Below are 72,089 nucleotides of genomic sequence, written 5' to 3' on the forward strand. Positions count from 1 at the left end.
TGATGAGACGTCCTGTCAAAATAATGGACAACAAAAGTAAAAAACAATGTTTCCTTCATCAACTCCATTACTGTTTATCTCCTCTGACTCTTTTATTACAGACACTTATTGAACAACAGGCAGGATGTGTTTCAACCGTTTCCACCGATCCTGCTGAGCTGTAACCTTTCTATAATCCTCCACAGGACTTTGTTTCTTAGACAGTGAATAAATAAAAGGCGACAAAGAAACCACACAACGACCACTGCTGCTGTCAGTCCCAGTTCACAGTAGAGGGTAATCCATATCCAACTGACCCTGTTCAGCCTGTGTCATTGCTATCATTGTTGTTAAAAATCATTAAGTTGTGGATCAAACTCTTTCCTTGATCCTGCTGAGCTGTAACTTTCCTCCACAGGGCTTTGTTTCTTAGACAAGACAGTGAATAAACAAAGGCGATGAAGAAAACACAAAACGACCACTGCTACTGTCAGTCCCAGTAGACAGTAAAGGAATGTCAGTCCCCAACTGTCCCTGTTCGCTCTCTCACTGTTTGGTCTCTCAGGTGTGTCTGTGTTGGGTCTCTCAGGTTCGGGCCAATCCCTCGCTGCTGTAAAGAGACCAAACAACAGAACAGCTGAAGTTGTGACATATTTCTCAAATACTGTGAGAACAAAGAGAAGGATTGTGGACTGTGGTCGTTCACAATACTTTTCTTCAGATGCTTATTGATCCAAAGAAGTTGCTGAATTGAACCTGTTAATAAAGTTCTCCTGATTTCTACTCAACCAACTTACCAGAGACGTTGAGCCGACATTCACCTGAGTCCACACCATAGTTTGTCCTCACATCACACAGGTACCAGCCTGAGTCCTCAGTACTAAGTCTCGACACATGAAGTCTGAGTCGTCCGTCTCTGAGGACGCCTTTGTCCCACTGGACTCGTCCTACAAACTGTTGATCCCGAGACTCTGGGACCACAACACCTCCACGTAGTTCAAACAGGACTGAGACTTTGTGATCAATTTTCATCTCACACAAGATAAAAAGGGAGTTAGAGGAAGTGTCAGTTTTGGTTGTGAACGTCCATTCCAGTGTGATGTTGTGGTTCTCCTCTGCCTGATAGGAGGTCTGTGTCACATTCACTACAAATGTTCCTGTTGAGGAGACAGAGAGGGAAAGTGAGGAGCAGACACACTGACAGCTTTAATGTGAAACTCTTGCCAAAAAGTAACCTAGACTTTCCTTGAAATGGAATATGAATCAAACCTTTGTGTAAAAGCAATCACGACTAAAGAGGCACTTTTAAGATTTACAGTAGTTTCATTTTTGGGCAAGCTAGTGCGGGGGCAATTTAGTGACGTCTCAGAGCTGCAGAGGCTCATCAACATCAACTGATTCACTGAATCACAGTGTAATGAAGTGAAGCTGTAAACTAACCACAGACACAGTTGAGGCTGATGAGCAGCAGGATCCTGCAGATCATCTTCTCCCTGTGAGAGGAGACAGAGGTGAAGAGTCATGTGATCACAGTTCAGTCCTCACATGTACCACAACCAACATCTACAGTCTGTCTTTAGTCTTTACAATACTCCTTTGTCTTTAGTATCCTGCTTATTACACATAAGGATTCTTTGACTGAACACAGTCTTGATGCTCATGCTAAGCTTCTGTATTGTACTGTATTGTAATCCAACAGCTTTGATGGTGAGTCAATAACACATGAGCAGCTGTTTGGTTCAACAGATGAGAGTGAAGGAACAGAAAATAATCTAATTTCATAATAAAAAGAATGAAAAAAAAGTATGTGGACATCTCAGTAAGCAACAGCAGCGCCATCTAGTAAGAACAACACAAAACAAGTGGTACATTAGACTTCAGTGTCTAGCTGTGGTGACAATGTTAGTGTCGTTTACAGCGTCTACATATAAAGAAATGAGATAACACCTGCAAATAAACACAAACAACCTTGAATTTTGCATCATGTGTCTCTTAGTCTAACATGTCTCTTTATGAACCAATGTTTAAAGTCAAGAAGAACTAATCATTACCAAAGACTTGGAGAAAAGGTTCTGGTAGAATTTAAATCCTCAGCTGACAAATACAACCTAAATGAACACTTACACATGTCAGGTCGAGAGTCTTTTCCAGATGAAATCGTGATGACAAGACTGGAGTGATCTGTATGATGAGTGTTTTTATACCATCTTTTACGCCCAAACTCACCAGGTGCTGGTGTTTTTATAAAGTGGACCCGCCCCTTGCACACCTCAGAGACCTGATAGGCTACATGTGTGAGAGTAAACTCACTTGACTTCTTGGTCTGTATGTCAACTTTAGAAATAGATGGTACGAATCCTCTGTATTCTCCAGTCACACAAGTCTGTACACTCGCGTATTGCGGGGTTTATTCAAGTGACTCACGTTGGTTAACACAGTTTTTAACACTATGATGTTACTTTATATTCACTCTTAACAAAACAACACAGTTTAAGTTTTATTCTTTAAATGCCTTAAACATCTCAAATCGGGATCAGGAAGTTTTCAGATGTTGTCAGACATTCATGAGGCATTTAATGCTTGAAGCTTTATGATGTCATGAACAATATTTTCAATATTATGATTGTTGATCATTTCTATTAATCAGAGGATCTTATTCAAGAAACTGATGCAATGAAATATCTCTTGTATCTTGTATCTCTTGTGTGTCTCTCCATGTTCAAGTAATTATGTCACCTGCAGTTGTTACGGTTGTATCTGTAAATAAAGTTTTTTCATTATTATTATTACTATGATGATGATGATGATGATGATGATGATATGAATATTATCCTCTCACTTTATTTATTTGATCTGAATCTTCATCTTCTGATGAACATTGTTACAATGCACTGCCTTTACCTGATGTTCTGTTTATAATGCGGACACACTGTAAAAATCCATTAATATGAGCTAAGTTGTTTGCATGAACACAGCAGTCAATCAGAATCATGTATCACAATGTCATGCTAAATGTGTACAATTTTACAAATACACTTATGGTAACTAATATAAGCTGATTCTCTTTCCATCAGGGCAAGAGTCAAGTGTTTCCCATCATGCACTGTGTTCTGTGGAGAGAAGGTGAAAAATCTTCAGCTGTCTTTATGATTTAAGCCTGATGATTCAAATACATATCGATATATACAAGAGGAAGCTGGAAAGGAAGCAATAGAACTGTGGTTTTACACTGAGCCTGAGCTGGAAACACCAGAACACAGTCAAGTAGTCAGATCAGACAAGACCTAGGTAAGGCCATGTGCTGGCTTTGCTTTCTCACTAGCAATCTCAGTGATGATCTCTGATATCATAAAAGAAAACAAGCTCCATCAATGGAATTCCTAACATGGCATATTAAGTTGTCATACTCAGCAGTTCTAACCATCCTCTCATAACATCAACATCACTATAAATGTGCGAATTTAGCAGTTGTTTATGACACTTTTGTCAGGTAAGCCCAAGCTTTGGCATGTAAAATTTATTACTGAGAATGTTCTGACTACTTGACTGTGTTCTGGTGTAATATTTCCTGCACAGGTTCAGATTTAAATCCCAGTGGTTCAAGTTGTTTCCTTTCCAGCTTCCTCTCCTTTATATTCATATGTGTTTGAAACATCAAAATTAAATAATAGAGACAGCTGCAAGTTTTTTCTCTTCTCTCTACACAGAACACAGTGCATGATGGGAAGCACTTGACTTCTCTCCTGATGGAAAGAAATTTGATCTGAAATTTTCTTTATGTTTACATGTAACTAGATGATTTTATCTGACAATGTTTATTTTTACTGCTGTGACGTTAGCAGAATTAACATGGAGGCCTTATCATGCTTCAGGGTCACGCAGACTTCTTGTGACAGTGACTGACTCTACAGCAGCTGCAGTGTGTGAGCTGTGGGATGTTAACATCAGCAGTAAAACATTCTGATGTTTCTTTCTCTGTAAAAAACATTAACTTTTGTTGCCTCATCGATGTCAAAGCCTGTCTGCTTCTGTGTCTGAGAACGAGAGAGACAGAGAGAGAGAGAGGGCAGAATGAAATATCATAACACATCCTTAATCCTGACAACAACATCAATCTTTTTTTTGTTTACTTTTTTCTTTCTGTTCATTGAAGAAATCTGTATCAACTAAACCATCTGAACAGACGGCAACATGAAGAAGAACATCTGTGCACCTTCACAGCTTTAATGTGATCACTGTGTGCAGCTGTGCTGTCCAAATAATAAACAGCACTGGTAAAGTTATTCTAATAGTGGGTTATTTAAAATACATGTATCATACGGTTTTAATCTTCTGTTGTATTTGGCATAACAAGTTCAGATTATCATTTATAATAACTGAAGTGGTTTGTTGTTTAGGTCCGGTATGTTCTTGTACACAGCTGACTGGTCCCTAAAAATAGAAGATGACATGAAGACATCACCTACAGAGAGGTTCAAATCAAGCCAAGGTTAAAATTGTTGTTTGCTAAAATTGTGCATAGGTTTTTGAAATTTACAAAGTTATAAGTAACTATTTACATTTAAATGCAGGCAATGCCTCAAGCTCAGGGCCACAGTCAGCAGTCTCCTCATTGTTTTGACTCACAAAACAGAAAAGCGACTAGACTACACACTAAACACACAACACTAAATACTATATGACACACTAATTACACACTCCAAACCCGCTATATGTCACAAATCTCTCAACTCTCACAACTCGCCATCTCTATCGCTTTCTCTATCTACCGTCTGTGATGCCTTTTGCCAGGCGCGCCGGCAGGATCGTCGACTCTTAAGGGTTAAAACAAACTCAAACGGGATCCGCCTGAATGAAGACAGCCCTGCATGTATTTTCACGCCCATCCAACTGCGCGAATTCACTGTAATCGATGTTTGATCTCTTTAAGAAAAAATCCTAATCAAAATTATTCTGAGTATTCTGTTTTCTGGTGTTAAGTTTCCTGTCCAGGTTCAGAGTGAAATCTTGTTGATATAGATATTAACACCTCTCTCTTTATTCATTTGATGATAATCTTTGTCTTCTGATGAACATTGTCGCAATGCACTGCCTTTAGCTGATGTTCTGTTTTTAAGGTGGACACACTGTAAATAAATACATTGATATGAGAGAAGATCTGAAACATGGTAATCACTCAATACATAAATTACAACCATCATGGTACATCTAAACGTAAAACTTCAGTCAAGTATTTCCCATCATGCACTGTGTTCTGTGGGGAGAAGAGAAACATTTGAAGCTGTCTTTATAATTTAATTCTGATGCTTCAAACACATATCCATATATATCGATGTTTTGTTTTTTTTTTCTTGTATATACTTGAGAAAGGCGGAAGATAACAACATAAAAAAAAACTGTAACTGTACTCTGAACCTGAGCAGGAAACACAATCATACAATCTAATCAGACCATAGAGTTATTGTTGACTGTCATTGCATTGCATTATGTATGTTTTCTTTCTTTTACCTTTCACATATTCATGGTAAACATGTGCAATTTTACAAATACAGTCAACAGTAACTAATACAAACTGCCTCTCTTTCCATCGGGGGAGAAGTTGAGTGTTTCCCATGATGCACTGTGTTCTGTGGAGAGAAGAGGAACATCTGCAGCTGTCTGTATGATTTAAATCTGAGGTTTCTAACCTAGATCAATACATACAGGAGGAAGCTAGAAAGTAAATAACACAACTGTTGCTTTTTTTGCTGAGCCTGACAAGGAAACACTGGAACACAATCAAGTAGTCAGATCTATAAATTCAAGTCATGACTCTTTCAGTTCAATGGCTTAGATTACTCTCTCTAGGATATCATGGGTAAGGATGAATGATAACATGAAATTAAAATGTCTTCACATAACTTGTGCATCCTTATAAAGGACAGTATGATGTCTTCATATGGAAAATAACTGGCTAAAACACTCTGAAGATTATAGCTACAAAGTTTGATGGGAGAAGATTGAATAATATTCCTGCGTCACGTAACGCAGCCATGATTTTCTGACCCGCCCATTAAATCCAGAAAACACAGTTTGTGAGCCTAACTCCAAAATTAAATTCTAAATGGCTGAATGCTTTTTACATGTTTTAAAGAAATACATTTATGACCTTTAATGTGTTTAGAGGAAAATGGCTGAAATTTCTTTACAGGGACTTTAAGGAATGACCTCAGTATTAATTGTTTAATATTATTGTACACACTGTCATGATCAGCTAACTGCTGGTATAAACAGGCATGTTGGTGCAGGATCAGGGTCTCTGCAGGATTTGAAGTCAAATTTAAGACTTTTTAAGACCTTTTTGAACTAAACTTAAGATTCTACATGAAGGAAAAATAAAGTCCCAGAATTAGTTTCAAAAATGACTAAATTTATTTCCATTCACAGAGCAACTCAAACAATAAAGAATAGATGAGTGTGTGTGTGTGTGTGTGTGTGTGTGTGTGTGTGTGTGTGTGTGTGTGTGTGTGTGTGTGTGTGTGTGTGTGTGTGTCAGGGGTTATTGTAGTTTTTACATTTTCATAAGTTTTTATTTTAATTGAGTTTTTCAGTTTGTTTTTCATTTCACTTGAGTTTTAACAACTTTAAGAACAACATTAAGAGTTTTAGTCTAGTTTTTATCCGGGAATTTAACTTAATTTAGTGAACTATATTATATATTCCAGTGTGGGAGTTCGGGTCGAGCACAACCTGTAAAGATAATCTGGCTGGATGCTATTGGTTCTATTCTATTGGTCTGATTCTGTTGCTTTGATCTCAAACACACACACATGCACACACACATACACAACTGATTCCTTGTCTAACAGCACACAGTGGAGAACCAACAAAGCTCTTATAGATGTTTCAGTAACCAAATAAAAAATGGCTGAGCAAAGAATTGTTCGGTCTCAAATCCACTTTATTTTTATATTTTTATTGTATTTATTTATGTTTTTGCTGTCCCTGCTCGCAGCTTTTCTGGTGCTAACAGAACAAGTATGAAATATAAAGTACCTGTCAAACACATCTCTTACGCTCTGATCAATGATAAATATGACACCTGTTTCATCGGCTCCTGTGGTTTTTACATACAAGAAATAAAAAATAAATAAGAATGCCAATCCATCTGAACATCTGTTACGATGTGACGGAACATGTCGGATCCCTGGAGGCGACACTGTGGAGTGAACTTGGCTCTGACCTGTCGGGTCATGGACACGGAACCTCTGAGGGTATCCAGAGGTGTCTGGGTCCTTTGAGTCCTCTGGGATGCGAGGTGGGACCCTCATGGATCAGACTTGTTCCAGCACGTTTGATGGATGCTCAGTCGAATTGGGGTGCACAACAATTTGGAGGCCAGGTCGACACCCTAAGCTCTCTGTCACATTCTGGTGGTTGAGCAGCGTTTGGGTCAGATATACAAGTCAAGTTGCATCCACATAAATGCCAGGACAGCAGTGCAGTTTGAGAGGAACGACGCAGCAGAAATCATACCGCTCTGAATGGATTGTTGGATTATTTTGAAAGCGGAAGTCTGAGACTGAGATGAAACTAATACGGTGGATATGAAGTGCAGTTGTGCGACTGTCCAGCAGTTTTCAACCTGAGGTCGACTTCGGGATTTTTCACTAACAGGGTCTATAAAATTTGCTGAAACGTTGTTGAAATGAGCGTACACTGGGATGATGAGCGAGGCAGCTGGTCTCTGCTGTTATCTGTTGTTGTGTTTGTCGCGTACACGTGCTAACAGGTTTACACAGGTGACATCACGCAGGAATTGGATTGAAAAGGATTGTGTTAATTTTAGGATAAATATGGCCCTTTTTTCTGCTCTTTCATTTCTCATCTGGCAGCGTATTCATTTTCTTTCCCGTGCTTATCTGTGATAATACCATGATCTGTGCTTCGCCTGAGGTACAGTATCAAAGATTTAGCTGAGAGAAGTCTGCAGTGTGATACGTCCTGTGTTGCACGGAGCAGCAGTTTGTTTCTCAACCCAATCAGTGAACGGTTGAGTTTGAAAAGTGTTTCCAGAGATGACGAGCGAGTCGGTGTCGGCGTCTGTGGACTCAAAGTTGTCTACGTGACTTGGCAGATTTCATTGTTGGAGCCTCATTAATAAAGTGGACTGATCTCAAGTATGTGTTGAAGAAACAGTTCAGCTGACAGTGAAAAGATAAAGAAACATCACATGACTCTGTACAGCTCGTCTGCTGCGATCACAGTCTGCAGGAGAGAACACATCACAACCTGATGTTTCATTTACACCATTTTATAAGCTGAAATCTTCACTGTAGCTGCTCTACGGTGGCCCGGAAGTTCAAAACACAACAGTACAAAAAAATGTGGTATTTGTGTTTGCAGAACAAGTAGAACGTGTCGGTTCAGTTCCCTCTGTGGTTCTGTGCAGGTGGAGAAACCGAGCAGCACTACATGCAGCTGATGACATTCACAGACCGTCTTCGCCCACCACTGCTATGTTTGGATGTTTGTTGTCATGGAGATTAAATCCAGAGCTGCCACGTCAACCATCAATAAACACTGAGATATCACGTTTAAATGATAAGACAAATATTACTAGAATAGTTCTTACAGCATCTGATATCAAATAAACTGAAGTATCAAAGAGTAAAAGTGAATTATTCATATATTCACATGTGTGTAAATGTCCAGGGTCAAAATGTTATCAGCCTGGAATCAATTTTATTTATTTTTATTTTCATCTGATTGCTGATAAAAGTACAATGAGCCTCTAAATGATGACCACACACACACACACCTGGTCATGCGTTGACTCCGGCTGCTGTGCTCCCATCATGCTCTCTGATGCGACTGTTCTTGGCTGAGGATGAAACAGGAACACGGGTCGTGTCTGAGAGTCACTGTGTCCTCTGGATGTCCCTGAACGTCTCAGGTGGAGTCCAGCCGTCTGCTTCAGGTGGTTCAGGTGAGACACGGTTCTGTGTGAGTCCTTCAGGTGATGGCAGCGGGTCAGAGCTACAAAGATTAAACTACAGAAACCATTCAACTATTAAAATGTCCAGCTTTTTCTAAAAAATCTTTCCCATTTATTTTTATGAGGAATTTTTCAAATTTCGTTCTACTACTAATTCAGCATACATTCAGCTAGAGAAACAATCAAAATGTTCAGCGTTTTAAGCTCTTTCAGCCTTGTACTTTTCAAATATTCAGCTTTTAAAAAATTTTTTAAAAAAGATTTATATTAAGTTAATAAATGTCTCCAAGAACTCAAAGACGCCATTTGAAAATATGTTACCATTTGTATTTTTCATTATGTGATTTGTGACACATTGAAGCAATAAAAGCACAGTGATTCATCTCTTGTCTGTCTTTTTATATTCTGTTTATTAATGTGGCCTGAAAGTCAGTTTGTAACTGTTTCAGAGTGTTAATAAAGTTTATTATTTAAACTTTGTTGCTGATAAACTCTTTGACTTTACATCTCCTGGGATATTAACAGACTTAGAGAGGAGTCAAAACAACATCTCTCATATAAAAATAGATTTATTTATCGTATGTACACATTATAAACAGAACATTAGGAGAGGCAGTGTACTGTAACGTTCAGAAGGCACAGAATGAAAACTCTCCATACAGTGATTTAATGAACCAGCTGTGACATTTAGAGATCTGACAGTGAAGGATGTTGACTGGAGAAACACAAATCAAACAGCAGCACTTCATTTCAGTTTGAACTGCAGCATTACAACAAGAAGACATTAAGTAAATAAAATCTTGATAATAAAACAACACAAACGGAAATGTGAACATAAAAAAAACATACAACGCAAAGTGAATGTTCTCTGCTCTAAATTTCACCTGATTCTTCTTTACATCCTGCAGGAGGCCAGTACAGGATATACAGGATATACTGTCAATGTTAATGTCATATCTTATTAAGGGCTAATTCATCATATAGAGCTTTACATGAAAAAGGCAACAACATAAAGTGCACAGAGTCGTTCCACGTGTTGTATGAGGTCGACATGTTTCTCAGCATTATTTCAGTAAAGAGAACACAGAGCAGATTTCAGATCTGTCTTATAAGTGACAGAGTTTGATGAGAAGTCCTGTCAAAATAATGGACAACAAAGATGAAGAACAATGTTTCCTTCATCAACTCCATTGTTTTTCTCCTCTGACTCTTATGTAATGGACACTAACTGAACATCATGAAGGCAGGATGTGTTTTATGGATGAGTTAACCTTCTGCTACGCTGATCAAACTGTTCACAGTGATCCTGCTGAGCTGTAACTTTTCTTAAATCTTCCACTTGACTTTGTTTCTTAGACAAGACAGTGAATAAATAAAAAGCAACAAAGAAAACACACAGCGATCACTGCTGCTGTCAGTCCCAGTCCACAGTAGAGGAAGATCATTCCCCAACTGACCCTGTTGGGTCTCTCAGGTTCGGGCCAATTCCTCGCTGCTATAAAGAGACCAAACAACAGAACAGCTGAAGTTGTGACATTTTTCTCTGATACTGTGAGAATGAAGTGAAGGATTGTGGATTGTGGTCATCCGCAATACTTCCAGTGCAACAGCCTCATCCAGGATGTCTGTGGGCACCCAACAGTCCCCGATTTAAAGTTGTTTAACCAGCCTGAGCCCCATTTGTTTATTTCCCTTCCCTGCGACGGGACATTAGCCAGGACCTTAAAACAGAGTTTGATTAGCACGGATCCATCCTGGAACTCTCCCCTCTCCTCCCTGGTTCCCTGATTGTATCAAAGTCTGCTGCTCTGTTCAGATCTGTCCATCGTATACAATTGTTTCATTAAGTTTTGTTGATCAAACTATTTCCTCAGATCCTCCATCGGAGCCTGAGGAGAAATGTTGTTCATCAGACAGATAGTGAATAAATAAAATGTAACGAACAACCAACACAACTACCACTGCTGCTGTCAGTCCCAGTCCACAGTAGAGGCCGATCCTTCCACCACCTGCTGTGTTGGGTCTCTCAGGTGTGTCTGTGTTGTGTCTCTCAGGTTTGGGCCAATTCCTCGCTGCTGTAAAGAGACCAAACAACAGAACAGCTGAAGTTGTGACACATTTCTCAGAAACTGTGAGAATGAAGTGAATGATTGTGGTCATCCTAATACTTTTCTTCAGGTACTTATTGATAAAAAAAGCTGCTGAATTTAACCTGTTAATAAAGTTCTACTGACTTCTACTCAACCAACTTACCAGAGACATTGAGGCAACATTCACCAAAGTCCACACCATAGTTTGTCCTCACATCACACAGGTACCAGCCTGAGTCCTCAGTCCTGAGTCTGGACACATGAAGTCTGAGTCGTCCGTCTCTGAGGACGTCTTTATCCCAATGAACTCGTCCTACAAACTGTTGATCCCGAGACTCTGGGACCACAACACCTCCACGTAGTTCAAACAGGACTGAGGCTTTGTGATCAGTTCTCAGATCACAGAAGATAAAAAGGGAGTCAGGGGAAGTGTCAACTGTGGTTGTGAACGTCCATTCCAGTGTGATGTCGTGGTTCTCCTCTGCCTGATAGGAGGTCTGTGTCACATTCACTACAAATGTTCCTGTTGAGGAGACAGAGAGGGAAAGTGAGGAGCAGACACACTGACAGCTTTAACATGGCAGCCTTTAAACTCCATCTACATGTTTCTGTGGACAGTTTAGTGACGTCTCAGAGCTGCAGAGGCTCATCAACATCAACTGTTTGCTCACATGTGGGCGACTTTAACTGATTCACTGAATGACAGTGTAATAAAGTAAAGCTGTAAACTAACCACAGACACAGTTGAGGCTGATGAGCAGCAGGATCCTGCAGATCATCTTCTCCCTGTGAGAGGAGACAGAGGTGAAGAGTCATGTGATCACAGTTCAGTCCTCACATGTACCACAACCAACATCTACAGTCTGTCTTTAGTCTTTACAATACTCCTTTGTCTTTAGTATCCTGCTTATTACACACAAGGACTTCCTGACTGAACACAGTCTTGATGCCAACATCAAGTTGCTGTATTGTACTTCAGACACAAGATGGCGCCAGTGGTTAAACTGTGAAGATGAAGAGTTCAGTCTAACAGTTTTGATGGTAACTCAGTAAAACACATCAGCAGCTGTTTGGTTCAACAGATTAAAATGTAGTAATGGGAATTCTGGCTCTTTGAAGAGAGCTGGTTCTTATGGCTCCCAATTGTCTCCTCAGATTTTTTTGTTGCTTGAATTAATTTATTATCAGAAAATGAATTACTAATGTACAAAACATACATTATATCAAATGTTTATTATTTGTATGGCTTATTATACTCAACATGGCCCGGAGTGCTACAAAAATACATTTCAAAGTATATAGTCTTTTGCACAAACTGTGTCATAGAGCTCTGGGTCGTAGGTCCAGGTGGTTGTGGTGGTGTACTGTAGACACTGTAGACACTGCAGCAGCAGCAGCAGCAGCAACAGTTACAGTAGACAAACTGGCACCTTCATTAGCTGCAGGTTCACTTGCTTGTCTTTTTACCTCCAGCTACACTGATGGATGTACAGTTCTAATGTGCCTGTGCAGGTTATTTATAGAGCCTGCTGCACATGAGATTTTAAGCTTGCATCCTGTACACTGCGTTTCCCGCGCTCATTTTCTCACCTTTCCAGCGTGTATGTGTAGTGTAGTGTATGTTCTGTCTCTCTCTCTCTTTCATTAATTCACATTTACATTAATTATGTATACCGTATATTCCGTGTGTGTGTGTGTGTGTGTGTGTGTGTGTGTGTGTGTGTGTGTGTGTGTGTGTGTGTGTGCCCTGCCTCCTTCTCCTAGGAGCATTTTCAGTTTTGAGTGGTCATTCAGCTCTTTGAAATCTGAGATTATAGAGTTGAATTTGTTGGAATAAATGTTCCTTGTTTTCTTTTTCTTTCTTTTTTTTTTTTTTTACATTGTATTACTCTCTCTCTCTCTCTCTCTCTCTCTCTCTCTCTCTCTCTCTCGCCCCCCCCTCTCTCTAAACCCAGCCGCTCCTACTTCGTGCCAACACACACACGCCACCTACACACTGTGTAGTTGACCAGTCACGTGCAGCTTGAACAGGGAAAAAAAAAACGGCTTGGGAGCCTCGTTCACTTTAAAATCCGTCTCAAAGAGCCGTTTCGTTCGCGACCGACTCATCACTATTAAATCGAACGAACAAAAAAACATTTAACTTCATAATGAAAACAATAAAGTTCCCTTTGGTGTAAAGCTGCGGTGACAGCATTTCAGTCTTGTCAACAGCGTCTACATGTAAACCAACACGAACAATGTGGCAGCATGTCTCTCATAGTTTCACTTGCTTCGCTATGAACTAATGTTGAGAGTCAAGTACAACATTTACAACTACGTTTCTGGCAGAATCTAACTCCCCAGCTGACAAATAGAACTTAATCTAACACTTACACATGTCAGGTTGAGAGTGTCTTGTTGATGATCATGATGAGAGGAAAGACTGCAGTATGAGGAGTGATTCAACACTCTCACGCCCAAACCACCAGGCGCTGGTGTCTTATGAACGTGGGCACGCCCCTTGCAAACCTCAGTGACCTGATAAGCTACATGTGTGAGAGTCAACTCAGGTTCCACAATAAACCTCATGATTTTAAAAAAAGGGGGGGAGTCACCACAGGTTATTTGTTGGTCTGCATGTCAAAATTAGAAACAGATGGTATGAATGATCTTTATCCTCCAATCACATGGGGCTGTACACTCGTGTATTGCTATTCAAGGGACGGTTAATACAGTTTTTCCTCACTATGATATTACTTTATATTCACTGTACACAAAACAACACAGTTTGACTTTCATACTTTAAATGCTGTAAAACATCTCAAATCAGGATTTCATGAGGTTCTTAGATGTGGCCGGTGACGTCCATGAGGCGGAAGATAAACTACATAAAAAACTGTAACTGTACATTGAGCCTGTGCAGGAAACACAATCATACAATCCAATATGACCAGTTTTAAAGTAAAATCAAGCAGCATGATCTAGGCACGGGGTTCCCTGCCAGTTTTCTCATGTTATGTTACGTTGAAGCATCAGAGTTCAATCATAAAGACAGCTGCAGATGTTTCTATTCTCCTCACAGAACGCAGTGCACGATTGGAAACACTCGACTTTTCTTTGTGTTCAAATGTAACTAGATGATTTTATTTGACCATGTTCATTTTTACTGTTGTTTTTCCGTGAGCCTGAGTAGGAAACACCACAACACAGGACATCGGTAAAGTGTGTTTCAAACAAGTTGTTCCATGCCTGTGTACCCACCATATGTTTAGCACATAACTGATCTAATCACCCTGATCAACACTGATGCAGAAAGCTGCAGGGCACCCAATCCCCTACGCCTTTGTATTCCTTATCGGCTTAAAGCAATCTCAAACGGGAACCGCCTGAATGAAGACAGTGAGTCCTGCATGTATTTTCACACTCATCGACCGTGCGAATTCACCATAATAGATGTTTGTTCTCTCTCTTTATTCATTCGATGATAATCTTTGTCTTCTGATGAACATTGTTGCAATGCACTGCCTATAGCTGATGTTCTGTTTTTAACGTGGACACACTGTAAACAAATCCATTAATATGAGAGAAGCTGTGAAACATGGTAATCATTGAATACGTAAATTAAAACCATCGCGGTACATCTAAACATAAAACTTCTTTCCATCAGTGGAAAAGTCAAGTATTTCCCTTCATGCACTGTGTTCTGTGGGGAGAAGAGAAACATTTGATGCTGTCTTTATTATTTAATTCTGATTCTTCAAACACATATCCATATATATCGATGTGTTTTTATGTTTTTCTCGTATATACTTGAGAAAGGCGGAAGATAACAATATAAAAAAACTGTAACTGTACTCTGAACCTGAGCAGGAAACACAATCATACAATCTAATCAGACCATGGAGTTCGCTGCCGGTCTTCTCATATTTTCTAGATTCCATCTGCTGTCAATGTTTGTCAGTCCTTGAGAATGTGACACACCTGATGACTGAGTATGTGAGAAAAATGCCTCAGTCAGAATGTTCTGACCAATTGACTGTGTTCTGGTGTGAAGTTTCCTGCACAGGTTCAGAGTGAAATAACAGTGTATTTATATATAATATATATATATAAACTGTGTGACAGGCTGTCAGCAACACATCACTAACTATTTGGGCCCGTTTGATAATTCACCAGATCTTATAGTGGTAAAATATGTCTGGTAATCATTTCACTGGTCAAATAAAATCATCCAGTTACATTTAAACATTAAGAAAACTTTGGATCAAACTTCTTTCCTTCAGGAGAAAAGTTGATTGTGTGTGCTGCAAAATGTATGTCATTGCATTGCATTACGTATGTTTTCTTTCTTTTACCTTTCACATGCCTCTCTTTCCATCAGGCGAAAAGTCGAGTGTTTCCCATGATGCACTGTGTTCTGCAGAGAGAAGAGAAACTTCTGCAGCTGTCTGTATGATTTAAATCTGAGGCTTCTAACCTAGATCAATACATACAGGAGGAAGCAAGAAAGTAAATCACACAACTGTTGTTTTTCACTGAGCCTGACAAGGAAACACCGGAACTCAATCAAGCAGTCAGATCTATAAATTCAAGTCATGACTCCTGTCATTCAATAAGTTTGAATACTGTCTCTAGGGTCTCATGGGCGAGGATGAATGATAACATGAAAAGTCAAAGATCTTTACATAACTGGTGCATCCTTATAGATGACAGTATGATGTCTTCATATGAAAAATGACTAGCTAAAACACTTTGTAGAAAAACTTTGTAGATTATAGCAACAACGTTTGATGGGAGACAGTGAGTATATCGTTAACTGTGTTTATCTGGCAAGCTTTAAATCATCTTCAGACGAATCAGTCAGGGAGGGTTCATTGATCTTTTATAAGGTGACAACTACACATTTAAGTAGGACAACTCATTTGAACTGCCTGGAAAATTGTTCGCTCAGAATGTTTTGACGACTAGACTGTGTTCGGGTGTAACGTTTTATGCGCAGGTTCAGAGAGAAATCACAGCTGTTTGTGTTGTTTCCTTCCGCCTTCCCCTCATATATGTCGATATATGTTTGAAGCTCTCCACAGAACACAATGCGTGATTATAAACACTCAACTTCTGTCCTGATGGAAAGAAGTTAGATCTGAGGCGAGTGCTGCATCCTTGGTTTTTGTTTATATCTTTTTCAACCATCAGTGTTAACAGTGCAAGACAAAGCTGTTGGGTGACTGAGCGGAAAGCAGAAACCTGTATTACCACTCGGAAATATTTACTTAGAATATTCTGGCTGGCTGCTGGTTTACGATTCCTGTGCAGGCTCTGAGGGATTTAAGAGTTGTTTATGTTGTTTACTTCAAGTTTCTCTCATTTATATCGACATGTGTTTACAACATCAGAATTAAATCATGAAGATAGTGCAAGTTTTTCTCTTCTCTCTACACAGAACACAGTGCATGATGGAAAGAAGTTTGATCCAAAGTTTCTTTTATGTTTAAATGTAACTAGATGATTTTATTTGACCATGTTCATTTTTACCACTACAACGTTATCAGAATTAACAAGGAGGCCCGATCGTGCTTTGGGGTCACACCGACTTCTTGTGACTGACTCTACAGCAGCTGCAGTGTGCGAGCTGTGAGACGTCAAACATCAGTGCTCAGTAAACTCGGTGGTGAATTTAAATTACAGGACTATGGTCCCCAGAAGCAGCATGTCAGACTTTTAGAACTGTTATCTCATCTCACTCTGATATCATGGACACTTACTAAACAACAAGAAAGGCAGGATGTGTTTAAAAGGTCTATCTTTGCTCGTCCTGCTGTGTTGGGTCTCTCAGGTTTGGGCCAATCCTTCGCTGCGGTAAAGAGACTAAACAACAGAGCAGCTGAAGTTGTGTAATATTTCTCAGATACTGTGAGGATGAAGTGAAGGATTGTGGATTGTGGTCATCCTCAACACTTTTCTTCAGGTTCTTACTGATCCCGGTCGGTGCTCAAGCTGAGAGCCGTACGGTGTGAGCTCCCAGGTGGCTCCGGGTTGTGGAATGACTTAAACACACCGCCTTGTCTTGGCTCGACGTGCAGTGTTGTACAGTGTTTTTTTTTGTTTTGTTTTTTCCCCCCTTCATCTCTTTCCATTGAATGCTATACATGCTGTAGAAAACATTGTATATCAGATTTATATTAAATTAATAAATGTCTCCAAGAACTCAAAGATGCCATTTGAAAATATGTTACGATTTGTATTTTTTTTTATGTGATTTGTGTCACACTGAAGCAATAAAAGCACATTGATTCATCTCTTGTCTGTCTTTTTATATTCTATTCATTGATAATATAGAAAAAATAGCTATAATTGAAATAAAATAAATTAAGTGTATATAAGGCATTTCTTATTTGGGGGTAAGTCAAAATGACTTTAGGTATGAGGTTTACTGTGAAGCAAATTGATTTGTCATTATATTCGAATTTTGTAATAATATCTTTGGGTCTGATTGTTACGTTCTGTTTAGTTTTATTGTAGATAAACTTTTCAATGTCCCTCCAAAATATAGATGACAATGGGCAAATACAAAACAAATACAAAATTGTCTCTGGCTCATCTCCACAAAGAAAACACATCACAGTGTGCTGCAGATGTATTGTAGGGTGACGTCAGTGTTTGATTCAGTATTTCACTTCTTCAATGATTCAAACTGATGTATAAAACTTATACTATGTTGTAAACATGTGACACTGATACATCATTCACATCACTGTCACACAGGACATCAGGAGCTCACAACTCACTGTTTGACTGAATACTGATGAATGAATGTGTTTAACTGAGTTGATCTTACACATTATGTTCCACTTACCTCAGCATTTTATTTTATTTACCTCAGTATTTTAACTGACTTTATAACTGCTTCAGCATTTTATGGTATACAGTACTTTATTGCTTTTTGCATATGGTATATAATACGTATTTTATTTTATTTTCTTCTATTTTGACCCTGGTATTTTGATTGTACTTGTATTTGAATGTATCTGCTGCTATGACAACGTCACAGGAGTTAATCGAGGTAGATATAATAACATCGAGGTAAAACTCAACAATCAGCTTTGCTAGTTTCACCAGTTTAATCCAGACAGTCACAGTACCGACACAATTCAAAGTGTATCTTTACATAGTCAAATACAATTAACTGTACCAGGTGGATTAGGCAAGAAATGGCACTTACAATCAGATTCTTCTTTAAGTAACTGCCTTAGGTCATGTTACTAAGCAATTACAATGCGGCAGGTCTTCCGAAGTATACTTAAGAGTTTGCGGAACATGACAAACCAACCAGTGAGGTCTGAGTGCCAGCTTCCACTTTTAATTGGTCACCATCTGACTGTGTCATGGTTTTTCACTAGCTAGTCAAACCACAGGCATTTAAGTTGTTTTTATTCTCTTCTATATCCAGATGTGTTTGAAACATCACAATTAAACCATAAAGTCAGCTGCAAATTATTCTCTGCTCTCCACAGAACACAGTGCATGATGGGAAACACTCAACTTAACCCTGATGGAAAGAGAAGCTGCTTATATTAGACACTGCTAAATGTATTTGTAAAATTGCACGTTTATGGTAAAAATGGGATATATCGGTAAAAGACTGACAACACAAAAACTTCACACAGGCTTCGACAGCAATGAGGCCACAAACTGACTCTTTTTACTCTTACTCTTTTCAGTTTACCAGAAACGCTGAGCCAACATTCACCAAAGTCCACACCATAGTTTGTCCTCACATCACACAGGTACTGGTCTGAGTCCTCAGTCCTGAGTCTGGACACATGAAGTCTGAGTCGTCCGTCTCTGTAGACGTCTTTGTCCCACTGGACTCGTCCTACAAACTGTTGATCCCAAGACACCGGGACCTCAACACCTCCAAGTAGGTCAAACAGGACTGAGATTTTGTGATCAGTTTTCATCTCACAGAAGATAAAAAGGGAGTCGGGTGAAGTGTCAGCTGTGGTTGTGAACGTCCATTCCAATATGTTATATTTTTGTTGAAATTGTGCTTTTATTCTTTGTTACTTATTTCCCACTGTAATGCTGTGTTACCTGTGAATTTCTCCCAAGGCGGATCAATAAAGACACATCTTGTCTTTTCTATATGAGCTTCTGAGTCTTCAGTCTTTTTTGGTTGATGAAATTAGAACAAGTCCCCGTCATGTTGTGTTATGAATGAGGAATTAACTGCAGCTCAACTTGTGATGTTGCACCACTGCCAAGCACAGACTGCAGACATTGACTTGTTTACATCGACTGTAATAAAGTTTAACCACAGTATTACAAATATTAAATACATATAAATAGAGGATGATATTTATATCAGAGAAAATCAATAGAAAAACATCTAGGGAAAACCATCTAAAATGTCTTTTATTCCAGCTGAGGTGGTTTAATGTGTCGATTACGATGTCCTAGAGGCTTTTTGTTTGCAGTAAGAAGCGGTTTTATCAATATGGTATCATTTAATAGGTTAATTAAAATCAAGTAGTTACATTTAAACATAAAGAAAACTTCAAACCATCTTCTTACCGTTAGAGGAAAAGCCAAGTGTTTCCCATCATGCACTGTGTTCTGTGGAAAGAAGGGAAAAGTCTGCAGCTGTCTGTATGATTAATTTAGATGCCTCAATCACATGTCGATATTAATGAGAGGAAGCTGGGAAGAGAACAACTTAAAATGTCATTTGACAAATGCACACTAATACTAAATGTGCCTCAAAAACTTGGACCACAACACACTGAGGTGTCTGGTCAGCATAAAAAGGAAAGTCCCAGTCTCACAGGCTCTGAAAGAAGAAGTGATAATTTCTTCCTAATGTTGAGTCATATACAGAGCAGTGGTGTTCCATTCTAAAAGTGCAAACATGGGAAAGATGTACCCACAGTAGAGTTTTGAAGAAGTCATATGAGTGAGTGAACTCTGTGATAGCTATCATGCAAGAGACATCATTTCCCTTTGTGGAAGTCCTGCATGTGAGAAGAATTTAGTCTGTATTGATAATTATGTGTTCAAGCTTGTTTGTATTTATTATTAGTTGTTTCCTCATGACTTGATATTAGTGACGGGATTTATGGCTCTTTGAGGGGATCCGGATCTTGGCGATCCGTTCCCTTCAAAGAGCCGTTCAAAAGAATGGCTCTTTTGGCTCTTTTTAAATATTTAGTCAGTTTTAAGAATCCAGCTTGGGGGCATCTCAGTTTACCCTGGAAATAATCACTGGGAGGAATGATGATTTGAGATTTGTAGTCAAACAGTTTTCTTCGCGAGAAAAGTGCACCCAAAGGCTGCTCCTTCTCCTCTGGCTCATTTTCAGACGTGTGTGTCTTCTTCCTTCGAACAACCCGCTACTACTCACGTTGGCACTGAGACAGAGAGGCACTCACATGTGTGTTTGTTTTTTTTTAACCATGACGGCAGCGTGGCGTGCACAAGTCATGGCTCCGCTCCTCCCTAATGAAAGAGGCACGCAGGGTTTTTTTTTTTTTCCCCCCCCACTGGAGAACTCACGGGAAGAATGCGTGCACAACAGTAGCACTCCTGCGTGTGCGCCCCTCCCCCTAACTGTTCTGTCTCTAGCGGAGGAGCAAGGAGCATAGACCCTATGCATAGACCGAAGGAGGAGTTCATCTGTGTGCGTCTGCTTAAAACACGCATAGGGAAAAAAAGAACGATGGAAAGAACGGCTCTCCCCCAGCCGCGACTCGGCTCCTATCGTTCATGTTTATGAGCCGTTCAAAAGAATCGGTTCGTTCGCGAACGTCACAACTCTAATACATACTTATGAACACTGACTCTGTATAGTTTGCAATTTTAAAATCTTCTCTCTCTCTCACACACACACACAAGATTTTAACTAGGGGACATTGTGTTTGTCATGAGTTTCCCTGTATCAGTTTATTTTTTCATACAACCATGCCAAAGTGGACTTTAGAATTGCACAATAAGAGTCACATGACAAGTCCACTGTTCGGCCTTCAGACATATTCTTGTTCCAATACTAATACAACTTAACATTTATCTGTCATGCCCGTCATTTTGTATCAGTCCCTGTTTTTGACCTGTTCCTGTTTTCTAGTGCTTTTTTTTAAGGGGAACTCTTGGAGAACAAAAACATCTACTCACTAGAATGTCCACTTTCGAATTTAACCTGATCAGACACCTCACTGTGTTATGGTTTCGGTTTCTTGTGCGCATTAGTATGTATCTGTCAAATGACATTTTCAGATGCTTCCTTCCCAGCTTTCTCTCTTATGAATCAATATGTGATTCGAGCCTCAGAATTAAATCAAAACAGACATCTGCAGATTTGTCTCTTCTTTACATAAAGCACAAGGCATGATGGGAAACACTCGACTTCTCCCCTGAAGGAAAGAAGATGGTTTGGAGTTTTCTTTACGTTTAAATGCAACTACATGATTTTCATTGACCTATTAAATGATACCATATTCGATAAAAAACAACTTCTGTCATATTAATGGATCTATTAACAGTATGTTCACATTATAAACAGAACACCGGGTAAAGGGAGTGCATTGTAACAATGTTCATCAGAAGGAAAATATAAAAATTATTATAAATGAAAACGTCACTTCCTGTGTGTCCTGTAACATCATACAGCACATGAGAGCAAGCAGATCAGATCAACCTGAAGCTTCATGACATCCTGCCCGAGTCTTTTTTTTTTGCAAAGGAATCTTTTTAACATAAATATCATCCTCTCTCTCTCTCTCTCTGTCTCTCTCTCTCTCTGTATAAGGCAGCTTACTGCTAACAAAAAGCCTCCAGGACGTGCTAATGGGACACATTAAACCATCTCAGCTGGAATAAAAGACTTGTTAGACGCTTTTCCCTCCTAGACTGCCAGACCAGACAGATGAGTGTATTATCTTTGATATTAATATCATACTCTATTTATATCTATCTAATATTTTTATTATTCTGGTTCTTCTTAAACTTTACTACAGTCACTGTAAATGAGTCGATGTCAGCAGTCTGTGTTTGAGTGATGAAAGTCACAAGTTGAGCAAAAGTTACTTCCTCATCCTCACAGCACACACAGAGTGTTTGGAGTTTTTTAACACAACATGACGAAGACTTGTTGTCATTTCTTCGTCCACAAATGACTGAAGACTCACAAGCTCATATATGTAAGATAAGACAAGATGTTTCTTTATTGATCCACCTTGTGAGAAAATCACACGTAAATCGCAGGGAAATAAGTAACAAGGAATGAAATAACAGTTTCAATAAAAATATAACAAAAACTATTAGAATACATATAAGCATACTTTACACAGTAACTATAGTTACCAGAAACAGCAGTATGCCAGGCTCCCTTAACAAATCATGTGACTTTAAGAGTTGGTGAACAAGGAGAAACTTTGGGAAACAGCTACAGCAAAATGTACGTCATAGATGCTTTTTGTAAATTAAATACAAAACAAAACATTAAATACAAAACATTAAGATGTTTCTTTCCATGTAAAAAGAGTCAGTTTGTGGCCTCATCGCTGTCAAAGCCTGTGTGAAGTTTTGTGTTTGCTTTCTTTTAGCCATGAATCACATTTTTATTATTTTTTTTTACTGTGAACATATACAATTTCACAAATACAGTTAAGAGCAACTAATATAAACTGCTCCTCACCATCAGTGGAAAAGTCGAGTGTTTCCCATCATGCACTGTGTTCTGTGCAGAGAAGAGAAAAAAATTGCAGCTGTCTTTGTAGTTTAATTGTGATGCGTCAAACAAATATCTGGATATACAAGAGACCTGTGTTTAGTAAACAACTTAAATGACTGTAGTTGGACTCACAAGTGGGAAACCACGACCCAGTGACGTGTCACCAATGTAAAGAGGAATTTGAAATCTTAAGTTGTTTGGGAGTTTGTTACGTCAACAAATTATGGTGAAAAGTGGAGAGTCAAAGAAGAAATGTCTGTGTAAGGAGCAGTTTTATATGTTGTCATTTCTGCCAACCTGGTATGTAAGTACGACAAATTATGTATTCTCAGAGAATCCGTTTGTTGTCATCGCGACACTTTGAGCGGGAGACAAACACTCGTATTGTGTTTGATTAGATTATACCGATGAAACTAACCAGAGTGAGTGTTGATATTTACCTCTACCTTATGATATCTGCATCGATGATTTCCCGTAAGGTCATCATAGCAGTAGATATATTCAAATACAAGTACAATCAAAATATAAGGGCCAATATAGAAACAATAACAAACAATAATGTCTATATACAATATGCAAAAACACAAAAGACAAAAGTACTGTATACAATAAAATTTTTAAGCAGTTATGAAATAGGATAAAATACTGAGGTAAATAAAATAAAATGCTGAGGTAAGTGGAACATGAGGTGCCAGATGTACACAGTTAAACACATTCATTCATCAGTATTCAGTCAAACAGTGAGTAATGAGCTCCTGATGTCCTGTGAGACAGTGATGTGAATGATGTCCAATGGCGCCATCAGCCAGTGGCCTGGGGTGGCCGCGGCCACCCCAGGCCATCTGGAGAAATGTATGTTTAAAGAGTGTGTTTATAAGTTATTAACTATGATAAAATCATTTTTATTTTGTTTGATTAGTTTGAATATAAATGCATGTAGATTATTAAATAATTACTATAGAGCGGGGCCAAGTATTATTATTACTATCATGATAATTATTTTAATGTCAGCATAACTGATTTTGCCTCTTGTTGCATCATAGATATCTCGCAGTCAAGAGCAGAACAGCCAAAACAGCCACATCTGCAAAACTTCCCGCGAACCCATCAAGGGGACAGAAGACGGTGTTTTTCAAAAGACTGGTACAGCAAACATAAATGGCTGGAATATTCTCAAAGTAAGGACTCTGCCTTCTGTTATGCCTGTCGCCATTTCAGTCTCCCCAACTCAGGGGATTCGGCGTTTACATCTGAAGAGGGTTTTAAAAATTGGAAAAAGGCAACCTTCAAAGATGGGGGACTTTTAGGCCATGCTAAATCCGAAGTACATACTAATGCAATGTTAGCATGGGCCGAATATCAAAAGTCTACAGAAAGCACGTCCTCTCTCTCAGCCTCCTTAAATGCTGAATATAACAAGTTAGTGAGGGAAAACCGAGAATACATAAAAATTGTCGGGGAAACCCTGCTCCTCACTGCTACACAAAACATCGCACAAAGAGCACATAAAGAATCAGAGGGTGAGAATAAAGGAAATTTTCTCTCCATCATGGAGCTGATGGCCAAACACAATCCCATGGTAAAAAAAAAAAATGGCAGGTCAAAGAAACGCAACGTACCTTGGGCATGAGACCCAAAATGAAATTCTTGATTGTCTTGCTGAAATGGTCCGCACCTCAATAACTACCGAAGTAGCCCAAAGTGAGGCTTTTAGTATTTTGGTTGACGAGACCAAAGACATGAGCAAGAAGGAACAGATGTCCTTTGTAATAAGATACTATTACAATGGGTCAGTATGTGAAAGCTTCCTTGCCTTTGAGGCAGCACAGCGCCTGGATGCTGCAGCACTTTCACAGAAAATAGTACAAATTTTGCAGAACCATGGCCTTGACTACAAAAACCATCTAGTAGGGCAAGCATATGACGGAGCCTCAGTCATGAGCGGAAAGAACACAGGTGTGCAAGCACGCATAAAATCAGAGGCCCCGTTAGCTTTTTATGTACACTGCAACGCACATTGTTTAAATTTAGTGTTAGTTGACAGTGTGAAATGCATCCCTGAAGCTAACTGCTTCTTTTCGCTTCTGCAGAAACTTTATGTCTTTGTGTCAGGGTCATATGTGCATCAAAGGTGGCTTGAGATACAGAGGGAGATGTTTCAGGGCCCCCCAAGAGAGTTACAAAGGCTGATAGACACACGGTGGGCATGTAGGTATAATGCTTGCAAGACAGTGAGAGACAGACTGCCAGCCATCATGCGTCTACTAAAAGAAATATCAGAAGAGCAAAATGGTGACAGAGCTACAGAGGCAAGAGGTTTATTAGCCCAAATAGATCTCAAGTTTGTTGCCCTCCTTGTAACATTTACCAGTGTTCTTGCTGAGATCAAATATCTGTCAGATATTTTGCAGTCCCCACAACTGGATTTGGGCACAGCTGTCACACTTGTTGACTCTCTTGTTGACACATTAGAGAGTTACAGAGAAGGCTCTCTCTTTAATGACATCTGGGACAATACTCTGACCCTTACTGACCAATGCAACATCAGTGTGACACATCCTCCAGGCCGTCAGGTCAGACCAAGCTCTCGGCTTGAAGGGCATTACACGTTCAATCCAATAGTCCAAAGACAAGTTAACACAGAGAAGGAGTCATTTCGGACAGGTTCATTTATTCCAGTTATTGATGTGCTTCTCTCTGAGGTGAGGAGAAGATTTTCCAAAGAAAACTGTGTCATAATGAAAGGGATACAAGCCATGAATCCTAGCAGTCCCACATTTTGTGAGAAAGATGTAGTGTTTCCATTTGCCTCACAATACAACTGCAGCACTGAGGATCTGCAATATGAGATCCCCCAGCTCAAGCGCATTCTTGAGAGGAAGCGAACTAGTAGTCAGGAAACACCAAAGAGTTTAATGGAGCTCACTGTCTTTCTGGAGCCATATAGGGAGGTATTCCATGAGATGTTTAAACTGTGCAAAATTGCACTTGCATTACCTGTGAGCACCGCATCCTGTGAGCGCAGTTTTTCTGTGCTAAAGCTAATCAAAACAGCCTTGAGAAGTACCATGACTGATGAGCGTTTAAGCAATTTGGGGGTGCTCAGTGTGGAATCAAGAAGGGCTAAGGCCATAAATCTTGATGAGTTTGTGGATCTGCTTGCCAAAAAACACAGCAACAGGCGAATAAAGTTGTTCTGAAAATACAACTGCAGCATTGAGGATCTGAAACAGGAGAAAAAGTTGTTCTGAAATGTAAGCCTGGTAATGAGAAAGATGATTGGAAATTTGTATGTTTACAAATAGCAAAGTTATGACTGTGTCTAAAACATGTCAGAATCAGAATAAAGGGTTTCTGTTTGTATCTGGTAGTACCTGCTGTTTCTGTTTTGATTGCAATAATGTACACTGTAAGTGAATAATGATAACATAACTAGCCAATTTGAAAAAGAATCACCTAACACATATACATAGCAAAATAAAACAGTTATTATGTTGTGAGACTCAAAATGTTAACTGTACTGTTATTAGTCTATGCACATTAGATCATTAGTGACATTAAATATAGCATAATAAAGACAACAAGTTTATCAATAGGCGCTTCCTCAGGTTTTTCTGATAGTTTTCTGCCAACCTATGTACTACAGTATAATAAAAAGACAGTAATAATGGCACTAATAAAATAAAATTTCTTGAAATTATGACTTTTTAGTTTCGGTGTGCCACCCCAAGATTTTAAGTGGCCCCACCTGGCCACCCCTATGAAAAATTTCTGCAGGCGCCACTGATGATGTCTCAGTGTCACATGTTTACAACTTGATATAAGTTTTATACATCAGTTTGAATCATTAAAGAGGTCATGTCATGTCATTGTCCCAACCGCTTATCCCTTTCCATGGGGTTGCGGGGTGTTGCTGCTGGAGCCAATCCCAGCCTTGTCTCAGGGCGAGGGCAGGATAAGTCGCCAGTTCATCGCAGGGCCCTCACTAGTGAGCAATGTCTGCGGCTTCACAGCTCCATGAAAACAGACACACAGAGCGGCTCAGCTTCGTCTTCTGCCGTCAGGGTTCAGACTGATCAGCAGAAATGACTCGCTGTGGTTTCTTACTGGCTGCATGTGTGGTCTTCGTCGTCAGTCCGCGTCTCTCCGACTGTCTCTGGAACATCAGCTCGCTGCGGAACTTGACGCTGTAGCTGTTGCCATGGAGATCCACCGAGCTGGATCTCCATGGCAACGCTCCACCCCAGGATGGCTCCGCCTCTGTGGGAGTTCGTATCGGTAAAGTTGGAAATATATTCACAGGTTCGAACTTCCCGGATCAATAACTCATGAGCGAAACATTGTTAAAACACGAGCGACGACTCGTTCCTACTGTAGTGAGGAAGACAACGAGCTCCAACCGTGTTTCCATCAGAACCAGCTCCTCCGGGCTGGACAGGAACTCTGGTCTCTATGATCAGCCGGCTGTGAGACGAGGGTGCAGGGACCGTCTACAAAGTGCAACACCGAAAAGAGAAGCTACAAAACACATTCAATAACTTCACTGTTACTGTCACCAACATCACTGCACACATCAGTGGCCTCCTGCTGGTTATACTGCAGCTGTTAGTTTGGACAATTGTAGTTTGGCATCATTTTGAGGAATTTCTATTTGGAAAAAGTCCAATAACTTCACTGTTATACAGTGTAGTGTGCCCAAAATTAGTCCAACCACCAGGGACCTCCCTGTTGGTAATAACAGTAAGAATAATAATAAGAATAAGAATAAGAGTATCAATAATTTTGCATGATCTTGTATTTTGCCTGTGTTGTGAACTAACTGTAATATCTTTTTAACTCTGAAAAAAACAGCACCTAAGGACAAGAGTACAACAAGACCTTTAAAATGAGTATTCTGTATATTAAACTTGAGAAATCTGGCGTTTTATATCTCTAAACATTTCTCCTTCACTGGAAGTTGAAAGCTTTTTTCATTATCATTAAAACAAAGCTGACTGTTTTTCTGTTCAGCTGTCAGGAAGAAGCAAAGCAAAAGTTCACATCATGCATCATGTTATATTCATGATCATTCAAATGGTTCCATGAAGTGAAGACAAAACCCCAAAATCTGAAGTTTGCAGAGATATTTACATTATTGTAGAGGAGTTTTGAACGTTATATGTTTCAGGACTGAATTCTGTTAAATTGTGTTTGCAGGGATCCTAAATAATGAAGGAAAACATGGAACACTCAAGTGAAACCAAAGAAAAGCTGTGACGGCACCACATGCATATATCTTCCATGAAGAAATGAATGAACTGGACAGGAAGTGGAAATAAACTTGAGACGTGCTCAGGTCTCTCGAGACATTTTGTTATTGACTGGAAACTTGAGCTTGTCGAGTTGTCTAACAGTTTCAGTGGAGCCGTATTGAAACGAGACCTTCAGATTTGTGTTCTGGAGCCGTCTGACAAACATCTTTATCCAGACTGATACATGAGGACGAGGACGCTGCACACTGTTTCTGCTCTGGTGCTTTTTATATCTGTTTTGATTCTTCTTGTGTATGTGGGAGACTTCGGCCTGTGAAGCGCAGCCTGCTGTTTCTCCTCCACCTCATGTCATCCACACTTCAACCAACGCCTGTTTCAGTCACGTATCACTGCCAACTGGATTCTGTTTAGTCATCCATGACAGTCCTGTTGTGTGCTGCATGTGTCAAGAAGCAAATGTGGACTTTATCCTGATCTGGTTTTCTGGATATCGTCTGGATTTCACGTGTGAAAGAGACTCGAGGACAGAAGACAGTATTCTGGTTTTCTGTCGATTCAGGTTCAAATGAATCATCTCGTATCGTTTTATAACGAGGTCGTGAAACAAGGTTAAGTTTGTAGAACGCACAAGAACAGAAAAGAAACGGAAGGACTGGTAAAAAATAAGTCATGAGAATAAATGATTGTTTAATGTTGGAGTGTTGAGGATGAGTTCAGGTGTCAGGTGAACATTTGGTCCTAAGAGGAGGTTATTTTTTAACACTATTGATTAACTGCTGTGACGATGGTTTAATACACTGTGTTTCTTTTAAAACACCATCATGTGTCTGTGTCTGTTGTTAAGGTACAAATTGTATATATTTTATGTACAGTGAGCCTCTGAATGTCCAGACAGCTCCACGTAATGATTGTTATATACTGTATAGATGTTTTGTGAACATATCACAGCTATTTGGGTTTTAAAGCTTTATTTTCATGTTTGTTGTGTTTTGTCCTGTTTGAAAATAAAGCACAAAGAAACACTGGAGCTCAACTTGAGTCCTGCTCTGCAAACACTCCACAGTTCTGGATCTTACAGATGCTTCTACTGACCTCTTCTGGAGGAGTTTCATGCCTGCAGCCTCTTCCAGCAGGGATCTGACCTCAACATGACTGTAACTGACAGAAAATAATATGATAACAGCATGACAATAATATAATAAACTACTTCATACAAATCAACATTAGAGATGGAATCACGATGTTCTTTGTAGATTTTCTGTTAAAGTGAAATCAAATAAAACATATTTACATCATTAAAAACATATTGAACGTCATTTGGATACAAAACATACACACGTACAGATACATCTAGTAAAAAAAGAGCTCATTAACAAGATTACAATTAGTTGATAAAGAATGACATGATAACTATGTATTCTATAGGTGTGAGTGCAGCAACGCTGAAGTCACAATATAAAAGTCTGGAATCCAAAAGTCTTCGTTTATCTGTTTATTGACGACCTTAAATCATACACAATAAAAAACTTCTCTTAACTTTCTACAAAGTTTAACTGACTAAGTGTTGGTCAAAAGACTGTTTCACCATTCCAAACATCGCTGCTTAACTATTCATATTCATAATATTCCTTTTATATGCAACACAGAATTGATCTGGTCCTGAAAATATAATCCAACTTCAATTTCTCAATATAAAATGATTCTTAACTACAATATAATAACAGAACAATCACTTCCATGGAAATGACGACAATATGAATATACACTTGTTAACATTAAAGTCATCTTATTGTTATTCATTTTCTCCAGTGTTAATTAGCATAAGTTAAGTCATCTAGTTCCATTACTTTAATATTGTGAGACCTGGATTACGTCTCTGAGTTCATTTCTAACAGTGTTAAATGTTTTGTGTTGATAACGATGTTATCAGTCAGCTGGAGTTAAAACAGGAGCTGGAGTTTTACACCTCAACTGTTTCACAGCAGGTCCAAGTGTGTGTCCAAGCCAGACAGAGTCTATGTGCTGATGGTGATTATATGATGATGTCATTTAGAGCAAAACACTTCTTCATCACTTTGCACGACACGTGGTGAGTCAGAATCTCCATCACAGCGTTTTATAACAGCATCCCAACAATCATTAACAGTTTGTTGAGACGTGTTTAGATTTACAGATTTAGTTTAGACGTACAGGTGGAAACGTTTTGACGTGTACCGTCACGCCTCTTTTCGTTCTACAAACGGATGCGAGCTGTATGAAAGGACACACTGGAGCAGCTTTTTGTTCAGTGTGAACAAACAAAGGTCTTGAAGGATACAGGCTAAGTACCCAACAGCTAGAGTGGACTGGACTCCCCTGTCCCCCCTTAATATCCACTGATGGTGGTCGTAGTTGCTGCAGTGATAAAAAGCTGAACTGTTTCTTAATTGATGACGTCGATCAACACAAGTGGAACCATCAAACTAATAAATTCCTTTTTTGCTCATTACAGAAGAATAAACATTTGACTTTACATGTTCATAATAATATAAAGAGAGATTCATGTGCAAAACAAAATATAAACAGACAGAATAAAGAAGACAGATCCAGAAATAATCTTGCACTGATGAATATGAAGCTGCAGACTTCTGCATTCTGACATTGACCTCAGAGCTGATCTCAGAGCAGTTCACACTGCAGCACTGACAGTCATCTCCACTAGTAGTGATTGGTCCGTCAGTCACTGCTGGATGAAGCTCTCCTCTCCACTCCACCTCCCAGTAACACGGCCCAGTCAGAGCCTCTCCACCCACCAGCTGATGGTGCTGCTTCAACCTCTGTGGATCATCAGGACACAGCTGATCCTCTCAACACCTCCACCTTTCTCACCACTCAAACACAGATGACCTCCACCTGATGAGAGAAGCAGAGAGACAGCAGAAGTGATAAATGAGTGTTTCCAGAGACTCCCTCCATCAGCTGTCAGTCAGTGATATAAAGACCAGCAGGACTTCAGTCCTGTTCAGACCACAAGTGGAGCAGCTGTGTAGCGTAGCCAGCTTCCTTTCAGCTTCATGTTAACGTGTTGGAGTGAAGCTCACAGACCTGCAGACACTTTGGACATCAAGTCTGTTTACTCTGCAGGTTTCACTGAAGGACACAGTGGAAATAAACTGCTGACAGTCCCTGAACGCATCATTACTGCAGGAACACAGATACTCACAGCTCACTTTAAAGATGGATGGCTGTCAGAGTATCAGTCACATTTCAATATTTCATCTAATTTAAAAATATCTCAGTCTGACAAGTAAAACATCAGCTGTGGTTTCTGGACTTCAGCAGAGGTTCTGGTCTGTATCCAGACCACATGGTTACTAAATGTAATGACGGTTCTCTGAAATAAGAGCCTTCAGTCAGACTGATCTGAGAGCTGTGACAAAGATGAACTGATGAGTTCTTCAGTGTTGAAATGAGAGAACAAACACTTTGAGATCAGATTTGATGCTCTGACAGTTTGATGAATGAGGACACTGTCTCTATACATCCTGTGATGCTGTCAGCTGTGATCAGCTTTATTTCCTGTAGACATGAACACAACAACAACAGTCGTCTTCACATCAACTCAAACACACGATCACAACAAGCTTCTGGCTCGTCTGATTGGCTGACTGTTCTCCTCTCACAGCTTCACTGAGGAAAGCAGGAAATACTGGATCTTTACTTTGATACTGTGTTATACTGCTGAAACCAGCATGAACTGACTCCAACCCTCTACTGACCTCAGAGTCTCCAGTCTGCAGTCTGGACTCTCCTTCAGATCAGAAAACAGCTTCACGTCTGATTTCTTCAGCTTGTTCCAGCTCAGGTCCAGCTCTCTCAGATGGGAGGGGTTGGACTTCAGAGCTGAGACCAGAGAAGCACAGCCGATCTTTGACAACCAGCAGCCACTCAATCTGAATAAAGAATAAATGATGTGAGTTTAGAAGACAATGTTCCTGCTTGAAATCATTCAGTGATTAATAATCTGTTCAAAAAGAAAATGAGAAAATGGAAACTCCAAACATCTGAACCCAACAGGACGCAGGTTCAAACCTCTAAAATACAAAAGGTGACAAAGAGCTCTCATTAATATTAATGACAACGTGCTGCTGCTTCAATAAAGACGTCGTGACTTCACCTCTTAAACTCTGCAGCTCCACCAGTGGCTCCATCTATACAAACTCATGTTGTGAAGCCAAACTAATAAAAACTCACTCAAACTGATTTTAGATTCAATTCAAGATCACAAAGTTTCCAAAGATGCAAATGTGCATCTATGAATGGATTTGTTGTAGGAAGCAGAATCTCTTCTTGTTGGTTCTCAGACTAACTTGCACTGTTCATCACGTGCACAGCACTGAGTCTGACTCGCTGACTGTCCTTTACTTTTTACCTGCGTCTCTATAAGACACCTGGTTTGTTACTTTATATTTCTGCAGCTCTCTGGCTTGCCTTTGAACAGGACTCCCTCCATAAGCAGCACTATGTTCACCACCACAGTTACGGCATCTGATTTTTGTGTCTTGGCCACACTGTCCATGGATGTTTCTCAGTGGTTATTAGTTTACTTTTTTTTTTTGTTTTACCTCGACATTACTTGTTCCTTGTTACTGCATAGACAAACGAAAGTTTGACGGGCTTAGTAGCCGTCTGCCCCGCACTGTTACAGATCACAACCCCCTTCTCCTGCCTCGAGTGTTCACATAACAAAGCTTAGCCAAACCTCGACTGGCGTTTACTGCTCTTCAGTTGCAGTAACGCGGATGCAATTTAGCAATTGCCGTTACAAGAGAAAAGCATAACCCCGCATTATTACTCACCTTTATGTGGCCAGGTAAGTCAATTGAGAACCTGCTGTTATTTGCAGTGACGACCTGAAATTAGCTAGCAATTTCCAACAACTTTAGTTTTCAATGAGCCACAGTTGCCTCTCGTCACCTCTCTACCAGCAGTATAGTTTTTGAACCGGTTCCAGTTCACAGTTTATAAACTTTAAATATTACAAAAGAAATAACGCAACGTGATTGATTGGCTATGTAGTTTCCAATGAATAAAATAAATTCTGCTTAAAAACAAGTGCCTACAGAGCCCGAGAATATCCGCTGTATGGAAATTACCACACTGGGTGAACACTGGGCAAACAAGGTTGTTATTTTGCAGTCTCTTTTCTTTAATCCATTGTCACTCACTTACCTTTCATAACTTCTAGGTTACACGAAGACTAAGTTACAGCAGCTTCCTGAGCAACCATCATGCATGCTGGACCATCCTGGCCTAGAACCTGTCTGCCTGAATGTGGTTTCACTGAAGAATGCACTGAACATTTTTCTGGCAGACTACGGACCTTTACGTCTGAGGGGAATAGTGCAGTAAGCTTTTTAGGCCCATAAATATTGTTAATTTATTGCAAAAGTGTTATGAAGTACATAACTGCTTCCTCTGTCTTACATTGCTTATAGTTTATCTTTACTATCTTTTACTTGGTAACATGAAAACTACATATCAAACAATGAAAACACACAGAACAGTTGGGAGAGATGTTTTATTGCAAGAAACAATTGTAGACATACAAAATAAATATCTAAAGTGGAACAGTTAAACTTGCCAGTTGCCATGGATGTGAACATTCAGTGCTGACTTTCTACTGAATTGTGTCCAGCCAATATAGATACCTAGCCTACAGAAGCTTTGTAAGCTGGTGCTGGTGCTTTCTGGGGTGGAGAGTGAGAGCTGTGCTGCCTGTGTGGTGCTGAGGATTCGTGCAGAGTTCCCTGACGCTGAAGGACAGTATGTTAGGTTCAGACCTGTCCTTGATTGAACCTTGGCACATAACTGGCTATAACATCCAGCTTGTTGGATCTTTCATACTGAGCCGAGAGGTCTTCAGGGATTGTAAGTTTCAGCACCTCGTTCACATATGGGCCAGGGTCCTGGAAAACCTTCTCGAAGATCAGGTCCAACAGTGCATCAACGTAGTCTGCAGTGCAATAAACAAGAATTAATGTTTACAAGAAAAATGCACTAGAACCAAAAAGCCTTGTGCTGCAGTGTTGTCAAGTGTCTCTTCATATTTCTCCTGTCGAGCCTTCTTACTGTTTTAAAAATAGTGATTTTGATGCTAACATAGTATTTGCACCTAGCACTCCATTGAAAATGAGTTTGACCAAAAAACGAAAATACGGTCAATCTTAAAAGTTGCGCTTACGGCGTGATTATGCTTTGCTTTGTCTTTCTGTGTTTTTACGTTCTCTGTTCTGCCTTCTTGTTTTAACACACATTCAAGTCGGCTTCTTTGCATTTGGCTCGACTTTATTCTGTAATATTGTCTTGCTGAGTTTCAAAGCACTTTGAAAACTCTCTTTTTAAAGGTGTTATGTAAATAAAGTTTATTATTAATATTATTAAAGTAATTTTGAATATAATAAACTTAACTTTGCATTGACATATTAGCCCTCTCCTTCTGAGCGTGTGCTGATATTGATAAGTGTGTTTCATGTGCAGCGCTGCCTGAGTACATCTTCAAAGAGCGATCAAAGCTCGGAGAGGTTTCACTCAGCTGGTTTTCATCACTGAATGAATGTTATGTCCCTCTTGATCAGGGTGTTAGACAGACCATGTTGACAGTGTGCAAAAACTTCAATACCTCTTGAGGGGTAAAATGTGTTCTCACCTCAAGAAAGACTATGTCTGACATTTTCCATACATTACTGTACAACTGCTACATACTACAAAATAAAGCAATTTGCACAAGAATTTTATTTCTTTGTTTCTTAAAATTCAAATCCAAATTTCAATGATTATTTTAAAAATTGTGAGGAAACCGGAGCACCCGGAAGAGACCCACAGAGACCTGGGGAGGACATGTTGACTCCACACAGACGGCACACATACAGCTCAGAGCTACTGACACAGTGGGGGGAACATTTCTGATTAGCTCCCTGTACAATGTCTGCAAGTTATATGTGTGCTGCTGTGGGAGGTAACAGTGATGGACTGCCCCCCTCATGCCCGACCACAGGTGACATGTGGTATCTACTGGCTGTCCACAGTAGAGAGGTCTTCAGTTTGATGGTTGATCAACTCAAGCTCATGTTTTGATGAGCAAATGTGACAGCTTGCATCTTATTTCTTAAACTTCATCAACCGTTGGAAAAAGTCAGATATTCTCTTCCAGAAAGATTTTTTTGTTTTGACTGGGAGATTCTTCCAAGAGTCTAGCTGTTGAAGATCCAGTGATATTAAGGGGAGCCCCCACTCATCACACAGGTCCTCGTCCTCAGAGTCTAGAGGCACGTCAAACTCTTCAAGGGCCGGTGCTGTATAAGTCAACGGCCACTGGTGCAGCAGCTCCTCCTCAGAGTCTAGAGACAAATCAATCGGTTTAAAGAATGCTGCAGTGGAGGTGGACGCCTGCTGGTCTCACAGCTCCTCCTCAAGGACTTGAGTCTCGTCTGAAAGTTCAGGGTACGGTGCTGTCAAGCAGCCCCACGCATTTCAGCAATGAGTTTTTGTGAGCCTTGGCTTCCTCGCCGAGTTTCAGCGTGTTGTCTCACTGTCATGATTTCAGTTTCATACCCTTGGCTGATATCATGTTGTGGCTCACTGATTCTGTCCAGTTTTTCATGGAGAACGTTGTTCGCCTGGTATAATCTGACTCAGAAAAATGCTGTTGTCTCTGAAAAGAATTGTCCGTATCAGACGTCTTTCTCTTTACGCTTCTCGTTGTGTTAGTGCTCTTACGTTTTCTCAGCTGTGTTAGTGGTAGACTAAGAGCTGGACTGAAGAGATGTTGTCCTGTTGACCTACTGTTAAATCAGAATGGAATGTTGCTTTGATGGAACGGAGGTTCTGTTTGGCTTTGATTCTATTGCTTTGATTCTATTGGCTGGATGCTATTGGTTCTATTCTATTGGTCTGATTCTGTTGCTTTGATCTCAAACACACACACATGCACACACACACAACTGATTCCTTGTCTAACAGCACACAGTGGAGAACCAACAAAGCTCTTGTAGATGTTTCAGTAACCAAATAAAAAATGGCTGAGCAAAGAATTGTTCGGTCTCAAATCCACTTTATTTTTATATTTTTAATGTATTTATTTATGTTTTTGCTGTCCCTGCTCGCAGCTTGTCTGGTGCTAACAGAACAAGTATGAAATATAAAGTACCTGTCAGACACATCTCTTACGCTCTGATCAATGATAAATATGACACCTGTTTCATCGGCTCCTGTGGTTTTTACATACAAGAAATAAAAAATAAATAAGAATGCCAATCCATCTGAACATCTGTTACGATGTGACGGAACATGTCGGATCCCTGGAGGCGACACTGTGGAGTGAACTTGGCTCTGACCTGTCGGGTCATGGACACGGAACCTCTGAGGGTATCCAGAGGTGTCTGGGTCCTTTGAGTCCTCTGGGATGCGAGGTGGGACCCTCATGGATCAGACTTGTTCCAGCACGTTCGATGGATGCTCAGTCGAATTGGGTGCACAACAATTTGGAGGCCAGGTCGACACCCTAAGCTCTCTGTCACGTTCTGATGGTTGAGCAGCGTTTGGGTCAGATATACAAGTCAAGTTGCATCCACATAAATACCAGGACAGCAGTGCAGTTTGAGAGGAACGACCACAGCAGAAACCAAATGTATCAAAGATTTAGCTGAGAGAAGTCTGCAGTGTGATACGTCCTGTGTTGCACAGAGCAGCAGTTTATTTCTCAACCCAATCAGTGAACGGTTGAGTTTGAAAAGTGTTTCCAGAGATGACGAGCGAAAAAATCTTTCCCATTTATTTTTATGGGGAATTTTTCAAATTTCGTTCTGCTACTAATTCAGCATACATTCAGAGAAACAATCAAAATGTTCAGCGTTTTAAGCTCTTTCAGCCTTGTACTTTTCAAATATTCAGCTTTTTCAAAAAAATAAAATTACAATATAAGTAAATGGGAAAATGAATATTGTATATGGTCAATATTTGCTAATTATAAATATTATTACACCTAAAAACTGCAGATCTGCATCTGGATCATTTTCAGATATTGTGAGAAATTAGAAAAACATATTGTATATTTTCAGTTTTCTTGTCCACTTAAACTAGTTTGTTCTTATTTCAGTGTTAAGTAATGTGCTGACAGCTGATGTGTTAAATGTCACAGAACAGCCGATATTGCTAGAAGTTAATGTGTCTGCAAACCGGATACATCGACATCCGACAACAACAACATGGCGAACACAGTTTTAACACAGTTACCTAAATGTCTGTGGGAGAACAAGGTGTTTCTGTAAGGACACCTGGGCACATCAGCTGTTTTATGGTCGACTACAACACCAAAACCAAACCGAGATGTTTTCTGAATCCTGACTGAGTGGGTTTGGCACCTGAACCGCACCGGAGCATCAGCACAGCGTTGTGACGAGAGAGAAATGTAAAGTTTAACCCAGACGAATGTAAAGCAGCAACACTAAGAATCATCTGAAGACTGTCTGCAGTCAACATGTTAATAACGTCTCACTAAAACAGCTTAAGCGTAATTCTTCTTCTTCCTGGTGCGTCCTGTAGAAAACATTGTATATCAGATTTATATTAAGTTAATAAATGTCTCCAAGAACTCAAAGACGCCATTTGAAAATATGTTACCATTTGCATTTTTCATTATGTGATTTGTGACACACTGAAGCAATAAAAGCACATTGATTCATCTCTTGTCTGTCTTTTTATATTCTATTCATTAATGTGGCCTGAAAGTCAGTTTGTAACTGTTTCAGAGTGTTAATAAAGTTTATTATTTAAACTTTGTTGCTGATAAACTCTTTGACTACATCTCCTGGGATATTAGCAGACTTAGAGAGGAGTCAAAACAACATCTCTCATATAAATATAGATTTATTTACAGTATGTACACATTATAAACAGAAGATTAGGAGAGGCAGTGTACTGTAACGATCAGAAGGCACAGAGTGAAAACTCTCCATACAGTGATTTACTGAACCAGCTGTGACATTTAGAGATCTGACAGTGAAGGATGTTGAATGGACAAACACAAATCAAACAGCAGCACTTCATTTCAGTTTGAACTGCAGCATTACAACAAGAAGATGTTAAAGTTCCACGAGGGAAAGTTAAATCTGTTCTTACAATCTAGACAGTAAATAAAATCTTGACAATAAAACAACACAAACAGAAATGTGAACATAACAAACATACATTGCAAAGTGAATGTTCTCTGCTCTAAATTTCACTTGATTCTTCTTTACATCCTGCAGGAGGCCAGTACAGGATATACAGGATATACTGTCAGTGTTAATGTCATATCTTATTAAGGGCTAATCAATCATATAGAGCTGGAAATGGAAAAGTTAACAATATAAAATGCACAGAGTTGCTACACGTGGTGTATGAGGTTGACATGTTTCTCAGCATTATTTCAGTAAAGTGAACACAGAGCAGATTTCAGATCTGTCTAATAAGTGACAGAGTTTGATGAGAAGTCCTGTCAAAATAATGGACAACAAAGGTGAAGAACAAGGTTTCCTTCATCAACTCCATTATTGTTTATCTCCTCTGACTCTTATATCATGGACACTTACTGAACAACATGAAGGCAGGATGTGTTTTATGGATGTGTTAACCTTCTGCTACGCTGATCAAACTGTTAACAGTGATCCTGCTGAGATGTAACTTTTATTAAATCTTCCACTGGACTTTGTTTCTTAGACAAGACAGTGAATAAATAAAGGCGATGAAGAAACCACACAACACCCACAGCTACTGTCAGTCCCAGTCCACAGTAGAGGAAGATCATTCCCCAACTGACCCTGTTCGCTCTCTCACTGTTCGGTCTCTCAGGTGTGTCTGTGTTGGGTCTCTCAGGTTCGGGCCAATTCCTCGCTGCTGTAAAGAGACCAAACAACAGAACAGCTGAAGTTGTGACTTATTTCTCAGATACTGTGCGAATGATGTGAAGAATAATGGTCATCCTCAATACTTTTCTTCAGGTTCTTATTGATCAAAAAAAAGCTGCTGAATTGAAATTGTTAAAGTTCTGCTGACTTCTACTCAACCAACTCACCAGAGACGTTGAGCCGACATTCACCAAATTCCACACCATAGTTTGTCCTCACATCACACAGGTACCAGCCTGAGTCCTCAGTCCTGAGTCTGGAGACATGAAGTCTGAGTCGCCCGTCTCTGAGGACGTCTTTGTCCCACTGGACTCGTCCTACAAACTGTTGATCCCGAGACTCTGGGACCACAACACCTCCATGTAGTTCAAACAGGACTGAGACTTTGTGATCAGTTCTCATCTCACAGAAGATAAAAAGGGAGTCGGGGGAAGTGTCAGCTGTGGTTGTGAACGTCCATTCCAGTGTGATGTTGTGGTTCTCCTCTGCCTGATAGGAGGTCTGTGTCACATTCACTACAAATGTTCCTGTTGAGGAGACAGAGAGGGAAAGTGAGGAGCAGACACACTGACAGCTTTAACATGGCAGCCTTTAAACTCCATCTACATGTTTCTGTGGACAGTTTAGTGACGTCTCAGAGCTGCAGAGGCTCATCAACATCAACTGTTTGCTCACATGTGGGCGACTTTAACTGATTGATTGAATCACAGTGTAATAAAGTGAAGCTGTAAACTAACCACAGACACAGTTGAGGCTGATGAGCAGCAGGATCCTGCAGATCATCTTCTCCCTGTGAGAGGAGACAGAGGTGAAGAGTCATGTGATCACAGTTCAGTCCTCACATGTACCACAACCAACATCTACAGTCTGTCTTCAGTCTTTACAATACTCCTTTGTCATTATTATACTGCTTATTACACACAGTGACTTCCTGACTGGACACGGTGTTGATGCAAACGCTAAGCTGCTGTTTTGCACTTCTGACACAAGATGGCGCCAGTGTTTAAACTGTGAAGACGGAGAGTTCAGTCCAACAGATTTGACAGTGACGCAGTAAAAACACATCTGCAGCTGTTTGGTTAAACAAATTAAATGGAGAAAACTTCGCAACAAAAACACTTTTTTGATTTCTTCTGTTTTTCATAATAAAAACACTTGAAATGCACCGAAAATATGTATTTAACTGTGTAGATCTGGCACCTCATGTTCCACTTACCTCAGCGTTTTATTTTATTTACCTCAGTATTTTATCCTATTTTATAACTGCTTAAGTATTTTATTGTATACAGTACTTTTATCTTTTGTGTTTTTGCATATTGTATACAGCACTTTATTGTTTGTTATTGCTTCTATTTTGGCCCTTATATTGTGATTGTACTTGTATTTGAATATATCTACTGCTACGATGACCTTACGGGAACTCATCGATGTAGAGAAGGTAGAGGTAAATATTATCACTCACTCTGGTTAGTTTCATCGATATAGTCTAATCAAACACACGAGTGCAAATTTACTCCCGGCCAAAGTGTCGTGATTACAACATAAGGATTCTCAGCACATACATTAGTTTTCGTACTTACATATAACGTCGTCTGAATTCAGGAGAACAGATGATGTCTTTGGTTCTCATCGTTCCAGTAAGACAAGGTGAAGATTGACTCAACGGTTACTTCTATTATCCTTTTTTTTCCTACGAAATACTACGCATTAAGACCAGCCTCCCGCGAGAGGTGTCAACTTCCTGTTTTCATTGTTGACCATTTTTTTCTCTTCTCTGCACAGAACACAGTGCATGATGGGAAACACTCAACTTTTCCCCTGATGGAAAGAGGAGCAGTTTTTATTAGTTACTCTTAGTTACTGTATTTGTAAAATTGTAAATATTTACGGTAAAAAATGTGATTCATGGCTAAAAGAAAGAAAACAAAACCTTCACACAGGCTTCGACAGTGATGAGGCCACAAACTGACTCTTTTTACAAGGAAAGAAACATCTTAATGTTTTGTATTTAATGTCTGTGCTGTGAGGATGAGAAAGTAACTTTGGCTCAACTTGCGACTTTCATCACTGGCCAACACTCAAACACAGACTGCTGACATCTACTCAGGAAGTGACGTTTTCATCTATATTTTTTTTATATTTGCCTTCTGATGAACATTGTTACGATGCGCTGCCTTCACCTGATGTTCTGTTTATAATGTGAACATACTGATAATAGATCCATTGATATGACAGACTGTTTTTTTATTTCAATATGGCATCATTTAATAGGTCAAATAAAATCATGTAGTTACATTTAGATATAAAGAAAACTTCAAACCATCGTCTTTGCATCAGGGGAAAAGCTGAGTGTTTCCCATCATGCACTGTGTTCTGTGGAAAGAAGAGAAACTGCAGCTGTCTGTATGCTTTAATCACATGTTGATATGTACGAGAGGAAGCTGGGAAAGAAACAACTTAAGATGTCATGATTTGACAAATACATAGTAATACTAAATGTGCACAGGAAACTTAGACCAGAAATCACTAAGATGTACTATCAGAATTAATGAGGAAATTGCAATTAATTGACCTTAAAGCATTGTTGTAATTTCTGCAAGTTCTTCATTTTGTTGAAGTTGTGAATCTTAGAAACTACATCTTAACAACTCAGAGCATCTGTAACATGATAGCTGTGTCACTCAAGCAAGGGCAATTGTGTCAGGTCTGCAAGGCCTGTTGTGAGAAAGAGTCCTCCATTGAAGTGATGGGAATGGCAGTTCTTTTTACTGTACTGAATCTCTAGAATCCGTTCAGCAAAATGATTCATTCAAAAGATTTGTTCACTGAATCGTTCACTGCTCTCCAACTGCCCGAACTGATAAGCAGCCAAACAATCCGTCATTCAGTGAATAATTCAGCCCTGCAGTTCACGTTCACTTACTGAGGGACGGAGCGCTGCTCTGAGTGGTATACATGCACTAAAATTATTACACGGTGAAAGTGTCCTCTGTGCACAGTAAAATCACTTAACATGATGCTACATGGATGTTAGCATCACAGCGCTAATTTTCGCAGTACGTTTACTGAATGTGAATCATGAGAATCATGAGTAAGAGACACAGCGCCACTTTCAGTACAGTACGTGAACGAGAATCACGTCCTCAGCGTCAGTTCTCTGTCTGCAGTAGGTTCGCGAATCATGAACGAATCACAGCGCTAACGTGATTCACGTCCTGGCATCCCTCGTTCGCAAATGACCTGCTGAGGACGTGAATCACGTTCGCGACGGCAGCTGCTGAGAATCATGTTTGTGAATGTAAGTGACTTTTATTATGCAGCAAAATCACTTAAGATGATGCTACATGGATGTTAGCATCACAGCGCTAATTTTAGCAGTACAGTTACTGAATGTGTATCATCTCCTCTGCCCTGGGTTAGTTACGGTTCCCTCCACTCTGCTTCTCTCTCTACACTCAGACTCATGTTTGGCACAAACCTCTCAGGTGGGCGGGCTTTTTCAGCATCAGGGGAAAAGTCGAGTCCCATCATGCATTGTGCTTTGTGTAAAGATGTCTGTATGATTTGATTCTGAGGCTCCAATCACATATTGATATATACGAGAGAAATCTGGGAAGGAAGCTTCTGAAAATGTCATTTGACAAATACATACTAATACTTAATGTGCACAGGAAACCTAAACCAGAACACACTGATGTGTCTGATCTGACAGCATTCTCACTTCCTGTTGGTTGGCAGGGCGTTTGCCATCAAGTAGTAAGTGAAAGAAAGGGGATCAGCAGCCTGCAAAAAGAGTGATGGCACCTACAAGAGGAACAGAATTGAAAATGCAAAGCTTCAAAAGTAACAAATTAAATAATGTAGTGTACAGAGAAAAATTTAAAATAAAAGCTCAATAGGTAACTTGTCAGCTGACTCTATTCCTATAATTTATAAATCACTCTTGCATGGTTGTATGAAAAAATAAACTGATAGAGGAAATCTCACGACTAACATGATGTCCCCTGGTGAAAATGCAACCTACTATATACAGTCAGTGTTCATAAGTATGTATTCAAGTTTGTTTGTGTTTATCATCTGTGTTTTTGTAATGACATTATATGGACACAGTGTTTCTATGTATTTCTAATGTCACCGTGTCCCAGATTCACAGCTTCCATCTGTCTGCAGGAGCAGCACCAGTTCTGCAGTGTTTCCATGTGGCAGCTGGATGCTATTAGCAGCTGGTTGGACAGTTCAACTACCAGAGCCATGTTGTGACAGAAGTACAATACAGCAGCGATATTAGTTACTGTTAAGTGTATTTGTTAGACTCTACATCAGTGGTCCTCAGTGGGCGGCCCCCGGCCCCGGGCCGCATCTGGCCCACCAGCCTCCTGTTTGCGGCCCCCGAGCTGTTATTCTTTCACTTTGTATTTTGGTTGGTTCAGCTCGTGTACACCGGGACTTGTCTCCATGCAAACGATACACAGACAGCTGGATCACTCACTGCTGTGAGTGCAACCTTTAACCTTCACTTTCAAGTTCCCATATTCTCATTTTGCCTGTTGTAAACAATTAAAAGTGGGAGTGTTGCAATCAAACGGCTAGAAGAAAGTGGACAACGAATATCTGCAACTTATCAAACTTTAACTTTACTAAATTCATTAAAAATTGCCTCATTATAGGCACAAATTCAATGACAGAGTAAGATGACACAACGATGCACTTATTGTTAACACATTTGAATGGCATACATCATGTGTTTTCACATTAATGTATCCTGTAACAGACGGGGAGTTTCTCCCAGCAAACACCCTCTCACTGACAGTGCCAACATTTTTATTATCCTTGTTAAAACTCAACACCATTAATCACAGAACAAAAGATGTGAATTAACCCACAACTGCTTATTTTGGTTTGTATTTTTCTTGTTGTTTTGAATGAACAGTACATTTTGTTTTGAACATTACAGTATTATTGCATGTGGACTGACCGACCTCAATACATGGACCTTTGAGTCACTGAAAAAAATCTTTGTGGCCCTTTAAGATTTGTATTCGAGTATCCCTGCTCTGCATGCTATCCGTGAAAATGTGATATATGGGTAAAAAAAAACAAAACAAAAAAACTAAAATACCCCCAAAAAAAATAAAAACTTTGGGAGTCTGTTATACTGCCCTCACTGGTGACTTCATCACATTGTCCATGTTCATGACTGTCACCCACAAATTGAAGGAATCAGGTACTGCAGGTGGATTGGGTGTCATCTCCTCTGCTGTGATATTTATTGGCTACATATGAACCAAGAACTTCATTAATATAATATAATCACATTATATTCAGCCCAGTTTTTGGTTTATTGGACTCCTACAGCTGAACTGTCTGTGGTCTGTTTATGAGGAAATCCAGTATTCAGTTCAGAGTGTTAATTAGTCATAAAAAATGTTAAATTAGATCAACTCAAAGTTTACGGTGTCATTTTTCTTGACTTTAGAGTTCATTATGTTTCATTATTTGGCAGTTTGTCTGGAAGATATTTTGAAGTGAACTGGGTGCATCTTTATGATTTTGTCTTCTCCTCCAGCAGTTTTTGGGCAGTTTTCAGTTTGTGTCGCCAAAATGTCAAACTCATTCATCAAACATTCCTAGTGTGCAGAGATCTGAAAATAGATTCAAATATTAAGTCCATATTAACCAAACAGTACAGTGGATTATGTGATATATTTAAAATTCCAAATGGTGATGTTGAAGCAACAAACTGTAACTTCCTGGAGAAAGATAGTTGATTGTGAAGTTTCATCTACAGGTCATCAGATTCTGACATTTTGTTTTAACATCTGATCCGAGCTGCCAGTCAAAGGTGTCATTATTAGACGACTCGGAGATGAAACTCAACAACAACCAATCTTTCTCCAGGAAGTTACATTTTGTCACATCAATTTCAAAATCCAACGACCCATCCCGGTCTATAGCTTCTGTTCTGGCGTTGTTAACACCAACACTCCCCCGGTGCTTCAAACTCTGCACAGCTACCTGAGTGGATGAGCCAACAACAGCTACAGTTAGCAGCAGTTAGCAGTTTGGGTATGAATCTGACAGGTGGCCAAATTCAGCCATATTGCACCTTTAAATACATTTCAGACATTTTACACATAATAAGGATTAACTGCCTGGTGATTTCCTTTCAGCCAGCTGGCTCCTCATGTAGGTTTTTCTAGTGAAAGTAGAGGGTGTTTGTATAAATAACTCTTCAGTTTAACTTCTTGTATGAACTGTTTCATGCATGCATGCATGACGTGCTTTCAATTTGAATGACAGGACTGAAAATGGAGACAGGTCATCGGGCTCAGTTACGTTCAGAATCACCACTGTGATGTTACCAGTTATTAATGTGTCCTGTAAAGCAGTTTGTAACTGCCTTCAGTTTATGTTTTCTCAAGAAGACTCTGGAAACCACTGGTGCCACCTGCTGACATCAACACATGACTGCAGCTGAGAAGGTTTTTTTTTTACTGTTTCGTTAGATGTCTTAAGGAAAAAAGAGAAGCAGGAATCCTTTCATCAAAGTGTTATTTATTATATAACATCTTTATTATATAGACCTTTGTCCTTCACACCAGCATTAACAAAAAATACCAGTTTTTCATTCAAGCACACAGACACAGACACAATGACAATCAATAACGATAAATGAAAAAACACAAATGAAAAAGCAGCACTTCATTTTAGTTTAAACTGCACATTACAACAAGTAAAAGTTAAAGCTCTGCAGGAAAAAGTTACATCTATTAAAAAATTGTGGACAGATGGTCAAATATGAAGGATTTAAAAAAACAGAAAAAGTAAAATAACAAAACACAGATAACTCAAAGTGCATATAGAGGGATCATATACAACAATATTAAAGACAAACGTGTCTTTACAGATGCTTCTAATGTTTTCAGTGGTTCACTGTTCTTCAGTTAATTTAATGTTTTAAATTTAACTGAATGTTCTCTGTTCTATAGTTCACCTGATTCTTCTTTACATCCTGCAGGAGGCCAGTACAGGATATACTCAACTCAACTCAACTCAACTCAACTCAACTCAACTCAAGTCAACTCAACTCAACTCAGCTCAACTCAACTCAACTCAACTCAACTCAACTCAACTCAACTCAACTCAACTTCATTTATAAAGCACTTTAAGCAGCCATAGCTGGGACGAAGTGCAGTACATAAATAGGAAATAGAACATAAAACATAACAACACAAAAGACAATATCAAAAACAATAAAACAATAACAATAAAAACAATAAGACACTAAAACAAGAGCAGAGTCTCATGCTGGGTTGAAAGCTGAAGAATAAAGATGGGTTTTAAGATTAGTTTTAAAAATGGACAGTGAGGGGGCTCGTCTGATGTGTAGCGGGAGGACGTTCCATAGTTTGAGACTGGCAACAGAAAAAGCTCTTTCTCATCTGAGCTTCTCTCGGTACCTCCAGGAGCAGCTGGTCAGCTGACCGGAGGCACCGGGCAGGACCGTAGGGATGGAGCAGCTCAGAGAGGTAAGGCAGGGCGAGACCATTTAAAGAATCTTAAGATGAACTCTACAGTGCACAGGCAGCCAGTGGAGGGAGGCCAGAATGGGAGTAATGTGCTCCATCTTATGTGCTCCAGTTAAGAGGTGAGCAATACATATACAGGATATACTGTCAATGTTAATGTCATATCTTATTAATCATAGAGGCAACAACATAAAATGCACAGAGTTACACGTGTTTCTCAGCATTATTTCAGTAAAGTGAACACACAGCAGATTTCAGATCTGTCTAATGAGTGACAGAGTTTGATGAGACGTCTTGTCAAAATTATGGACAACAAAGGTGAAGAACAAGGTTTCCTTCATCAACTCCATTACTGTTTATCTCCTCTGACTCTTTTATCACAGACACTTACTGAACAACAGGCAGGATGTGTTTCAACCGTTTCCACTGATCCTGCTGAGCTGTAACCTTTCTATAATCCTCCACTGGACTTTGTTTCTTAGACAGGGAATAAATAAAAGGTAACAAAGAAATAGAGGTGAGATCGGGCCTAAAAAATCCAGCCCGACCCGACCCAGGCCCGCGGGTATTAAAGTCCGACCCAGCCCGACCAATTAACTTGATTTGCAGGCCCGAGCCCGAAGCAAACCCGAAATTTCATATTTTATTTGTGAGGACTCGGGAGGAGGAGGGGTGATTTATGATAACAAATTAAAGCCTGTCTTTTGTAACGAAATCTAAGTTAAACAAGACTGTATAAACATTTACATCTTTTATATTTCTGTGTCTGCAGAGGTTACATTAAACGACAATTTTCCATCATTGACGGATTTTTTTAAGAGTTGACGGGAAAAATTTAAGGCTGTCCATCATTTTGACGGGTTGAAAATTCGGCCATAAACCACAGCAGCAGTACGTCCTTAAGAATCTAGCGCGGCACTTTAAGAGAGAGAGGCAGAGAGACAAAGAAGAACAATGACGGGTGGATAATAGACAGAGACAGTAGTTAAATAGCAATTACCTTACAGCGCCTTCTCTGTTTTATCCAAGTTATTTATTTCATAACAAGTATTCCTTAGTTTCGTATCTACACATCGTTTTAGTATACATTTTTATAAACATATATTTATTAAAAAAAAAAAGTCTGCGAGAGAGAAGCCCGACCCGACCCAAATGTAATGATTGACATTTTAGGCCCGACCCGACCCGAATTTCGGGTCGGGTCGGGCTCGGACTCGGGCTTGGGCTTAAGATCTTACCTCTACAAAGAAACCACACAAGTAGCGGGTAATCCATATCCAACTGACCCTGTTCAGCTATCATTGTTGTTAAAAATCATTAAGTTGTGGATCAAACTCTTTCCTTGATCCTGCTTAGCTGTAGAATTTACTCCACTGGACTCTGATTCTTAGACAAGACAGTGAATAAATGAAGGCGATGAAGAAAACACACAACAAACACTGCTACTGTCAGTCCCAGTAGACAGTAGAGGACGATCATTCCCCAACTGACCCTGTTCGCTCTCTCACTGTTGGGTCTCTCAGGTTCGGGCCAATTCCTCGCTGCTGTAAAGAGACCAAACAACAGAACAGCTGAGTTTGTGACATATTTCTCAGATACTGTGAGAATGAAGTGAAGGATTGTGGTCGTCCTCAATACTTCTTTTCAGGTTGATAGTGATCCAAAAAAGTTGCTGAATTGAACCTGTTAATAAAGTTCTACTGACTTCTCCTCAGCCAACTTACCAGAGACATTGAGCCAACATTCACCAAAGTCCACACCATAGTTTGTCCTCACATCACACAGGTAACAGCCCGAGTCCTCAGTCCTGAGTCTGGACACATGAAGTCTGAGTCGTCCATCTCTTAGAATGTCTTTGTCCAACTGGACTCGTCCTACAAACTTTTCATCCTGAGACTCAGTGACCACAACACCTCCACGTAGTTCAAACAGGACTAAGACTTTGTGATCAGTTTCCATCTCACAGAAGATAAAAAGGGAGTCAGGCGAAGTGTCAGCTGTGGTTGTGAACGTCCATTCCAGTGTGATGTTGTGGTTCTCCTCTGCCTGATAGGAGGTCTGTGTCACATTCACTACAAATGTTCCTGTTGAGGAGACAGAGAGGGAAAGTGAGGCGCAGACACACTGACAGCTTTAACATGGCAGCCTTTAAACTCCATCTACATGTTTCTGTGGACAGTTTAGTGACGTCTCAGAGCTGCAGAGGCTCATCAACATCAACTGTTTGCTCACATGTGGGCGACTTTAACTGATTGATTGAATCACAGTGTAATAAAGTGAAGCTGTAAACTAACCACAGACACAGTTGAGGCTGATGAGCAGCAGGATGCTGCAGATCATCTTCTCCCTGTGAGAGGAGACAGAGGTGAAGAGTCATGTGATCACAGTTCAGTCCTCACATGTACCACAACCAACATCTACAGTCTGTCTTCAGTCTTTACAATACTCCTTTGTCTTTATCATCCTGCTTATTACACACAAGGATTCTTTGACTGGACACAGTCTTGATGCGCATGCTAAGCTGCTGTATTGCACTTCTGGCAAAAGATGGCGCCAGTGGTTAAACCGTAAATATGAAGAGTTAAATCCAACAGCTTTGATGGTGAGTCAGTAACACATGAGCAGCTGTTTGATTCAACAGATGAAACTGAAGGGACAGAAAATCATCTAATTTCATAACAAAAAGAATGAAATTCTCAAAAGTGTGTGGACATGTCAGTAAGCAACAACAACGCAATCTAGTGAGAACAACACACAACAAGTGGTACATCAGACTTCAGTGTCTAGCTGTGGTGAAAATATTAGTGTTGTTAACAGTGTCTACATATAAAGAAATGAGATAACACCTGGAAATAAACACAAACAACCTTGAATTTTGCATCATGTGTCTCTTAGTTTAACATGTCTCTGTATGAACCAACGTTTAAAGTCAAGAAGAACTAATCATTACCAAAGACTTTGAGAAAAGGAAAGTTTCTTGTAGAATTTAAATCCTCAGCTGACAAATACAATCTAAATGAACACTTACACATGTCAGGTCGAGAGTCTTTTCCAGATGAAATCATGATAACAGGACCGACTGGAGTGATCTGTATGATGAGTGTTTTTATACCATCTTTTACGCCCAAACTCACCAGGTGCTGGTGTTTTTATAAAGCGGACTCGCCCCTTGCACACCTCAGAGACCTGATAGGCTACATGTGTGAGAGTAACCTCAAATGACTTCTTGGTCTGTATGTCAACTTTAGAAATAGATGGTACGAATCCTCTGTATTCTCCAGTCACACAAGTCTGTACACTCGCGTATTGCGGGGTTTATTCGAGTGACTCGCGTTGGTTAACAGTTTTCAACACTGTGATGTTACTTTATATTCACTTCAAACAAAACAACATAGTTTGAATTTTATTCTTTAAATGCCGTAAAACATCTCAAATCGGGATTTCATTCAGTTTTTTAAATGTTGTCAGACATTCATGAGGCATTTAATGCTTGAAGCTTTATGATGTCATGAACAATATGTTCAGTATTATGATTGTTGATCATTTCTATTAATCAGAGGATCTTATTCAAGAAACTGATACAATAAAATATCTCGTGTCTTGTATCTCTTGTGTGTCTCTCCATGTTCAAGTAACTAATGTGACCTGCAAATCAGTTTGTTACTGTTATATCTGTAAATAAAGTTTATCATTATTATTATTATTATTATTACTATGATGATATGAATATCATCCTCTCACTTTATTTATTTGATCTGAATCTTTGCCTTCTGATGAACATTTTTACAATGCACTGCCTTTACCTGATGTCCTGATTTTAATTTGGACACACTGTAAAAATCCATTAATATTAGCAAATATCAAATCATGTACTTACATTTAATCAAAGAAAACGCAATGCAATAGTGTGATTGTGGCGCTTCTGACTTTCTGTGACTTCAAGTACAAACATGTCTTGAAAATCCTAGTTGTTTTTGTGGAAGCCACTGTTATTTGGTAGTAGCCCAAACCATCACAATGGAATGAAATTCCTGTCAAAGCCTGTCTGCTTCCGTGTCTGAGAAAACAGAGTACAGTGTCTGTGTGAGGGACCTGAGCTGACAGGTCCATCACGCCTCAGCTACAAGGTCCACAAGCTCAGTTTTGAAGAGTGCTGTTGGTTAATGCATTGAGGAATGAACTGCTAACTCCTCCCTCAAAGCACTGAGACTTTCACCACCTGAGGATTGTGTGTCAGTTTCCTTTTAACTGAACCCCTCTGTCTCTTGAGTTGTGCTTGAGGGACGTTAACATCAGTGATGTTTGGACACACAGCGGTTACTCCGAGCCTGAGCAGGAAACACCAGAACACAGTCAAGTAGTCAGATCAGTATAAGAACTTGTACCCCAAATGTTTGTGGAAAAGAGATATGAGTTTACATTTCATTTAAATTAATACACCCCTATTAACTATGGTTACAAGATGAGAGGTTTTGTCAGTTAATATGTCAGATGTATAACTCCTGCCTGATGGAAACATTGCACTGTCATGGTCTGTCTTGTAGCTTAGCCCTTGATATCTGTGGGTTGTGAAATCCTGATAAAGATCTGTTATGAAGAAGCTTCTTACAACTTGGAAAAATCCCTGTCCTCCCAAGTCTTCTCTTCCCGTCATTGCATTGTGTCATCATGTAATCCCACTCTTGTTTTCCTGTAGTGTGTGTGATCGTATTTTATTTGTGTCTTGTGTGTTTGGTGTAACCATTCTGCTTTTGTGCTGCCGTCTTGGCCAGGTCACTCTTGGAAAAGAAGTTTTAAATCTCAATGAGTTTTTTTTTACCTGGTTAATTAAAGTATATTGAACTGGCAGATATCATAACACATAAGTTTGAACACTGAAATTCCTCAGTCCTATAACTATTTGACCTAGTTGTGGTGTGAAGTTTCCTGCACAGGTTCAGAGTGAAATCACAGTTGTTCATGTTGTTTCCTTTCGATGAGAGATATAAATGAGAGAAAGGTGGAAGGAAACAACATACCTTCTTGTGACCCCTGGAGAAAGTCACCAGACTCCACAAAAAAAAAAAAAGAAGAAAAAAAAAAAAGAAAAAAATTACACTAAAACTTGAGACATGTGACACGTGTGCAAAAAAGGCATGGGAATACTTTCTTACTTATTATTTTGTCATTGGGAAAACTTACTTATGATCTCTGATGTCAGATAGCAGTGAAAGCCCAGGGCATAGAATTCAAAATGCAGCAAATGTGGCAAAGGCACTTGTCTGGCTGTGACTGTCCCTTCATAAAAACGATAACATCACTGGTAAGGGCTAGTTAAGCATTTGTTTGACTTTTTTTTCTCATACCAGCATAAACCTTGTCATGCAAAATTCTTTATTGAGAATGTTCTGACTACTAGACTGTGTTCTGGTGTAATGTTTCCTGCGCAGGTTCAGAGTTAAATCCCAGTGGTTCAAGTTGTTTCCTTTCCAGCTTCCTCTCCTTTATATTCATATGTGTTTGAAGCATCAGAATTAAACAACAGAGACAGCTGCAGAGTGTTTCCCATCATGCACTGTGCTCTGTGGAGAGAAGAGAAAAATCTGCAGCTGTCTTCATGATGTAATTCTGATCCTCCACCCCATATGGATATATACAAGAAGAAGCTGGAAGGTAAACAACATAAATAACTGTGGTTGTACTCTGAGCCTGAGCAGAAACCTAAGCAAGAACCACCATAGTGGTCAGGTCAGTACATAATTGAAATGCTTATAAAAATGGTAGCCCACATAACATACCTGATTTGTATGTTGCTCATATCTGATAGAATGTTATCCACTGGTGTGGCAGAAAAAAACCTGAGCCATGTCAATGATGAGTGAGAAAATAAGCTGTTACAAAGTCATATCATGTGCTGGATACCCTAATTACTAGTAAAGATGCTGTACTTAACTAGTATTTTGAAAGAAAGGAGGATCAAATTTTTGTTGACATGATAAAATTTATTAAACACAATGTTCTGACTACTTGACTGGGTCCTGGTGGACAGTTTTCTGCACAGGTTCAGAGTGAAATCAGAGTTGTTTATGTTGTTTCCTTTTAGCTTCCTCTAATATTTCGATATGTGTTCACAGCATCAGAATTAAACCATACAGACAGCTGCAGATTTTTCTCTTCTCTCCACAGAACACAATGCATGATGGGAAACGCTCGACTTTTCTCCTGATGGAGAGAAGTTTGATCTGAAATGTTCTTGCTGTTTGAATGTAACTAGATGATTTTATTTGACCATGTTCATTTTTAACACTATAACCTGAGCAGAATTAACAAAAAGGCCCAACTGCACTTTAGAGACACACCGACATCTTGTTACAGTGACTGACTCTGTGAGCTGTGGGATGTTAACATCAGTAATCAATAAACATCATCATCAATACATTTAAAACATCAACATGTTTCTTTCTTTGTAAAAAATATCATTTTCCATCTAGGTCAAAGCCAACTGAGTACAGTGTTCTGTGTGAGGAACATGAGCTGAAAGGTCCATCATGCCTCATCTACACGGTTCACGAGGGCAGTTTTTAATGAGTGCTGTTGGCCCTCTAACAGTAAAAGTGTTGATTGAAGGGAGTGTCCCTCTCAGGTTGTGTTAAGGCTACTGGCCTGTTGGTGAGGTCCAGGTCTAAAACTGATCTTTAACTGTACCCCTCTGTGTGTTGAGTTGTGCTTTAGGGACGTTAACATCAGTGATGTTTGGACACACAGCAGTAAAATGGTGGTTTATAAACCTGCAGTCTTCACCACTGTGATGTTATCAGTCATTAATGCGTCCTGTAAAGCAGTTTGTAACTGCCTTCAGTTTATGTTTTCTCAAGAAGACTCAGAGAGACTTTGTGTCAAACTGGAAACACAAAGTGATGTGTTGGAAAATCGACTACAGACCTACAAACAATGTATGACACATTTTATAAGACCATGCATACTGACTCACCACATGGGCAAACACCTGGACACCCTACAGAACACACTCATTCCACCAGATCAGCTCAGGTACGTTGTCAGATCAGCTCTCACGTTGAAACCTAAGTTCTCACCGGTCCGCTCTGGTTCGTAACTGGTTCACTGCCCAACTGCGCTTTTTAGTTGTTTATCTCCCTCCATATTCTTTATTCCTCAGTCCTATTAAGAATTTTTTTTTTTTGCCTGGAGATGGAAATGCGTTTACCCCTTATCCAAGCTATGGAAGATACACGTAGAGATACAGCAGTTCATGCATTTCATGGCTGGATTCTCCATGCTAGGCGATATTTCGATAGAGTATGATGCACGCTCTCAGAAAATGTGTGTTAACATTCGAGAACAACTGTATTGTATATTTGCACTTTCTCTACGTACTTCATATACAGTACTCTAATCACTGAGAAGTAGAATTCCTAAAAGTGGTAGCAACAGCGGTGTGTAACTGGTTCAGACAGAATTAAGTAATATGAAGCATGTGTGTTTCACATGGTGAAAAACTAGGGTTTTTATGAATTAGGGTATAGTTTTGACTGGAGTGTTTCATTTTGCAAAGGGTCTGAGGTGTTCTGCTGATTGGGTGTTTGGTGTGCTAATTGTGTGTAATGTTTTGAGAAAATGGGCCCTGTTTTCAAAATCGTGCTGAAGCACTCGAAAAGAACTGTAACACAGTTTGTATCACTATGATCTTTATTTTCACTTAAAAAAAATAACTTTACAACTGTAAATAAATCCATTAATATGAGAGAAGTTGTTTTCATTAACATGGTAATCATTGAATACATCCATTAAAATCATCTTGTCACATCTATACATTAAGAAAACTTAAGATCAGACTTCCGTCCATCAGGGGAAAAGTCAAGTGTTTCCCATCATGCACTGTGCTCTGTTTTGAGAAGAGCAACATCTGAAGCTGTCTTTATGATTTAATTTAGATGCTTCAAACACACGTCAATATTTACAACAGGAAGCTGGAAAGGAAACAACATAACTGTGGTTTTACTCCGAGGCTGAGCAGGAAATACCACAATGCAGTCAATTGGTCAGATCAGTATAAGAACTTCTACACCAACTGAAATTTGTCTCTGCGAGATAATACTCATTTCTTACAGCTGGCACAGTTTAGAAAAGCGAAACATTGACTTGTGAAAGAATGTTTTGGTATTTTAGTTAACAGCAAGTGTGCGTTGGGGCAGAAAGATCTGATATGAGTATCTGCAGAGATCAGTCCTTTCCTGACTTCTGTGATCTTGGGATTACCCTGTGTTCCTTTCTGTGCTAGCAGTCCAGGCAATTGACATATCTTGTAGCTCTCAGGGGTTTCAAGACAGTTATAAAAGAGAGAGAATTAAGCTCAATTGATGAGCAGCATGACAGGGCATGTGTTTGGTAAATTAGTGGTTACACCATGCCATCCACCTATCCATCCATCTTCTTCTGCTTATCCGGGCCGAGTCGCGTGAGCAGCTGTCTGAGCAGGAATGCCCAGACTTCACTCACCCAGGACAATTCCTCTAGCTCCTCTAGTTGGATCTCAAGGCATTCCCAGGCCAGCTGTGTGACATAGTCACTCCAGCGTGTCCTGGGGCCTGAGCCACCCCAGCTGGCTCCTCTCGATGTGGAGGAAACCCTGCGGAGGAAACTCATTTCGGCCTCCTTTCGGCTTAGCTCTCTCTTAACTATGACAAACTGAGACAACGACCGCATTACTGTTGCCGCTGCACCGATCTACTTGTCAATCTCGCGCTCCATCCTTTTCTCACTAGTGACATTCCATATCCCCATGGCCAGAGTCACCTTCCAAGGATTGGGTTGTTGGGGCTTCTGCCCATGTCTGCTACCCAAATCACATGGCACCAGCCCCTTCTTACACCACGCATATTAAAGAATAAAACAAATCGATGGTAAACATGTCACACTTTACAAATACAGCAAATTAACTACAATAAAGTGCTTCTTAAGACCCTTGGAGAAAATCACCAGACTCCACAAAAAAAGAACGCTAAAATTTGGGACTTGTGAAGCTAAGAGAAAGTGTATAAACTTTGTTAAAGTCTGTCAGCAACACATCACTATTTGGGCCCATTTGATAATGGGTAACATAAGATGTTATAGTGGTAAAAAATGTATATGGTACACATTTAACTGGTCAAATAAAATCATCTAGTTACATTTAAACATAAAGAAAACTTCAGATCAAACTTCCTTCCATCAGGAGAAAAGTTGAGTGTTTCCCATCATGCACTGTGTTCTGTGGAGAGAAGGTGAAAAATCTGCAGCTGTCTTTATGATTTAATCCTGATGATTCAATAACATATCGATATATACAAGAGAAAGCTGGAAAGGAAGCAATATAACTGTGGTTTTATGCTGAGCCTGAGCTGGAAGAACCATAATACAGTCAAGTAGTCAGATCAGACAAGATCTAAGTAAGGCTTTTGCAAGTTGTTCTGAGGACTCCTCCTGTGTCTCACTCTCTCAAGAATAATTATCTTTGGCATCAGAAAACAAAACAAGTCTCTCAAATGGAATGCAAAACATAGCAAACTAAGCTGTGATGCTTACTAGTGATGGGAATGGCACTTCTGTTTACTGAACTGAATCTCTAGAATCTATTCAGTAAAATGATTTGTTCAAAAGATCCGTTCACTGAATTGTTCAGCGCTCTCCAACTCCCTGTACTGGTAAATAGCCAAACGATCCATCATTCAGTTAATAATTCAGCCCAGAGGTTCACGTTCACTTACTGAGGGACGGAGCGCAATCATTCACAGGAGACGGCAGGAAAACCACTTTAGATAATGCAATACTTATGTTAACAGAATCACATCCTGACAACTCTCTGAGTGAGCCGCGGTATCTCCACTCATCGACATCGGCTACAATGATTCGATCTAATCTGTGAAGGAGTGAACCAGTCCGTGAAGTGATAACCTCACTTCGTTAACTGATGAGATCCGTCCACTGTCGGATCATGTTTCCGGGTTCAGAGTGAAATCCCAGTGGTTCAAGTTGTTTCCTTTCCAGCTTTCTCTCCTTTATATTCATATGTGTTTGAAGCATCAGAATTAAACAATAGAGACAGTTGCAGGTTTTTCTCTTCTCTCTACACAGAACACTGTGCATGATGGGAAGCACTCAACTTTTCTCCTGATGGAAAGAAATTTGATCTGAAATTTTCTTTATGTTTACATGTAACTAGATGATTTTATCTGACAATGATAATTTTTACCACTGTAACGTTAGCAGAATTAACATGGAGGCCTTATCATGCTTCAGGGTCACACAGACTTCTTGTGACAGTGACTGAATCTACAGCAGCTGCAGTGTGTGAGCTGTGGGATGTTAACATCAGCAGTAAAACATTAAGATGTTTCTTTCTCTGTAAAAAAACATTAACTTTTGTTGCCTCTTCGATGTCAAAGCCTGTCTGCTTCTGTGTCTGAGAACGAGAGAGAGAGAGGACAGAGTTAAATATCATAACACATCCTTAATCCTGACATCAACTTCAATCTTTTCTTTTTTTTGTTTACTTTTTTTTTCTTTCAGGTCATTAAAGATCAACTAAACTAAACCTTGTGTTGAGCACAGAACATGATGGAGTGTCAGATCATCCTGCTGTGACGGAAACTCTGTGTTGTGAGGATGAGGAAGTAACTTCGGCTCAACTTGTGACTTTCACCACTGAAACACTCAAACACAGTCTGCTGACATCTACTCATTAACATGGACTGTAGTAAAGTTTAACCACAACCAGAATAATGAAAATATTAGATACATATGAATAGAGAATATATTTATATCAAAGATATTCATTAGAAAAACATTCTCAAATACACTAATTTGTCTAGTCTGACAGTTTAGGATGGAAAAGTGTCTAAAATGTCTTTTATTCCAGCTGAGGTGGTTTCAGGTGTCTCTCATAGTTTGACGTGTTTCTATATGAATCAGTGGTTAGAGTCAAGAATAAAACTGTGTAGTTTTTTTTTCTGGAAGATGTTTAAAAGTAGAAGTTGTTTCTTTTAGGAATGCCCTCACATACGTGACTGATCCCAGTGACAACTGGGTCAAAAGTGACAGAACAAGATGTGATATGAAAACAGGAGGATACGCTCTTATTTTAAATTCATGTACAAAAGTTCCCTTTATGATGTCTTTTTGTTAGCAGCTGCCTCATGTTCTTATGTGTTGTATGATATTACAGGACATAGTGAACATGAGAACAAAAGGAAAAATTTGGGCAAAGTGAGTGTGGAACCTTTGTTTTTCCCTTTTTGTGCCAAACTTGTCGAACTTGCATAAGTAAGTCAGCTGTACGAGGGATATTCTACAGGAAACATTGTTTCCCTGTTGTAACTCCTGTGTGTGAGAAGATTCTGTTGATGGAAACTAAATAGAGTCAGTTTTGATATTTATCACGTATTCAAGGTTGTTGTTTGTGTTTATTATCAGTTGTTTTCTTATGGCTTTATATGGACACACTGTTTAAATGTATTTCTAATGTTTGAGTGTTACAATATTGACAACATGTCCCAGATACACAGCTTTCAACTGTCTGCAGGAGCAGCACTAGTTCTGCAGTGTTTTCATGTGGCAGCTAGATTATGCTATTTGCAGCTGGCTGGAAAGTTCAACTACCAGCGCCATCTTGTGTCAGAAGTACAATACAGCAGCTTAGCATTAAAGGTGACATATTATGCTCATTTCTGCTTCCTGACATGGCTCCCTGATGTCTAAATGGAATGTCAGTAACATGCTTTGATCGAAAAAGCTTAAGGATTGAGCACAGCAAGGTTCTTGAAACACCAGTTTCACAGCCCTGCTCCAGGTGGCCGGTTTCAGTGCCTCTCCCTTTAAATGCTAATGAGCTATTAAGTGCACCGCCCAAAGATGTATTTGTGCCGCCCACCTCTCCCTTCCTGCGGGAGAAGTGAGGGCGGCATTGTGTGACCATGGCAACGGCTGAGTTACCGGAAGAAATGGCCGCTGGACAACTAACTGCAGTGCAACCGTACATGTTCGAGCCGGAGTCCGACCAAGAACAACAAGAGGCTCCAGAAGAAGTTCAGCAGCCAAGAATGAACATGGATGTTTCTCAGTGGTTAGTAGTTTTTTTTTTACCTCGACATTACTTGTTACTTGTTACTGCATAGACAAACGAAAGTTTTACGGGCTTAGTAGCTGTCTGCCCCACGCTGTTACAGATCACAACCCCCTTCTCCTGCCTCGAGCTTAGCCAAACCTCGACTGGCGTTTACTGCTCTTCAGTTGCAGTAACGCGGATGCAATTTAGCAATTGCCGTTACAAGAGAAAAGCGTAACCCTGTATTATTATTTACCTTGATGTGGCCAGGTAAGTCAATTGAGAACCTGCTCTTATTTGCAGGGACGACCTGTAATTAGCTAGCAATTTCCAACAACTGTAGTTTTCAATAAGCCACAGTTGCCTCCCGTCACCTCTCTACCACCAGTATTGTTTTTGAACCGGTTCCAACAGTTTATGAACTTTAAATATTACAAAAGAAACAACACAACGTGATTGATTGGCTATGTAGTTTCCAATGAATAATATAAATTCTGCTTAAAAACAAGTGCATACAGAGCCTGAGAATATCTGCTGCATGGAAATTAGCACAGGTAAGTATGAATACTGGGCAAACAAGGTTGTCATTTTGCAGTCTCTTTTCTTTAATCCATTGTCACTCACTTACCTTTCATAACTTCTAGGTTACACGAAGACTAAGTTACAGCAGCTTCCTGAGCAACCATCATGCATGCTGGACCATCCTGGCCTAGAACCTGTCTGCCTGAATGTGTTTTCACTGCAGAATGCACTGAACATTTATCGGGCAGACTACGGACCTTTACGTCTGAGGGGAATAGTGCAGTAAGCTTTTTAGGCCCATAAATATTAGTAATTTATTGCAAAAGTGTTATGAAGTACATAACTGCTTCTTCTGTCTAACATTGCTTATAGTTTATCTTTACTATCTTTTACTTAGTAACATGAAAACTACATATCAAACAATGAAAACACACAGAACAGTTGGGAGAGATGTTTTATTGCAAGAAACAACTGTAGACATACAAAATAAATATCTAAAGTGGAACAGTTAAACTTGCCAGTTGCCATGGATGTGAACATTCAGTGCTGACTTTCTACTGAATTGTGTCCAGCCAATATAGATACCTAGCCTACAGAAGCTTTGTAAGCTGGTGCTGGGACTTTCTGGGGCGGAGAGTGAGAGCTGTGCTGCCTGCCTGCGTGGTGCTGAGGATTCGTGCAGAGTTCCCTGATGCTGAAGGACAGTATGTTGGGTTCAGACCTGTCCTTGATTGAACCTTGGCACGTAACTGGCTATAACGTCCAGCTTGTTGGGTCTTTCATACTGAGCCGAGAGGTCTTCAGGGAATGTAAGTTTCAGCACCTCGTTCACGTATGGGCCAGGGTCCTGGAAAACCTTCTCGAAGATCAGGTCCAACAGTGCATCAACGTAGTCTACAGTGCAATAAACAAAAATTAATGTTTACAAGAAAAATGCACTAGAACCAAAAAGCCTTGTGCTGCAGTGTTGTCAAGTGTCTCTTCGTATTTCTCCTAATTTATACATTCTCCTTATTTATTATTTTGAAAACCATCAAAAAAATAATTCAGATTTTATTTGTGTTTATTTTCAACCTTTTGTGTTATTGCCTGTGTGTCCATCTTTATGTTTTATTTGTGGGTTTCAAATAAAAGATTGTAAAACTTACGGAATGTTGGCTCTGCTTTCACAGCAACAGAGTAAAACAAAACTACACATTAGAGTAAAATAGAGACTAACATTACATCATATGCTTTTGTTCAACAAACCTGTGCTTCTGAAGTGAGGCCGGAGAGTTCTCATGGAAAGCTGTGTGCCAACCGTGCAATTCACTGGTTGATCTGTCTGGCAGGCAACATGATGCACTACAGACTGCTGTACAGATGTGCTTGGCTAAACACAAAAGGAATGAATATGATATGTCTCTCTTTTCTCATGTTACATGAAACAAAGCTATGTAGACAGAAATGATGATTAAGACAATCAATTTGATAAGGCAAATTCTGGCAAATCATAATCCGAGCAAACACATGCAAATCCCTCATTTCACATTAGATTTAGTAAGTGAGCAATACATATTAGCAAGGCAACTTTTCTGTGTCCATGCCTTCATATAACTAACGTTAATCGTAGCACAGCAGACAGGTAACCCCTGTTTCCGGCTATAAGTAATGATTGCTTGACTGCAGATAAAGTTTTGGTACTGTCAGATCAGGTCTCTCGTACCAGCAGCTAACACTACACACATAGCTACGTGTATATCAACACAAAAGAAGTCGACTGCGAAGGTGCTCCTGGGCATCTAACACACTGTCCTTTAGCCTTTAGCACAACATGCTAATTGACGAAACGTAGCTCACTGGCCGTGAATAACAGAGCATTTCATACCGTCCCCTCTGCGTATTCACGGCAGAACATTAGCTCACCGTCTGGGAACAACTGAGACAATTTCACACCGTCTGATCGGCTGTGAGCATGTGGAGGAGACGGTTTCCCATGCGTGTTCACGCCGGAACAGTAGCTGTAACAACTGAGAGGTTGTCCACGGACGATGAGCTAGCTAGCGCTGCTTGGCCATGAACATGACAATATTCTATTTAATTTTCTCAATTCACTGTCATGTTTTAAAAGAGTGCTGATATGACAAATTAAGGTTTGGCACCATTAGCATTACCGTGAATCCTAAGACCAATAAGCCCAATGTTGTAACGTTAGCTCAGCCTCATATTTACATCACCGGTTAGCATTAGCTCATGTGCTAAACAGCCAAAGTAACACAAACTACACGGCGTAATATGGGAGGAGATATCCAGCTTGAGGGTGGGAGTATTCAAATCACCCATACTGTTACGTAACAGTACAGGTGAAATCCAAATGGCTCATTTAGAGACACATTTCCTGACTCTGCCAGTTTATAAAACATTGACTTAGTGGTGGTAAATCACCCTTAAGGGGTTGGGAGGCACTCCAGGTATGCACATACACATGGTAAAGCAACGAAAAAGTGAGTTTTGCATAATATGTCCCCTTTAATGCGCTGAGTGTATCTATACGGCTTCCGCAGCAGGATGGGTTTATGCAAATCATGGCCGCGTAACGTAAAGCGGCCATGATTTGCATGATTTTCTGACCCGCCCATTAAATGGTCTCTGCAGCCCACCCGCTGGTAACACGGCGCTCATACAGGCTGTTCGGACTCTGCTCCTGTTTTACATAACGTTACGTAACATTATCATAGCCCCACCTCCTTTGAGCAGTGTGTCCAGCAGTGAGACAGCAGTGTTTCACTCAGAGCTGGACACGCAAATAGTTCTGTTGTTGGTTGTATAAATCAACATCAGTGCCTATATTCTGTCCCAGCAACAGAACAGACAGTGGTTGTGTTTCATATTTTAATGACAACATGCCAGCTACACTTCCTGTTAGCTTGTGTGCGCTAACCACTTCACATCGGACTGCTTCAGTGACGAGGGTCAGTACAAAGCTGGCTTTGCCTCAACACTGACCCTCGTAAAAGGATCAGTCCCAACCGTACCGGACCCAGCAACTGCACCCGAGCCACAGGTAAGTGTCGCCACGGTTTGATAGTATACAGTTGCCGAAGAGCTACAAGTTACCTTTACCGTTAGCATGACCTAGTATTAGCTAAATGGTAGTAACAAGTAGATGTTGACAGACGGAGCTCATTAGCATTTAAAGGTGCAGGCACAGAAACAACTGCTCTCAGCAGAACTCACTGGAGAGACTTTTAAAAAGCTGAAATTCAGGACCACAGATGGGTTTGAGGCAATGCATATCAAATACGGAGTTTTCAGACCTATGACAGCTGTGAAATTGATGAAGAACAGCATAATATGGGACCATTAAAGTGGAATGCTACTTTCTTCCGGCAACAACTATCCATGCGGGATCTCACGTGACTTTTCCGGCTTTTGATTTTAGTATTGTTTCTTATATGAGGCTCCCTCTTCAACTTTAAGGTCAATATTGTTTTTCACTAATGACAAAACAACAAATTATATGTGCATTTATATGGAACTAAGCTTTAGGAGCATTCCACCTGAGCTGTCCGCAGTGTTATGTTGCATTCGGAGATCGATACTTGTCAGAAAACACTACTGCTAACGTGAGTTGTTCAAAAACCTTCTTTTTAGTAAACTCTGCGTACACAGAGTCAATGTTCTCAATGCTGGTGTTCATGTGTAGAGACCCTGGTGATACTACCAGCAAAGTTTCATGTTGTGTCGAGCCTTCTTACTGTTTTAAAAATAGTGATTTTGATGCTAACATAGTATTTGCACCTAGCACTCCATTGAAAATGAGTTAGACCAAAAAACGAAAATATGGTCAATCTTAAAAGTTGCGCTTACGGCCTGATTATGCTTTGCTTTGTCTTTCTGTGTTTTTACGTTCTCTGTTCTGCCTTCTTGTTTTAACACACTTTCAAATCGGCTTCTTTGTGTTTGGCTCAGTTTTGAACATAATAAACTTAACTTTGCATTGACATATTAGCCCTCTCCTTCTGAGCATGTGCTGATATTGATAAGTGTGTTTCATATACAGCGCTGCCTAAGTACATCTTCAAAGAGCGATCAAAGCTCGGAGAGGTTTCACTCAGCTGGTTTTCATCACTGAATGAATGTTATGTCCCTCTTGATCAGGGTGTTAGACAGACCATGTTGACAGTGTGCAAAAACTTCAATACCTCTTGAGGGGTAAAATGTGTTCTCACCTCAAGAAAGACTATGTCTGACATTTTCCATACATTACTGTACAACTGCTACATACTACAAAATAAAGCAATTTGCACAAGAATTTTATTTCTTTGTTTCTTAAAATTCAAATCCAAATTTCAATGATTATTTTAGAAATTGTGGGGAAACCGGAGCACCCGGAGGAGACCCACAGAGGCCTGGGGAGGACATGTTGACTCCACACAGATGGCACACATACAGCTCAGAGCTACTGACACAATGGGTTAGCTCTGATTGCTTCTGATTAGCTCCCTGTACAATGTCTGCAAATTATATGTGTGCTGCTGTGGGAGGTAACGGTGATGTACTGCCCCCCTCATGCCCGACCACAGGTGACATGTGGTATCTACTGGCTGTCCACAGTAGAGAGGTCTTCAGTTTGATGGTTGATCAACTCAAGCTCATGTTTTGATGAGCAAATGTGACAGCTTGCATCTTATTTCTTAAACTTCATCAACCATTGGAAAAAGTCAGATATTCTCTTCCAGAAAGATTTTTTTGTTTTGACTGGGAGATTCTTCCAAGAGTCTAGCTGTTGAAGATCTGGTGGTATTAAGGGGAGCCCCCACTCATCACACAGTTCCTCGTCCTCAAAGTCGAGAGACAAGTCAAAATCTTAAAGGGCCGGTGCATTGGAGGTGGACGCCTGCTGGTCACACAGCTCCTCCTCAAGGACTTGAGTCTCGTCTGAAAGTTCAGGGTACGGTGCAGTAGAGATGGACTCCTGCTCACATGGCTTCTGCTTGGGGACTTTAGATTCTCTCAAGACCTCGAGCTCTACGGAGAGCTCAACGTTGAGAGAGATCTGAATATTAAGGTGTTTTTCAAGCTCCTCCAGCTGTATCTTACAATATTCCTCCTTTTTGGTCATCTTGTGACGGAGGTCAGCCCACTCAGCATTAACGCTGTCAAGCAGCCCCACGCATTTCAGCAATGAGTTTTTGTGAGCCTTGGCTTCCTCATCAAGCTCCTGCTGGAGAGTTTCAAAGTGTTGTCTCACCGTCATGATTTCAGTTTCATACCATTGGCTGATATCATGGTGTGGCTCACTGATTCTGTCCAGTTTTTCTTGGAGAAGGTTGTTCTTCTGCTTCTCCACCTGGAGCTCAGCTCTAAGACGCTCGTGTTTGTCCTTCTCCACCTCGAGGTCAGTTTGAAACTTCTGCCTGGTGTTAGCTCTCAGCTGAGTAGCTATCTTTGGATTGCTAACAGTTTCATCACCGCTGCTTTTTAACCGCTGCTCTATCTCTGTGCTTATTTCTTTTACCCTGTTGGGAGGTATTTCATACACATGTATTGGCCTTTTCTGCCTCGTCTTTGTGTCTTCGTCCTCTTGATGAAGACCTTGCCAAGACATTTCTCTGTGGTGCTCCTTAGAGTCCATTTTATTCGCCTGGTATAATCTGACTCAGAAAAATGCTGTTGTCTCTGAAAAGAATTGTCAGTATCAGACGTCTTTCTCTTTGCGCTTCTCGTTGTGTTAGTGCTCTCACATTTTCACAGCTGTGTCAGTGGTAGACTAAGAGCTGGACTGAAGAGATGTTGTCCTGTTGACCTACTGTTAAATCAGAATGGAATGTTGCTTTGATGGAATGGAGGTTCTGTTTGGCTTTGATTCTATTGCTTTGATTCCATTGGCTGGATGCTATTGGTTCTATTCTATTGGTCTGATTCTGTTGCTTTGATCTCAAACACACACACACACACACACACACACACACACACACACACACACACACTAAAACACACACACAACTGATTCCTTGTCTAACAGCACACAGTGGAAAACCAACAAAGCTCTTATAGATGTTTCAGTAACCAAATAAAAAATGGCTGAGCAAAGAATTGTTCTGTCTCAAATCCACTTTATTTTTATATTTTTATTGTATTTATTTATGTTTTTGCTGTCCCTGCTCGCAGCTTGTCTGGTGCTAACAGAACAAGTATGAAATATAAAGTACCTGTCAGACACATCTCTTACGCTCTGATCAATGATAAATATGACACCTGTGTCATCGGCTCCTGTGGTTTTTACATACAAGAAATAAAGAATAAATAAGAATGCCAATCCATCTGAACATCTGTTACGATGTGACGGAACATGTCGGATCCCTGGAGGCGACACTGTGGAGTGAACTTGGCTCTGACCTGTCGGGTCATGGACACGGAACCTCTGAGGGTATCCAGAGGTGTCTGGGTCCTTTGAGTCCTCTGGGATGCGAGGTAGGACCCTCATGGATCAGACTTGTTCCAGCACGTTCGATGGATGCTCAGTCGAATTGGGTACGCAACAATTTGGAGGCCAGGTCGACACCCTAAGCTCTCTGTCACATTCTGATGGTTGAGCAGCGTTTGGGTCAGATATACAAGTCAAGTTGCATCCACATAAATGCCAGGACAGCAGTGCAGTTTGAGAGGAACGACCACAGCAGAAACCAAATGTATCAAAGATTTAGCTGAGAGAAGTCTGCAGTGTGAAACGTCCTGTGTTGCACGGAGCAGCAGTTTATTTCTCAACCCAATCAGTGAACGGTTGAGTTTGAAAAGTGTTTCCAGAGATGACGAGCGAAAAAATCTTTCCCATTTATTTTTATGGGGAATTTTTCAAATTTCGTTCTGCTACTAATTCAGCATACATTCAGAGAAACAATCAAAATGTTCAGCGTTTTAAGCTCTTTCAGCCTTGTACTTTTCAAATATTCAGCTTTTTCAAAAAAATAAAATTACAATATAAGTAAATGGGAAAATGAATATTGTATATGGTCAATATTTGCTAATTATAAATATTATTACACCTAAAAACTGCAGATCTGCATCTGGATCATTTTCAGATATTGTGAGAAATTAGAAAAACATATTGTATATTTTCAGTTTTCTTGTCCACTTAAACTAGTTTGTTCTTATTTCAGTGTTAAGTAATGTGCTGACAGCTGATGTGTTAAATGTCACAGAACAGCCGATATTGCTAGAAGTTAATGTGTCTGCAAACCGGATACATCGACATCCGACAGCAACAACATGGCGAACACAGTTTTAACACAGTTACCTAAATGTCTGTGGGAGAACAAGGTGTTTCTGTAAGGACACCTGGGCACATCAGCTGTTTTATGGTCGACTAAAAAAGATATTTTAAACCAAACCAAGATGTTTTCTGAATCCTGACTGAGTGGGTTTGGCACCTGAACCTCACCGGAGCATCAGCACAGCGTTGTGACGAGAGAGAAATGTAAAGTTTAACCCAGACGAATGTAAAGCAGCAACACTAAGAATCATCTGGAGACTGTCTGCAGTCAACATGTTAATAACGTCTCACTAAAACAGCTTAAGCGTAATTCTTCTTCTTCCTGGTGCGTCCTGTAGAAAACATTGTATATCAGATTTATATTAAGTTAATAAATGTCTCCAAGAACTCAAAGACGCCATTTGAAAATATGTTACCATTTGTATTTTTCATTATGTGATTTGTGACACACTGAAGCAATAAAAGCACATTGATTCATCTCTTGTCTGTCTTTTTATATTCTATTCATTAATGTGGCCTGAAAGTCAGTTTGTAACTGTTTCAGAGTGTTAATAAAGTTTATTATTTAAACGTTGTTGCTGATAAACTCTTTGACTTTACATCTCCTGGGATATTAACAGACTTAGAGAGGAGTCAAAACAACATCTCTCATATAAATATAGATTTATTTACAGTATGTACACATTATAAACAGAGCATAGAGTGAGTGTGAAACTCTCCATACAGTGATTTACTGAACCAGCTGTGACATTTAGAGATCTGACAGTGAAGGATGTTGAATGGACAAACACAAATCAAACAGCAGCACTTCATTTCAGTTTGAACTGCAGCATTACAACAAGAAGACGTTAAAGTTCCACGAGGGAAAGTTAAATCTGTTCTTAAAATCTAGACAGTAAATAAAATCCTGATAATAAAACAACACAAACAGAAATGTGAACATAACAAACATACAACGCAAAGTGAACGTTCTCTGCTCTAAATTTCACCTGATTCTTCTTCACATCCTGCAGGAGGCCAGTACAGGATATACAGGATATACTGTCAGTGTTAATGTCATATCTTATTAAGGGCTAAACGATCATGTAGAGCTGGAAATGGAAAAGTTAACAATATAAAATGCACAGAGTTGCTACACGTGGTGCATGAGGTCGACATGTTTCTCAGCATTATTTCAGTAAAGTGAACACAGAGCGGATTTCAGATCTGTCTAATAAGTGACAGAGTTTGATGAGAAGTCCTGTCAAAATAATGGACAACAAAGGTGAAGAACAAGGTTTCCTTCATCAACTCCATTATTGTTTATCTCCTCTGACTCTTATATCATGGACACTTACTGAACAACATGAAGGCAGGATCTGTTTTATGGATGTGTTAACCTTCTGCTATGCTGATCAAACTGTTCACAGTGATCCTGCTGAGATGTAACTTTTATTAAATCTTCCACTGGACTTTGTTTCTTAGACAAGACAGTGAATAAATGAAGGTGATGAGGAAACCACACAATGACCACTGCTGCTGTCAGTCCCAGTCCACAGTAGAGGAGGATCATTCCCCAACTGACCCTGTTCGCTCTCTCACTGTTTGGTCTCTCAGGTGTGTCTGTGTTGGGTCTCTCAGATTCGGGCCAATCCCTCGCTGCTGTAAAGAGACCAAACAACAGAACAGCTGAAGTGACATATTTCTCAGATACTGTGAAAATGATGTGAAGAATAATGGTCATCCTCAATACTTTTCTTCAGGTTCTTATTGATCAAAAAAAGCAGCTGAATTGAAACTGTTCAAGTTCTGCTGACTTCTCCTCAACCAACTTACCAGAAACATTGAGCCAACATTCATCTGAGTCCACACCATAGTTTGTCCTCACATGACACAGGTACCAGCCTGAGTCCTCAGTTCTGAGTCTGGACACATGAAGTCTGAGTCGTCCATCTCTGAGGACGTCTTTCTCCCACTGGACTCGTCCTACAAACTGTTGATCCCGAGACTCTGGGACCACAACACCTCCACGTAGTTCAAACAGGACTGAGACTTTGTGATCAGTTTTCATCTCACAGAAGATAAAAAGGGAGTCTGTTGAAGTGTCAGCTGTGGTTGTGAACGTCCATTCCAGTGTGATGTTGTGGTTCTCCTCTGCCTGATAGGAGGTCTGTGTCACATTCACTACAAATGTTCCTGTTGAGGAGACAGAGAGGGAAAGTGAGGAGCAGACACACTGACAGCTTTAACATGGCAGCCTTTAAACTCAGTCTACATGTTTCTGTGGACAGTTTAGTGACGTCTCAGAGCTGCAGAGGCTCATCAACATCAACTGTTTGCTCACATGTGGGCGACTTTAACTGATTGATTGAATCACAGTGTGATAAAGTGAAGCTGTAAACTAACCACAGACACAGTTGAGGCTGATGAGCAGCAGGATCCTGCAGATCATCTTCTCCCTGTGAGAGGAGACAGAGGTGAAGAGTCATGTGATCACAGTTCAGTCCTCACATGTACCACAACCAACATCTACAGTCTGTCTTTAGTCTACAATACTCCTTTGTCGTTATTATGCTGATTATTACACACAAGGAACATCAGCAGCTGTTTGGCTCAACAAAGTAAATAAAGAAAACAGAAAATCTTTTGACTTCACTATAAAATCACATCTTCTTTTCTTCTGTTTTTCAGAATGAAAACACTTGAAATGCTCCAAAAACATGTGGACAACCCCGGAAGCAACAATGCCGCCATCTAGTGGTGAAAGTACAATACATACCCCACAGTGTGCTGCATATATAGTGGAGATCAAAATTAGAGAACAATTAATTAATACTTGATTTATTCTGGAATATTTAGATAGAATATCAGATGTGGCTATACCACGGTACTAGCAAACAGTGCGCAAAATTAGATGACAGTAACCACTGTGAGAGAAGATTTAAACAATGTTTTTTTTTTTAGAGCTATAGGTTTCAAACATTATTAGGAAGTGTAGAGGCCTTTGCTTTGAATAACTTCAGCACATCTGCGGCCACAGGACATCACTAGTTTCTCACCCTGCTCTGGTTTGATCTTGGTCCATGGTCTTTAACGGCGAGACACTGTGTGCGGAGACAGATCATTGCCCTGTTCAGCACTGAACATACATATCGTATGGTACTTACATATCAGGTCTGCTGAGCTGAAGACAACTGCTGCTCCACGTTCATGTCATTTTCAAAGATAGTTTGTCTTTTGCATAGAAAATGTCATATATGTCATTATGTTCCCCTGGTTAATGTCGTCGGTATATTCTAATCAAACACAACACGAGTGTTTACCTCCCGCTTAATGTGTCGTGACTATGACAAATACATGCTCTGAGGATACGTAATTTTCCGCAATTACATACCAGGTTTGCAAAAGTGACAACATCTAAAACTGCTCTTTGCACAGACACTTTTTCTTATGTAGTCACTTCTGCTTTACGTTTTAACTTTTCATATCCATTAACTGATTAATAAACTTCCTTGAGCGTTTCGTATTGTCAAATTCGTCTTTATATAGGTGACCACGTCACTGGGTCATGGTTTCCCACTTATGAGTCCAACTACAGTCATTTAAGTTGTTTACTAAACACAGGTCTCTTGTATATCCAGATATGTGTTTGAAGCATCACAATTAAACCACAAAGACAGCTGCAACGTTTTTTTTCTCTTCTCTGCACAGAACACAGTGCATGATGGGAAAAACTAGACTTTTCACCTGAAGGAAAGAAGAACAGTTTAATTAGTTACTCTTAACTGTATTTGTAAAATTGTACATGTTCATGGTAAACACAGGCTTCGACAGCGATGAGGCCACAAACTGACTCTTTTTATGAGGAGAGAAACATCTTAATGTTTTGTATCAATTGTTTTGTTTTGTATTTAATTTACAAAAAGCATCTATGATGTACATTTTGCTGTAGCTGTTTCCCAAAGTTTCTCTTCATGCACCAAGTCTTAAAATCATGTGATTTGTTAAGGGAGTCTGGCATACTGCCGTTTCTGGTAATTATGGTTACTGTGTAAAGTATACTTATTTGTATTCTAATAGTTTTTGTTATATTTTTATTGAAACTGTTATTTCGTTCCTTGCTACTTATTTCCCTGCGATTTACATGTGATTTTCCCACAAGGTGGATCAATAAAGAAACATCTTGTCTTATCTTACATATATGAGCTTGTGAGTCTTCAGTCATTTGTGGACGAAGAAATGAGAACAAGTCTTCGTCCTGTTGTGTTAAAATATGTGAACTCCAAACACACTGTGTGTGTGTTGTGAGGATGAGGAAGTAACTTTGGCTCAACTTGTGACTTTCATCCCTGGCCAACACTCAAACACAGACTGCTGTCATCGACTCGTTTACAGCAAGCGTAGTAAAGTTTAAGAAGAACCAGAATAATAAAAATGTTAAATACATATAGAGTATGATATTAATATCAAAGACAGTCTAGGAGGGAAAAGCGTCTAACAAGTCTTTTATTCCAGCTGAGATGGTTTAATGTGTCCCATTACCACGTTCTGGAGGCTTTTTGTTAGCAGTAAGCTGCCTTATACAGAGAGAAAGAGAGGATGATATTTATATTGAAAAGATTCATTTGCAGGGTGGCTGTAGCTCAGCGGGCAGGTTGACTAGTGATCAGAAGGTCATTGGTTCAAATCCCAGCTCCAGGCAGGGCTGAGCTGCATGTCAAAGTGTCCTTGAGCAAGATACTAAACCCCACATTGCTCATCAGTGAGGGTCCTGCGGTGAGCTGGCGACTTATCCAGGGAGTACCCTCCCCTCGCCCTGAGACAAGGCTGGGATTGGCTGCAACAGCAACACCCCGCGACCCCATGGAAAGGGATAAGCGGTTCGGACAATGACATGACATGACAGATTCATTAGCAAAAAAAGACTCCGGCAGGATGTCATGAAGCTTCAACCTTCAGGTTGAACTGATCTGCTTGCTCTCATGTGCTGTATGATGTTACAGGACGCACAGGAAGTGACGTTTTCATTTATATTAGTTTTTGTAACATTGTTACAATACTCTGCCTTTACTTGATGTTCTGTTTATAATGTAAACATACTGATAATAGATACATTGATATATAGATATGCACAGGAAACCCAGAAGCAGAACCCAGTAAGATGTACCATCAGCATAAATGAGGAAATTGCAGCAATGCGAAAAATTCTAATGTTGCTGTTGTTCTTCATTTTGTATAAATTGTTTCCTTAGAAACCACATCTTAACAAGTGTGAACAACTGCAGCATGACAACTGTGTCAATCCAACAAGGGCAATTGTGTCAGGTCTGCAAGGCCTGGTGTTGTGAGAAAGAGTTCTGCGTTGAAGTGTTTCAATCATGAAAACTAAATATTCAGTTTTGATATTTAACATTCAAGATTCATTGTGTTTATCATCAGTTGTCTACTTATGGAATTAGATTTGTGTAAGTGATGGGATGCTCGATTGCTTTTGCTGACTTGAGTTTGTGTGAGTCTCTCACTAAAGTAATTCAGGTTTTTGAGTCACTTGAGTCACTTGAGTCAGTCACCCAGAGTGTGCAGCACATTCTATAGTTTTCTAAATGTCAGTTAAAAACGTGATGGGGCGGAACTGCAGGAGAGGGACAGCAACAGTTTATTCAGTTTACTAGTTTATTTTTTTATTTTTACACACACACACACACACACACACACACACACACACACACACACACGCCGTCACTCAGAGACTTCCCGTGAATGGAGCGGAGCAGCACACTGCTCAGGTGAGGGAGCGG

General features: G+C 39.9%; 4 long non-coding RNA genes across 5 annotated transcripts in view; 1 reads left to right on the top strand and 3 right to left on the bottom strand.

Moving 5' to 3' along the window:
- Nucleotides 1-9,507: 9,507 nt before the first annotated feature.
- Nucleotides 9,508-39,251, bottom strand: LOC119027630. The gene is made up of 2 exons (XR_005077441.1): nt 39,095-39,251; nt 9,508-10,451 (listed from the first exon to the last, which is right to left on the bottom strand). It is a non-coding gene; the product is annotated as an uncharacterized LOC119027630 (long non-coding RNA).
- LOC119027636 lies at nt 26,967-29,223 on the top strand. Of its 2 annotated transcripts, none has more exons than XR_005077448.1 (2): nt 26,967-27,028; nt 27,947-29,223. It is a non-coding gene; the product is annotated as an uncharacterized LOC119027636 (long non-coding RNA). The 2 variants fall into 2 exon arrangements; XR_005077447.1 differs by having other exon boundaries at nt 26,982-27,052.
- LOC119027640 lies at nt 34,757-35,835 on the bottom strand. Its single transcript, XR_005077452.1, has 2 exons — nt 35,596-35,835; nt 34,757-35,381 (listed from the first exon to the last, which is right to left on the bottom strand). It is a non-coding gene; the product is annotated as an uncharacterized LOC119027640 (long non-coding RNA).
- Nucleotides 39,252-72,043: 32,792 nt separating the features above from the next.
- Nucleotides 72,044-72,089, bottom strand: part of LOC119027635 — a 2,502-nt gene continuing 2,456 nt past the window's right edge. Inside the window, exon 4 of the long non-coding RNA XR_005077446.1 lies at nt 72,044-72,089. This exon is cut by the window's right edge and continues 120 nt beyond it. This is a non-coding gene — a long non-coding RNA (uncharacterized LOC119027635).

Source organism: Acanthopagrus latus, chromosome 10 (genome assembly GCF_904848185.1).
Source record: "Acanthopagrus latus isolate v.2019 chromosome 10, fAcaLat1.1, whole genome shotgun sequence".
Taxonomy (NCBI): domain Eukaryota; kingdom Metazoa; phylum Chordata; class Actinopteri; order Spariformes; family Sparidae; genus Acanthopagrus; species Acanthopagrus latus.